This window comes from Triturus cristatus, chromosome 10 (genome assembly GCF_964204655.1).
Source record: "Triturus cristatus chromosome 10, aTriCri1.1, whole genome shotgun sequence".
In the NCBI taxonomy this organism is placed as follows: Eukaryota; Metazoa; Chordata; class Amphibia; order Caudata; family Salamandridae; genus Triturus; species Triturus cristatus.
In genome coordinates, this window is record NC_140593.1 from 876,108,099 (window position 1) to 876,180,187 (window position 72,089).

Sequence of the window (72,089 nt, forward strand, 5' to 3'; positions counted from 1 at the left end):
TGATAATTTACATGGAATAGTCATTTGCAGTCAAAAAATTAAATATTAAATAATTTCCATTTCTGACCATCTGGAGAAATTTCGACAGGTCACGGGTCATCGTTTTTCATCAGAAAATTGATTTTTTTGGACTGTAGAAAAATTGATTCAAAATGTCATTTGGAATGTGCCTCATGTTGAATGACTACTTTTTAAAGCCTCAATGTGACCAAAATTGCCATTTTTACAGACATTTTCTCCTATTCAGAAGCGTCTATTTCGACCAATTTCAGTCATAAAGTGACTCTAAACACACTTATTTTTGTTCCAAAAGTGATAATTTACATGGAATAGTCATTTGCAGTCAAAAAATTAAACATTAAAAAATTTCCATATCTGACCATCTGGAGAAATTTCGACAGCTCACGGGTCATCGTTTTTCATCAGAAAATCGATTTTTTTGGACTGTTGAAAAATTGATTCAAAATGTCGTTTGGAATGTGCCTCATGTTGAATGACTACTTTTTAAAGCCTCAATGTGACCAAAATTGCCATTATTACAGACTTTTTCTCCTATTCAGAAGCTTTTGTTTCAACCAATTTCAGGCATTAAAGTGACTCTAAACACACTTATTTTTCTTCCAAAAGTGATAATTTACATGGAATAGTCATTTACAGTCAAAAAATTAAACATTAAAAAATTTCCATTTCTGACCATCTGGAGAAATTTCGACAGGTCACGGGTCATTGTTTTTCATCAAAAAATTGATTTTTTGGACTGTAGAAAAATTGATTCAAAATGTCATTTGGAATGTGCCTCATGCTGAATAACTACTTTTTAAAGCCTCAATGTGACCAAAATTGCCATTATTACAGACATTTTCTCCTATTCAGAAGCTTCTATTTCGACCAATTTCAGGCATTAAAGTGACTCTAAACACACTTATTTTAGTTCCAAAAGTGATAATTCACATGGAATAGTCATTTACAGTAAAAAAATTAAACATTAAAAAATTTCCATTTCTGACCATCTGGAGAAATTTCGACAGGTCACGGGTCATCGTTTTTCATTAGAAAATTGATTTTTTGGACTGTAGAAAAATTGATTCAAAATGTCATTTGGAATGTGCCTCATGCTGAATAACTACTTTTTGAAGCCTCAATGTGACCAAAATGGCCATTTTTACAGACATTTTCTCCTATTCAGAAGCGTCTATTTCGACCAATTTCAGGCATTAAAGTGACTCTAAACACACTTATTTTTGTTCCAAAAGTGATAATTTACATGGAATAGTCATTTGCAGTCAAAAAATTAAACATTAAAAAATTTCCATTTCTGACCATCTGGAGAAATTTCGACAGGTCACGGGTCATCGTTTTTCATCAGAAAATTGATTTTTTTGGACTGTAGAAAAATTGATTCAAAATGTCATTTGGAATGTGCCTCATGTTGAATGACTACTTTTTAAAGCCTCAATGTGACCAAAATTGCCATTATTACAGACTTTTTCTCCTATTCAGAAGCTTTTGTTTCAACCAATTTCAGGCATAAAAGTGTCTCTAAACACACTTATTTTTCTTCCAAAAGTGATAATTTACATGGAATAGTCATTTACAATCAAAAAATTAAACATTAAAAAATTTCCATTTCTGACCATATGGAGAAATTTCGACAGGTCACGGGTCATCGTTTTTCATCAGAAAATTGATTTTTTGGACTGTAGAAAAATTGATTCAAAATGTCATTTGGAATGTGCCTCATGTTGAATGACTACTTTTTAAAGCCTCAATGTGACCAAAATTGCCATTATTACAGACTTTTTCTCCTATTCAGAAGCTTTTGTTTCAACCAATTTCAGGCATTAAAGTGACTCTAAACAAACTTATTTTTCTTCCAAAAGTGATAATTTACATGGAATAGTCATTTACAGTCAAAAAATTAAACATTAAAAAATGTACATTTCTGACAATCTGGAGAAATTTCAACAGGTCACGGGTCATCGTTTTTCATCAGAAAATTGATTTTTTGGACTGTAGAAAAATTGATTCAAAATGTCATTTGGATTGTGCCTCATGTTGAATAACTACTTTTTAAAGCCTGAATGTGACCAAAATTTCAATTTTTACAGACATTTTCTCCTATTCAGAAGATTCTCTTTCGACCAATTTCAGGCAATAAAGTGCCTCTAAACACACTTATTTTTGTTCCAAAAGTGATAATTTAAATGGAATAGTCATTTGCAGTAAAAAAACTTAAACATTAAAAAAATTCAATTTCTGACCAACTGGAGAAATGTCGACAGGTCACGGGTCATCGTTTTTCATCAGAAAATTGATTTTTTGGACTGTGGAAAAATTTATTCAAAATGTCATTTCGAATGTGCCTCATGTTGAATAACTACTTTTTAAAGCCTCAATGTGACCAAAATTGCCATTATTACAGACATTTTCTCGTATTCAGAAGCTTCTATTTCGACCAATTTCAGGCATTAAAGTGACTCTAAACACACTTAATGTTGTTCCAAAAGTGATAATTTACATGGAATAGTCATTTGCATTCAAAAAATTAAACATTAAAACATTTCCATTTCTGACCATCTGGATAAATTTCGACAGGTCACGGGTCATCGTTTTTCATCAGAAAATTGATTTTTTTGGACTGTAGAAAAATTGATTCAAAATGTCATTTGGAATGTGCCTCATGTTGAATGACTACTTTTTAAAGCCTCAATGTCACCAAAATTGCCATTATTACAGACTTTTTCTCCTATTCAGAAGCTTTTGTTTCAACCAATTTCAGACATTAAAGTGACTCTAAACACACTTATTTTAGTTCCAAAAGTGATAATTCACATGGAATAGTCATTTACAGTAAAAAAAATTAAACATTAAAAAATTTCCATTTCTGACCATCTGGAGAAATTTCGACAGGTCACGGGTCATCGTTTTTCATCAGAAAATTTATTTTTTTGGACTGTAGAAAAATTGATTCAAAATGTCATTTGGAATGTGCCTCATGCTGAATAACTACTTTTTGAAGCCTCAATGTGACCAAAATTGCCATTTTTACAGACATTTTCTCCTATTCAGAAGCGTCTATTTCGACCAATTTCAGTCATAAAGTGACTCTAAACACACTTATTTTTGTTCCAAAAGTGATAATTTACATGGAATAGTCATTTGCAGTCAAAAAATTAAACATTAAAAAATTTCCATTTCTGACCATCTGGAGAAATTTCGACAGGTCACGGGTCATCGTTTTTCATCAAAAAATTGATTTTTTGGACTGTAGAAAAATTGATTCAAAATGTCATTTGGAATGTGCCTCATGCTGAATAACTACTTTTTAAAGCCTCAATGTGACCAAAATTGCCATTATTACAGACATTTTCTCCTATTCAGAAGCTTCTATTTCGACCAATTTCAGGCATTAAAGTGACTCTAAACACACTTATTTTAGTTCCAAAAGTGATAATTCACATGGAATAGTCATTTACAGTAAAAAAAATTAAACATTAAAAAATTTCCATTTCTGACCATCTGGAGAAATTTCGACAGGTCACGGGTCATCGTTTTTCATCAGAAAATTTATTTTTTTGGACTGTAGAAAAATTGATTCAAAATGTCATTTGGAATGTGCCTCATGCTGAATAACTACTTTATGAAGCCTCAATGTGACCAAAATTGCCATTTTTACAGACATTTTCTCCTATTCAGAAGCGTCTATTTCGACCAATTTCAGTCATAAAGTGACTCTAAACACACTTATTTTTGTTCCAAAAGTGATAATTTACATGGAATAGTCATTTGCAGTCAAAAAATTAAACATTAAAAAATTTCCATTTCTGACCATCTGGAGAAATTTTGACAGGTCACGGGTCATCGTTTTTCATCAGAAAATTGATTTTTTGGGACTGTAGAAAAATTGATTCAAAATGTCATTTGGAATGTGCCTCATGTTGAATGACTACTTTTTAAAGCCTCAATGTGACCAAAATTGCCATTATTACAGACTTTTTCTCCTATTCAGAAGCTTTTGTTTCAACCAATTTCAGGCATTAAAGTGACTCTAAACACACTTATTTTTCTTCCAAAAGTGATAATTTACATGGAATAGTCATTTACAGTCAAAAAATTAAACATTAAAAAATGTACATTTCTGACAATCTGGAGAAATTTCGACAGGTCACGGGTCATCGTTTTTCATCAGAAAATTGATTTTTTGGACTGTAGAAAAATTGATTCAAAATGTCATTTGGAATGTGCCTCATGCTGAATAACTACTTTTTGAAGCCTCAATGTGACCAAAATTGCCATTTTTACAGACATTTTCTCCTATTCAGAAGCGTCTATTTCGACCAATTTCAGTCATAAAGTGACTCTAAACACACTTATTTTTGTTCCAAAAGTGATAATTTACATGGAATAGTCATTTGCAGTCAAAAAATTAAACATTAAAAAATTTCCATATCTGACCATCTGGAGAAATTTCGACAGCTCACGGGTCATCGTTTTTCATCAGAAAATCGATTTTTTTGGACTGTTGAAAAATTGATTCAAAATGTCGTTTGGAATGTGCCTCATGTTGAATGACTACTTTTTAAAGCCTCAATGTGACCAAAATTGCCATTATTACAGACTTTTTCTCCTATTCAGAAGCTTTTGTTTCAACCAATTTCAGGCATTAAAGTGACTCTAAACACACTTATTTTTCTTCCAAAAGTGATAATTTACATGGAATAGTCATTTACAGGCAAAAAATTAAACATTAAAAAATGTACATTTCTGACAATCTGGAGAAATTTCGACAGGTCACGGGTCATCGTTTTTCATCAGAAAATTGATTTTTTTGGACTGTAGAAAAATTGATTCAAAATGTCATTTGGAATGTGCCTCATGCTGAATAACTACTTTTTGAAGCCTCAATGTGACCAAAATTGCCATTTTTACAGACATTTTCTCCTATTCAGAAGCGTCTATTTCGACCAATTTCAGGCATTAAAGTGACTCTAAACACACTTATTTTTGTTCCAAAAGTGATAATTTACATGGAATAGTCATTTGCAGTCAAAAAATTAAATATTAAATAATTTCCATTTCTGACCATCTGGAGAAATTTCGACAGGTCACGGGTCATCGTTTTTCATCAGAAAATTGATTTTTTTGGACTGTTGAAAAATTGATTCAAAATGTCGTTTGGAATGTGCCTCATGTTGAATGACTACTTTTTAAAGCCTCAATGTGACCAAAATTGCCATTATTACAGACTTTTTCTCCTATTCAGAAGCTTTTGTTTCAACCAATTTCAGGCATTAAAGTGACTCTAAACACACTTATTTTTCTTCCAAAAGTGATAATTTACATGGAATAGTCATTTACAGTCAAAAAATTAAACATTAAAAAATTTCCATTTCTGACCATCTGGAGAAATTTCGACAGGTCACGGGTCATCGTTTTTCATCAAAAAATTGATTTTTTGGACTGTAGAAAAATTGATTCAAAATGTCATTTGGAATGTGCCTCATGCTGAATAACTACTTTTTAAAGCCTCAATGTGACCAAAATTGCCATTATTACAGACATTTTCTCCTATTCAGAAGCTTCTATTTCGACCAATTTCAGGCATTAAAGTGACTCTAAACACACTTATTTTAGTTCCAAAAGTGATAATTCACATGGAATAGTCATTTACAGTAAAAAAAATTAAACATTAAAAAATTTCCATTTCTGACCATCTGGAGAAATTTCAACAGGTCACGGGTCATCGTTTTTCATCAGAAAATTTATTTTTTTGGACTGTAGAAAAATTGATTCAAAATGTCATTTGGAATGTGCCTCATGCTGAATAACTACTTTATGAAGCCTCAATGTGACCAAAATTGCCATTTTTACAGACATTTTCTCCTATTCAGAAGCGTCTATTTCGACCAATTTCAGTCATAAAGTGACTCTAAACACACTTATTTTTGTTCCAAAAGTGATAATTTACATGGAATAGTCATTTGCAGTCAAAAAATTAAACATTAAAAAATTTCCATTTCTGACCATCTGGAGAAATTTTGACAGGTCACGGGTCATCGTTTTTCATCAGAAAATTGATTTTTTGGGACTGTAGAAAAATTGATTCAAAATGTCATTTGGAATGTGCCTCATGTTGAATGACTACTTTTTAAAGCCTCAATGTGACCAAAATTGCCATTATTACAGACTTTTTCTCCTATTCAGAAGCTTTTGTTTCAACCAATTTCAGGCATTAAAGTGACTCTAAACACACTTATTTTTCTTCCAAAAGTGATAATTTACATGGAATAGTCATTTACAGTCAAAAAATTAAACATTAAAAAATGTACATTTCTGACAATCTGGAGAAATTTCGACAGGTCACGGGTCATCGTTTTTCATCAGAAAATTTATTTTTTGGACTGTAGAAAAATTGATTCAAAATGTCATTTGGAATGTGCCTCATGCTGAATAACTACTTTTTGAAGCCTCAATGTGACCAAAATTGCCATTTTTCCAGACATTTTCTCCTATTCAGAAGCTTCTATTTCGACCAATTTCAGGCATTAAAGTGACTCTAAACACACTTATTTTAGTTCCAAAAGTGATAATTCACATGGAATAGTCATTTACAGTAAAAAAAATTAAACATTAAAAAATTTCCATTTCTGACCATCTGGAGAAATTTCGACAGGTCACGGGTCATCGTTTTTCATCAGAAAATTTATTTTTTGGGACTGTAGAAAAATTGATTCAAAATGTCATTTGGAATGTGCCTCATGCTGAATAACTACTTTTTGAAGCCTCAATGTGACCAAAATTGCCATTTTTACAGACATTTTCTCCTATTCAGAAGCGTCTATTTCGACCAATTTCAGTCATAAAGTGACTCTAAACACACTTATTTTTGTTCCAAAAGTGATAATTTACATGGAATAGTCATTTGCAGTCAAAAAATTAAACATTAAAAAATTTCCATTTCTGACCATCTGGAGAAATTTCGACAGGTCACGGGTCATCGTTTTTCATCAGAAAATTGATTTTTTTGGACTGTAGAAAAATTGATTCAAAATGTCATTTGGAATGTGCCTCATGTTGAATGACTACTTTTTAAAGCCTCAATGTGACCAAAATTGCCATTATTACACACTTTTTCTCCTATTCAGAAGCTTTTGTTTCAACCAATTTCAGGCATTAAAGTGACTCTAAACACACTTATTTTTCTTCCAAAAGTGATAATTTACATGGAATAGTCATTTACAGGCAAAAAATTAAACATTAAAAAATGTACATTTCTGACAATCTGGAGAAATTTCGACAGGTCACGGGTCATCGTTTTTCATCAGAAAATTGATTTTTTTGGACTGTAGAAAAATTGATTCAAAATGTCATTTGGAATGTGCCTCATGCTGAATAACTACTTTTTGAAGCCTCAATGTGACCAAAATTGCCATTTTTACAGACATTTTCTCCTATTCAGAAGCGTCTATTTCGACCAATTTCAGGCATTAAAGTGACTCTAAACACACTTATTTTTGTTCCAAAAGTGATAATTTACATGGAATAGTCATTTGCAGTCAAAAAATTAAATATTAAATAATTTCCATTTCTGACCATCTGGAGAAATTTCGACAGGTCACGGGTCATCGTTTTTCATCAGAAAATTGATTTTTTTGGACTGTAGAAAAATTGATTCAAAATGTCATTTGGAATGTGCCTCATGTTGAATGACTACTTTTTAAAGCCTCAATGTGACCAAAATTGCCATTTTTACAGACATTTTCTCCTATTCAGAAGCGTCTATTTCGACCAATTTCAGTCATAAAGTGACTCTAAACACACTTATTTTTGTTCCAAAAGTGATAATTTACATGGAATAGTCATTTGCAGTCAAAAAATTAAACATTAAAAAATTTCCATATCTGACCATCTGGAGAAATTTCGACAGCTCACGGGTCATCGTTTTTCATCAGAAAATCGATTTTTTTGGACTGTTGAAAAATTGATTCAAAATGTCGTTTGGAATGTGCCTCATGTTGAATGACTACTTTTTAAAGCCTCAATGTGACCAAAATTGCCATTATTACAGACTTTTTCTCCTATTCAGAAGCTTTTGTTTCAACCAATTTCAGGCATTAAAGTGACTCTAAACACACTTATTTTTCTTCCAAAAGTGATAATTTACATGGAATAGTCATTTACAGTCAAAAAATTAAACATTAAAAAATTTCCATTTCTGACCATCTGGAGAAATTTCGACAGGTCACGGGTCATTGTTTTTCATCAAAAAATTGATTTTTTGGACTGTAGAAAAATTGATTCAAAATGTCATTTGGAATGTGCCTCATGCTGAATAACTACTTTTTAAAGCCTCAATGTGACCAAAATTGCCATTATTACAGACATTTTCTCCTATTCAGAAGCTTCTATTTCGACCAATTTCAGGCATTAAAGTGACTCTAAACACACTTATTTTAGTTCCAAAAGTGATAATTCACATGGAATAGTCATTTACAGTAAAAAAATTAAACATTAAAAAATTTCCATTTCTGACCATCTGGAGAAATTTCGACAGGTCACGGGTCATCGTTTTTCATTAGAAAATTGATTTTTTGGACTGTAGAAAAATTGATTCAAAATGTCATTTGGAATGTGCCTCATGCTGAATAACTACTTTTTGAAGCCTCAATGTGACCAAAATGGCCATTTTTACAGACATTTTCTCCTATTCAGAAGCGTCTATTTCGACCAATTTCAGGCATTAAAGTGACTCTAAACACACTTATTTTTGTTCCAAAAGTGATAATTTACATGGAATAGTCATTTGCAGTCAAAAAATTAAACATTAAAAAATTTCCATTTCTGACCATCTGGAGAAATTTCGACAGGTCACGGGTCATCGTTTTTCATCAGAAAATTGATTTTTTTGGACTGTAGAAAAATTGATTCAAAATGTCATTTGGAATGTGCCTCATGTTGAATGACTACTTTTTAAAGCCTCAATGTGACCAAAATTGCCATTATTACAGACTTTTTCTCCTATTCAGAAGCTTTTGTTTCAACCAATTTCAGGCATAAAAGTGTCTCTAAACACACTTATTTTTCTTCCAAAAGTGATAATTTACATGGAATAGTCATTTACAATCAAAAAATTAAACATTAAAAAATTTCCATTTCTGACCATATGGAGAAATTTCGACAGGTCACGGGTCATCGTTTTTCATCAGAAAATTGATTTTTTGGACTGTAGAAAAATTGATTCAAAATGTCATTTGGAATGTGCCTCATGTTGAATGACTACTTTTTAAAGCCTCAATGTGACCAAAATTGCCATTATTACAGACTTTTTCTCCTATTCAGAAGCTTTTGTTTCAACCAATTTCAGGCATTAAAGTGACTCTAAACAAACTTATTTTTCTTCCAAAAGTGATAATTTACATGGAATAGTCATTTACAGTCAAAAAATTAAACATTAAAAAATGTACATTTCTGACAATCTGGAGAAATTTCAACAGGTCACGGGTCATCGTTTTTCATCAGAAAATTGATTTTTTGGACTGTAGAAAAATTGATTCAAAATGTCATTTGGATTGTGCCTCATGTTGAATAACTACTTTTTAAAGCCTGAATGTGACCAAAATTTCAATTTTTACAGACATTTTCTCCTATTCAGAAGATTCTCTTTCGACCAATTTCAGGCAATAAAGTGCCTCTAAACACACTTATTTTTGTTCCAAAAGTGATAATTTAAATGGAATAGTCATTTGCAGTAAAAAAACTTAAACATTAAAAAAATTCAATTTCTGACCAACTGGAGAAATGTCGACAGGTCACGGGTCATCGTTTTTCATCAGAAAATTGATTTTTTGGACTGTGGAAAAATTTATTCAAAATGTCATTTCGAATGTGCCTCATGTTGAATAACTACTTTTTAAAGCCTCAATGTGACCAAAATTGCCATTATTACAGACATTTTCTCGTATTCAGAAGCTTCTATTTCGACCAATTTCAGGCATTAAAGTGACTCTAAACACACTTAATGTTGTTCCAAAAGTGATAATTTACATGGAATAGTCATTTGCATTCAAAAAATTAAACATTAAAACATTTCCATTTCTGACCATCTGGATAAATTTCGACAGGTCACGGGTCATCGTTTTTCATCAGAAAATTGATTTTTTTGGACTGTAGAAAAATTGATTCAAAATGTCATTTGGAATGTGCCTCATGTTGAATGACTACTTTTTAAAGCCTCAATGTCACCAAAATTGCCATTATTACAGACTTTTTCTCCTATTCAGAAGCTTTTGTTTCAACCAATTTCAGACATTAAAGTGACTCTAAACACACTTATTTTAGTTCCAAAAGTGATAATTCACATGGAATAGTCATTTACAGTAAAAAAAATTAAACATTAAAAAATTTCCATTTCTGACCATCTGGAGAAATTTCGACAGGTCACGGGTCATCGTTTTTCATCAGAAAATTTATTTTTTTGGACTGTAGAAAAATTGATTCAAAATGTCATTTGGAATGTGCCTCATGCTGAATAACTACTTTTTGAAGCCTCAATGTGACCAAAATTGCCATTTTTACAGACATTTTCTCCTATTCAGAAGCGTCTATTTCGACCAATTTCAGTCATAAAGTGACTCTAAACACACTTATTTTTGTTCCAAAAGTGATAATTTACATGGAATAGTCATTTGCAGTCAAAAAATTAAACATTAAAAAATTTCCATTTCTGACCATCTGGAGAAATTTCGACAGGTCACGGGTCATCGTTTTTCATCAAAAAATTGATTTTTTGGACTGTAGAAAAATTGATTCAAAATGTCATTTGGAATGTGCCTCATGCTGAATAACTACTTTTTAAAGCCTCAATGTGACCAAAATTGCCATTATTACAGACATTTTCTCCTATTCAGAAGCTTCTATTTCGACCAATTTCAGGCATTAAAGTGACTCTAAACACACTTATTTTAGTTCCAAAAGTGATAATTCACATGGAATAGTCATTTACAGTAAAAAAAATTAAACATTAAAAAATTTCCATTTCTGACCATCTGGAGAAATTTCGACAGGTCACGGGTCATCGTTTTTCATCAGAAAATTTATTTTTTTGGACTGTAGAAAAATTGATTCAAAATGTCATTTGGAATGTGCCTCATGCTGAATAACTACTTTATGAAGCCTCAATGTGACCAAAATTGCCATTTTTACAGACATTTTCTCCTATTCAGAAGCGTCTATTTCGACCAATTTCAGTCATAAAGTGACTCTAAACACACTTATTTTTGTTCCAAAAGTGATAATTTACATGGAATAGTCATTTGCAGTCAAAAAATTAAACATTAAAAAATTTCCATTTCTGACCATCTGGAGAAATTTTGACAGGTCACGGGTCATCGTTTTTCATCAGAAAATTGATTTTTTGGGACTGTAGAAAAATTGATTCAAAATGTCATTTGGAATGTGCCTCATGTTGAATGACTACTTTTTAAAGCCTCAATGTGACCAAAATTGCCATTATTACAGACTTTTTCTCCTATTCAGAAGCTTTTGTTTCAACCAATTTCAGGCATTAAAGTGACTCTAAACACACTTATTTTTCTTCCAAAAGTGATAATTTACATGGAATAGTCATTTACAGTCAAAAAATTAAACATTAAAAAATGTACATTTCTGACAATCTGGAGAAATTTCGACAGGTCACGGGTCATCGTTTTTCATCAGAAAATTTATTTTTTGGACTGTAGAAAAATTGATTCAAAATGTCATTTGGAATGTGCCTCATGCTGAATAACTACTTTTTGAAGCCTCAATGTGACCAAAATTGCCATTTTTCCAGACATTTTCTCCTATTCAGAAGCTTCTATTTCGACCAATTTCAGGCATTAAAGTGACTCTAAACACACTTATTTTAGTTCCAAAAGTGATAATTCACATGGAATAGTCATTTACAGTAAAAAAAATTAAACATTAAAAAATTTCCATTTCTGACCATCTGGAGAAATTTCGACAGGTCACGGGTCATCGTTTTTCATCAGAAAATTTATTTTTTGGGACTGTAGAAAAATTGATTCAAAATGTCATTTGGAATGTGCCTCATGCTGAATAACTACTTTTTGAAGCCTCAATGTGACCAAAATTGCCATTTTTACAGACATTTTCTCCTATTCAGAAGCGTCTATTTCGACCAATTTCAGTCATAAAGTGACTCTAAACACACTTATTTTTGTTCCAAAAGTGATAATTTACATGGAATAGTCATTTGCAGTCAAAAAATTAAACATTAAAAAATTTCCATTTCTGACCATCTGGAGAAATTTCGACAGGTCACGGGTCATCGTTTTTCATCAGAAAATTGATTTTTTTGGACTGTAGAAAAATTGATTCAAAATGTCATTTGGAATGTGCCTCATGTTGAATGACTACTTTTTAAAGCCTCAATGTGACCAAAATTGCCATTATTACACACTTTTTCTCCTATTCAGAAGCTTTTGTTTCAACCAATTTCAGGCATTAAAGTGACTCTAAACACACTTATTTTTCTTCCAAAAGTGATAATTTACATGGAATAGTCATTTACAGGCAAAAAATTAAACATTAAAAAATGTACATTTCTGACAATCTGGAGAAATTTCGACAGGTCACGGGTCATCGTTTTTCATCAGAAAATTGATTTTTTTGGACTGTAGAAAAATTGATTCAAAATGTCATTTGGAATGTGCCTCATGCTGAATAACTACTTTTTGAAGCCTCAATGTGACCAAAATTGCCATTTTTACAGACATTTTCTCCTATTCAGAAGCGTCTATTTCGACCAATTTCAGGCATTAAAGTGACTCTAAACACACTTATTTTTGTTCCAAAAGTGATAATTTACATGGAATAGTCATTTGCAGTCAAAAAATTAAATATTAAATAATTTCCATTTCTGACCATCTGGAGAAATTTCGACAGGTCACGGGTCATCGTTTTTCATCAGAAAATTGATTTTTTTGGACTGTAGAAAAATTGATTCAAAATGTCATTTGGAATGTGCCTCATGTTGAATGACTACTTTTTAAAGCCTCAATGTGACCAAAATGGCCATTTTTACAGACATTTTCTCCTATTCAGAAGCGTCTATTTCGACCAATTTCAGGCATTAAAGTGACTCTAAACACACTTATTTTTGTTCCAAAAGTGATAATTTACATGGAATAGTCATTTGCAGTCAAAAAATTAAACATTAAAAAATTTCCATTTCTGACCATCTGGAGAAATTTCGACAGGTCACGGGTCATCGTTTTTCATCAGAAAATTGATTTTTTTGGACTGTAGAAAAATTGATTCAAAATGTCATTTGGAATGTGCCTCATGTTGAATGACTACTTTTTAAAGCCTCAATGTGACCAAAATTGCCATTATTACAGACTTTTTCTCCTATTCAGAAGCTTTTGTTTCAACCAATTTCAGGCATAAAAGTGTCTCTAAACACACTTATTTTTCTTCCAAAAGTGATAATTTACATGGAATAGTCATTTACAATCAAAAAATTAAACATTAAAAAATTTCCATTTCTGACCATATGGAGAAATTTCGACAGGTCACGGGTCATCGTTTTTCATCAGAAAATTGATTTTTTGGACTGTAGAAAAATTGATTCAAAATGTCATTTGGAATGTGCCTCATGTTGAATGACTACTTTTTAAAGCCTCAATGTGACCAAAATTGCCATTATTACAGACTTTTTCTCCTATTCAGAAGCTTTTGTTTCAACCAATTTCAGGCATTAAAGTGACTCTAAACAAACTTATTTTTCTTCCAAAAGTGATAATTTACATGGAATAGTCATTTACAGTCAAAAAATTAAACATTAAAAAATGTACATTTCTGACAATCTGGAGAAATTTCAACAGGTCACGGGTCATCGTTTTTCATCAGAAAATTGATTTTTTGGACTGTAGAAAAATTGATTCAAAATGTCATTTGGATTGTGCCTCATGTTGAATAACTACTTTTTAAAGCCTGAATGTGACCAAAATTTCAATTTTTACAGACATTTTCTCCTATTCAGAAGATTCTCTTTCGACCAATTTCAGGCAATAAAGTGCCTCTAAACACACTTATTTTTGTTCCAAAAGTGATAATTTAAATGGAATAGTCATTTGCAGTAAAAAAACTTAAACATTAAAAAAATTCAATTTCTGACCAACTGGAGAAATGTCGACAGGTCACGGGTCATCGTTTTTCATCAGAAAATTGATTTTTTGGACTGTGGAAAAATTTATTCAAAATGTCATTTCGAATGTGCCTCATGTTGAATAACTACTTTTTAAAGCCTCAATGTGACCAAAATTGCCATTATTACAGACATTTTCTCGTATTCAGAAGCTTCTATTTCGACCAATTTCAGGCATTAAAGTGACTCTAAACACACTTAATGTTGTTCCAAAAGTGATAATTTACATGGAATAGTCATTTGCATTCAAAAAATTAAACATTAAAACATTTCCATTTCTGACCATCTGGATAAATTTCGACAGGTCACGGGTCATCGTTTTTCATCAGAAAATTGATTTTTTTGGACTGTAGAAAAATTGATTCAAAATGTCATTTGGAATGTGCCTCATGTTGAATGACTACTTTTTAAAGCCTCAATGTCACCAAAATTGCCATTATTACAGACTTTTTCTCCTATTCAGAAGCTTTTGTTTCAACCAATTTCAGACATTAAAGTGACTCTAAACACACTTATTTTAGTTCCAAAAGTGATAATTCACATGGAATAGTCATTTACAGTAAAAAAAATTAAACATTAAAAAATTTCCATTTCTGACCATCTGGAGAAATTTCGACAGGTCACGGGTCATCGTTTTTCATCAGAAAATTTATTTTTTTGGACTGTAGAAAAATTGATTCAAAATGTCATTTGGAATGTGCCTCATGCTGAATAACTACTTTTTGAAGCCTCAATGTGACCAAAATTGCCATTTTTACAGACATTTTCTCCTATTCAGAAGCGTCTATTTCGACCAATTTCAGTCATAAAGTGACTCTAAACACACTTATTTTTGTTCCAAAAGTGATAATTTACATGGAATAGTCATTTGCAGTCAAAAAATTAAACATTAAAAAATTTCCATTTCTGACCATCTGGAGAAATTTCGACAGGTCACGGGTCATCGTTTTTCATCAAAAAATTGATTTTTTGGACTGTAGAAAAATTGATTCAAAATGTCATTTGGAATGTGCCTCATGCTGAATAACTACTTTTTAAAGCCTCAATGTGACCAAAATTGCCATTATTACAGACATTTTCTCCTATTCAGAAGCTTCTATTTCGACCAATTTCAGGCATTAAAGTGACTCTAAACACACTTATTTTAGTTCCAAAAGTGATAATTCACATGGAATAGTCATTTACAGTAAAAAAAATTAAACATTAAAAAATTTCCATTTCTGACCATCTGGAGAAATTTCGACAGGTCACGGGTCATCGTTTTTCATCAGAAAATTTATTTTTTTGGACTGTAGAAAAATTGATTCAAAATGTCATTTGGAATGTGCCTCATGCTGAATAACTACTTTATGAAGCCTCAATGTGACCAAAATTGCCATTTTTACAGACATTTTCTCCTATTCAGAAGCGTCTATTTCGACCAATTTCAGTCATAAAGTGACTCTAAACACACTTATTTTTGTTCCAAAAGTGATAATTTACATGGAATAGTCATTTGCAGTCAAAAAATTAAACATTAAAAAATTTCCATTTCTGACCATCTGGAGAAATTTTGACAGGTCACGGGTCATCGTTTTTCATCAGAAAATTGATTTTTTGGGACTGTAGAAAAATTGATTCAAAATGTCATTTGGAATGTGCCTCATGTTGAATGACTACTTTTTAAAGCCTCAATGTGACCAAAATTGCCATTATTACAGACTTTTTCTCCTATTCAGAAGCTTTTGTTTCAACCAATTTCAGGCATTAAAGTGACTCTAAACACACTTATTTTTCTTCCAAAAGTGATAATTTACATGGAATAGTCATTTACAGTCAAAAAATTAAACATTAAAAAATGTACATTTCTGACAATCTGGAGAAATTTCGACAGGTCACGGGTCATCGTTTTTCATCAGAAAATTGATTTTTTGGACTGTAGAAAAATTGATTCAAAATGTCATTTGGAATGTGCCTCATGCTGAATAACTACTTTTTGAAGCCTCAATGTGACCAAAATTGCCATTTTTACAGACATTTTCTCCTATTCAGAAGCGTCTATTTCGACCAATTTCAGTCATAAAGTGACTCTAAACACACTTATTTTTGTTCCAAAAGTGATAATTTACATGGAATAGTCATTTGCAGTCAAAAAATTAAACATTAAATAATTTCCATTTCTGACCATCTGGAGAAATTTCGACAGGTCACGGGTCATCGTTTTTTATCAGAAAATTGATTTTTTTGGACTGTAGAAAAATTGATTCAAAATGTCATTTGGAATGTGCCTCATGTTGAATGACTACTTTTTAAAGCCTCAATGTGACCAAAATTGCCATTTTTACAGACATTTTCTCCTATTCAGAAGCGTCTATTTCGACCAATTTCAGTCATAAAGTGACTCTAAACACACTTATTTTTGTTCCAAAAGTGATAATTTACATGGAATAGTCATTTGCAGTCAAAAAATTAAACATTAAAAAATTTCCATATCTGACCATCTGGAGAAATTTCGACAGCTCACGGGTCATCGTTTTTCATCAGAAAATCGATTTTTTTGGACTGTTGAAAAATTGATTCAAAATGTCGTTTGGAATGTGCCTCATGTTGAATGACTACTTTTTAAAGCCTCAATGTGACCAAAATTGCCATTATTACAGACTTTTTCTCCTATTCAGAAGCTTTTGTTTCAACCAATTTCAGGCATTAAAGTGACTCTAAACACACTTATTTTTCTTCCAAAAGTGATAATTTACATGGAATAGTCATTTACAGTCAAAAAATTAAACATTAAAAAATTTCCATTTCTGACCATCTGGAGAAATTTCGACAGGTCACGGGTCATTGTTTTTCATCAAAAAATTGATTTTTTGGACTGTAGAAAAATTGATTCAAAATGTCATTTGGAATGTGCCTCATGCTGAATAACTACTTTTTAAAGCCTCAATGTGACCAAAATTGCCATTATTACAGACATTTTCTCCTATTCAGAAGCTTCTATTTCGACCAATTTCAGGCATTAAAGTGACTCTAAACACACTTATTTTAGTTCCAAAAGTGATAATTCACATGGAAGTCATTTACAGTAAAAAAATTAAACATTAAAAAATTTCCATTTCTGACCATCTGGAGAAATTTCGACAGGTCACGGGTCATCGTTTTTCATCAGAAAATTGATTTTTTGGACTGTAGAAAAATTGATTCAAAATGTCATTTGGAATGTGCCTCATGCTGAATAACTACTTTTTGAAGCCTCAATGTGACCGAAATGGCCATTTTTACAGACATTTTCTCCTATTCAGAAGCGTCTATTTCGACCAATTTCAGGCATTAAAGTGACTCTAAACACACTTATTTTTGTTCCAAAAGTGATAATTTACATGGAATAGTCATTTGCAGTCAAAAAATTAAACATTAAAAAATTTCCATTTCTGACCATCTGGAGAAATTTCGACAGGTCACGGGTCATCGTTTTTCATCAGAAAATTGATTTTTTTGGACTGTAGAAAAATTGATTCAAAATGTCATTTGGAATGTGCCTCATGTTGAATGACTACTTTTTAAAGCCTCAATGTGACCAAAATTGCCATTATTACAGACTTTTTCTCCTATTCAGAAGCTTTTGTTTCAACCAATTTCAGGCATTAAAGTGTCTCTAAACACACTTATTTTTCTTCCAAAAGTGATAATTTACATGGAATAGTCATTTACAATCAAAAAATTAAACATTAAAAAATTTCCATTTCTGACCATATGGAGAAATTTGGACAGGTCACGGGTCATCGTTTTTCATCAGAAAATTGATTTTTTGGACTGTAGAAAAATTGATTCAAAATGTCATTTGGAATGTGCCTCATGCTGAATAACTACTTTTTGAAGCCTCAATGTGACCAAAATTGCCATTTTTACAGACATTTTCTCCTATTCAGAAGCATCTATTTTGACCAATTTCAGGCATTAAAGTGACTCTAAACACACTTATTTTTGTTCCAAAAGTGATAATTTACATGGAATAGTCATTTGCAGTCAAAAAATTAAACATTAAAAAATTTCCATTTCTGACCATCTGGAGAAATTTCAACAGGTCACGGGTCATCATTTTTCATCAGAAAATTGTTTTTTTGGACTGTAGAAAAATTGATTCAAAATGTCATTTGGAATGTGCCTCATGTTGAATGACTACTTTTTAAAGCCTCAATGTGACCAAAATTGCCATTATTACAGACTTTTTCTCCTATTCAGAAGCTTTTGTTTCAACCAATTTCAGGCATTAAAGTGACTCTAAACAAACTTATTTTTCTTCCAAAAGTGATAATTTACATGGAATAGTCATTTACAGTCAAAAAATTAAACATTAAAAAATGTACATTTCTGACAATCTGGAGAAATTTCAACAGGTCACGGGTCATCGTTTTTCATCAGAAAATTGATTTTTTGGACTGTAGAAAAATTGATTCAAAATGTCATTTGGATTGTGCCTCATGTTGAATAACTACTTTTTAAAGCCTGAATGTGACCAAAATTTCAATTTTTACAGACATTTTCTCCTATTCAGAAGATTCTCTTTCGACCAATTTCAGGCATTAAAGTGACTCTAAACACACTTATTTTAGTTCCAATAGTGATAATTTACATGGAATAGTCATTTGCATTCAAAAAATTAAACATTAAAAAATTTCCATTTCTGACCATCTGGAGACATTTCGACAGGTCACGGGTCATCGTTTTTCATCAGAAAATTGATTTTTTGGACTGTAGAAAAATTGATTCAAAATGTCATTTGGAATGTGCCTCATGTTGAATGACTACTTTTTAAAGCCTCAATGTGACCAAAATTGCCATTATTACAGACTTTTTCTCCTATTCAGAAGCTTTTGTTTCAACCAATTTCAGGCATTAAAGTGACTCTAAACACACTTATTTTTCTTCCAAAAGTGATAATTTACATGGAATAGTCATTTACAGTCAAAAAATTAAACATTAAAAAATGTACATTTCTGACAATCTGGAGAAATTTCGACAGGTCACGGGTCATCGTTTTTCATCAGAAAATTGATTTTTTGGACTGTAGAAAAATTGATTCAAAATGTCATTTGGAATGTGCCTCATGCTGAATAACTACTTTTTGAAGCCTCAATGTGACCAAAATTGCCATTTTTCCAGACATTTTCTCCTATTCAGAAGCTTCTATTTCGACCAATTTCAGGCATTAAAGTGACTCTAAACACACTTATTTTAGTTCCAAAAGTGATAATTCACATGGAATAGTCATTTACAGTAAAAAAAATTAAACATTAAAAAATTTCCATTTCTGACCATCTGGAGAAATTTCGACAGGTCACGGGTCATCGTTTTTCATCAGAAAATTTATTTTTTGGGACTGTAGAAAAATTGATTCAAAATGTCATTTGGAATGTGCCTCATGCTGAATAACTACTTTTTGAAGCCTCAATGTGACCAAAATTGCCATTTTTACAGACATTTTCTCCTATTCAGAAGCGTCTATTTCGACCAATTTCAGTCATAAAGTGACTCTAAACACACTTATTTTTGTTCCAAAAGTGATAATTTACATGGAATAGTCATTTGCAGTCAAAAAATTAAACATTAAAAAATTTCCATTTCTGACCATCTGGAGAAATTTCGACAGGTCACGGGTCATCGTTTTTCATCAGAAAATTGATTTTTTTGGACTGTAGAAAAATTGATTCAAAATGTCATTTGGAATGTGCCTCATGTTGAATGACTACTTTTTAAAGCCTCAATGTGACCAAAATTGCCATTATTACACACTTTTTCTCCTATTCAGAAGCTTTTGTTTCAACCAATTTCAGGCATTAAAGTGACTCTAAACACACTTATTTTTCTTCCAAAAGTGATAATTTACATGGAATAGTCATTTACAGGCAAAAAATTAAACATTAAAAAATGTACATTTCTGACAATCTGGAGAAATTTCGACAGGTCACGGGTCATCGTTTTTCATCAGAAAATTGATTTTTTTGGACTGTAGAAAAATTGATTCAAAATGTCATTTGGAATGTGCCTCATGCTGAATAACTACTTTTTGAAGCCTCAATGTGACCAAAATTGCCATTTTTACAGACATTTTCTCCTATTCAGAAGCGTCTATTTCAACCAATTTCAGGCATTAAAGTGACTCTAAACACACTTATTTTTGTTCCAAAAGTGATAATTTACATGGAATAGTCATTTGTAGTCAAAAAATTAAATATTAAATAATTTCCATTTCTGACCATCTGGAGAAATTTCGACAGGTCACGGGTCATCGTTTTTCATCAGAAAATTGATTTTTTTGGACTGTAGAAAAATTGATTCAAAATGTCATTTGGAATGTGCCTCATGTTGAATGACTACTTTTTAAAGCCTCAATGTGACCAAAATTGCCATTTTTACAGACATTTTCTCCTATTCAGAAGCGTCTATTTCGACCAATTTCAGTCATAAAGTGACTCTAAACACACTTATTTTTGTTCCAAAAGTGATAATTTACATGGAATAGTCATTTGCAGTCAAAAAATTAAACATTAAAAAATTTCCATATCTGACCATCTGGAGAAATTTCGACAGCTCACGGGTCATCGTTTTTCATCAGAAAATCGATTTTTTTGGACTGTTGAAAAATTGATTCAAAATGTCGTTTGGAATGTGCCTCATGTTGAATGACTACTTTTTAAAGCCTCAATGTGACCAAAATTGCCATTATTACAGACTTTTTCTCCTATTCAGAAGCTTTTGTTTCAACCAATTTCAGGCATTAAAGTGACTCTAAACACACTTATTTTTCTTCCAAAAGTGATAATTTACATGGAATAGTCATTTACAGTCAAAAAATTAAACATTAAAAAATTTCCATTTCTGACCATCTGGAGAAATTTCAACAGGTCACGGGTCATTGTTTTTCATCAAAAAATTGATTTTTTGGACTGTAGAAAAATTGATTCAAAATGTCATTTGGAATGTGCCTCATGCTGAATAACTACTTTTTAAAGCCTCAATGTGACCAAAATTGCCATTATTACAGACATTTTCTCCTATTCAGAAGCTTCTATTTCGACCAATTTCAGGCATTAAAGTGACTCTAAACACACTTATTTTAGTTCCAAAAGTGATAATTCACATGGAATAGTCATTTACAGTAAAAAAATTAAACATTAAAAAATTTCCATTTCTGACCATCTGGAGAAATTTCGACAGGTCACGGGTCATCGTTTTTCATCAGAAAATTGATTTTTTTGGACTGTAGAAAAATTGATTCAAAATGTCATTTGGAATGTGCCTCATGTTGAATGACTACTTTTTAAAGCCTCAATGTGACCAAAATTGCCATTATTACAGACTTTTTCTCCTATTCAGAAGCTTTTGTTTCAACCAATTTCAGGCATTAAAGTGTCTCTAAACACACTTATTTTTCTTCCAAAAGTGATAATTTACATGGAATAGTCATTTACAATCAAAAAATTAAACATTAAAAAATTTCCATTTCTGACCATATGGAGAAATTTGGACAGGTCACGGGTCATCGTTTTTCATCAGAAAATTGATTTTTTGGACTGTAGAAAAATTGATTCAAAATGTCATTTGGAATGTGTCTCATGCTGAATAACTACTTTTTGAAGCCTCAATGTGACCAAAATTGCCATTTTTACAGACATTTTCTCCTATTCAGAAGCATCTATTTTGACCAATTTCAGGCATTAAAGTGACTCTAAACACACTTATTTTTGTTCCAAAAGTGATAATTTACATGGAATAGTCATTTGCAGTCAAAAAATTAAACATTAAAAAATTTCCATTTCTGACCATCTGGAGAAATTTCAACAGGTCACGGGTCATCATTTTTCATCAGAAAATTGTTTTTTTGGACTGTAGAAAAATTGATTCAAAATGTCATTTGGAATGTGCCTCATGTTGAATGACTACTTTTTAAAGCCTCAATGTGACCAAAATTGCCATTATTACAGACTTTTTCTCCTATTCAGAAGCTTTTGTTTCAACCAATTTCAGGCATTAAAGTGACTCTAAACAAACTTATTTTTCTTCCAAAAGTGATAATTTACATGGAATAGTCATTTACAGTCAAAAAATTAAACATTAAAAAATGTACATTTCTGACAATCTGGAGAAATTTCAACAGGTCACGGGTCATCGTTTTTCATCAGAAAATTGATTTTTTGGACTGTAGAAAAATTGATTCAAAATGTCATTTGGATTGTGCCTCATGTTGAATAACTACTTTTTAAAGCCTGAATGTGACCAAAATTTCAATTTTTACAGACATTTTCTCCTATTCAGAAGATTCTCTTTCGACCAATTTCAGGCATTAAAGTGACTCTAAACACACTTATTTTAGTTCCAATAGTGATAATTTACATGGAATAGTCATTTGCATTCAAAAAATTAAACATTAAAAAATTTCCATTTCTGACCATCTGGAGACATTTCGACAGGTCACGGGTCATCGTTTTTCATCAGAAAATTGATTTTTTGGACTGTAGAAAAATTGATTCAAAATGTCATTTGGAATGTGCCTCATGTTGAATGACTACTTTTTAAAGCCTCAATGTGACCAAAATTGCCATTATTACAGACTTTTTCTCCTATTCAGAAGCTTTTGTTTCAACCAATTTCAGGCATTAAAGTGACTCTAAACACACTTATTTTTCTTCCAAAAGTGATAATTTACATGGAATAGTCATTTAGTCAAAAAATTAAACATTAAAAAATGTACATTTCTGACAATCTGGAGAAATTTCGACAGGTCACGGGTCATCGTTTTTCATCAGAAAATTGATTTTTTGGACTGTAGAAAAATTGATTCAAAATGTCATTTGGAATGTGCCTCATGCTGAATAACTACTTTTTGAAGCCTCAATGTGACCAAAATTGCCATTTTTCCAGACATTTTCTCCTATTCAGAAGCTTCTATTTCGACCAATTTCAGGCATTAAAGTGACTCTAAACACACTTATTTTAGTTCCAAAAGTGATAATTCACATGGAATAGTCATTTACAGTAAAAAAAATTAAACATTAAAAAATTTCCATTTCTGACCATCTGGAGAAATTTCGACAGGTCACGGGTCATCGTTTTTCATCAGAAAATTTATTTTTTGGGACTGTAGAAAAATTGATTCAAAATGTCATTTGGAATGTGCCTCATGCTGAATAACTACTTTTTGAAGCCTCAATGTGACCAAAATTGCCATTTTTACAGACATTTTCTCCTATTCAGAAGCGTCTATTTCGACCAATTTCAGTCATAAAGTGACTCTAAACACACTTATTTTTGTTCCAAAAGTGATAATTTACATGGAATAGTCATTTGCAGTCAAAAAATTAAACATTAAAAAATTTCCATTTCTGACCATCTGGAGAAATTTCGACAGGTCACGGGTCATCGTTTTTCATCAGAAAATTGATTTTTTTGGACTGTAGAAAAATTGATTCAAAATGTCATTTGGAATGTGCCTCATGTTGAATGACTACTTTTTAAAGCCTCAATGTGACCAAAATTGCCATTATTACACACTTTTTCTCCTATTCAGAAGCTTTTGTTTCAACCAATTTCAGGCATTAAAGTGACTCAAACACACTTATTTTTCTTCCAAAAGTGATAATTTACATGGAATAGTCATTTACAGGCAAAAAATTAAACATTAAAAAATGTACATTTCTGACAATCTGGAGAAATTTCGACAGGTCACGGGTCATCGTTTTTCATCAGAAAATTGATTTTTTTGGACTGTAGAAAAATTGATTCAAAATGTCATTTGGAATGTGCCTCATGCTGAATAACTACTTTTTGAAGCCTCAATGTGACCAAAATTGCCATTTTTACAGACATTTTCTCCTATTCAGAAGCGTCTATTTCAACCAATTTCAGGCATTAAAGTGACTCTAAACACACTTATTTTTGTTCCAAAAGTGATAATTTACATGGAATAGTCATTTGCAGTCAAAAAATTAAATATTAAATAATTTCCATTTCTGACCATCTGGAGAAATTTCGACAGGTCACGGGTCATCGTTTTTCATCAGAAAATTGATTTTTTTGGACTGTAGAAAAATTGATTCAAAATGTCATTTGGAATGTGCCTCATGTTGAATGACTACTTTTTAAAGCCTCAATGTGACCAAAATTGCCATTTTTACAGACATTTTCTCCTATTCAGAAGCGTCTATTTCGACCAATTTCAGTCATAAAGTGACTCTAAACACACTTATTTTTGTTCCAAAAGTGATAATTTACATGGAATAGTCATTTGCAGTCAAAAAATTAAACATTAAAAAATTTCCATATCTGACCATCTGGAGAAATTTCGACAGCTCACGGGTCATCGTTTTTCATCAGAAAATCGATTTTTTTGGACTGTTGAAAAATTGATTCAAAATGTCGTTTGGAATGTGCCTCATGTTGAATGACTACTTTTTAAAGCCTCAATGTGACCAAAATTGCCATTATTACAGACTTTTTCTCCTATTCAGAAGCTTTTGTTTCAACCAATTTCAGGCATTAAAGTGACTCTAAACACACTTATTTTTCTTCCAAAAGTGATAATTTACATGGAATAGTCATTTACAGTCCAAAAATTAAACATTAAAAAATTTCCATTTCTGACCATCTGGAGAAATTTCGACAGGTCACGGGTCATTGTTTTTCATCAAAAAATTGATTTTTTGGACTGTAGAAAAATTGATTCAAAATGTCATTTGGAATGTGCCTCATGCTGAATAACTACTTTTTAAAGCCTCAATGTGACCAAAATTGCCATTATTACAGACATTTTCTCCTATTCAGAAGCTTCTATTTCGACCAATTTCAGGCATTAAAGTGACTCTAAACACACTTATTTTAGTTCCAAAAGTGATAATTCACATGGAATAGTCATTTACAGTAAAAAAATTAAACATTAAAAAATTTCCATTTCTGACCATCTGGAGAAATTTCGACAGGTCACGGGTCATCGTTTTTCATTAGAAAATTGATTTTTTGGACTGTAGAAAAATTGATTCAAAATGTCATTTGGAATGTGCCTCATGCTGAATAACTACTTTTTGAAGCCTCAATGTGACCAAAATGGCCATTTTTACAGACATTTTCTCCTATTCAGAAGCGTCTATTTCGACCAATTTCAGGCATTAAAGTGACTCTAAACACACTTATTTTTGTTCCAAAAGTGATAATTTACATGGAATAGTCATTTGCAGTCAAAAAATTAAACATTAAAAAATTTCCATTTCTGACCATCTGGAGAAATTTCGACAGGTCACGGGTCATCGTTTTTCATCAGAAAATTGATTTTTTTGGACTGTAGAAAAATTGATTCAAAATGTCATTTGGAATGTGCCTCATGTTGAATGACTACTTTTTAAAGCCTCAATGTGACCAAAATTGCCATTATTACAGACTTTTTCTCCTATTCAGAAGCTTTTGTTTCAACCAATTTCAGGCATAAAAGTGTCTCTAAACACACTTATTTTTCTTCCAAAAGTGATAATTTACATGGAATAGTCATTTACAATCAAAAAATTAAACATTAAAAAATTTCCATTTCTGACCATATGGAGAAATTTGGACAGGTCACCGGTCATCGTTTTTCATCAGAAAATTGATTTTTTGGACTGTAGAAAAATTGATTCAAAATGTCATTTGGAATGTGCCTCATGTTGAATGACTACTTTTTAAAGCCTCAATGTGACCAAAATTGCCATTATTACAGACTTTTTCTCCTATTCAGAAGCTTTTGTTTCAACCAATTTCAGGCATTAAAGTGACTCTAAACAAACTTATTTTTCTTCCAAAAGTGATAATTTACATGGAATAGTCATTTACAGTCAAAAAATTAAACATTAAAAAATGTACATTTCTGACAATCTGGAGAAATTTCAACAGGTCACGGGTCATCGTTTTTCATCAGAAAATTGATTTTTTGGACTGTAGAAAAATTGATTCAAAATGTCATTTGGATTGTGCCTCATGTTGAATAACTACTTTTTAAAGCCTGAATGTGACCAAAATTTCAATTTTTACAGACATTTTCTCCTATTCAGAAGATTCTCTTTCGACCAATTTCAGGCAATAAAGTGCCTCTAAACACACTTATTTTTGTTCCAAAAGTGATAATTTAAATGGAATAGTCATTTGCAGTAAAAAAACTTAAACATTAAAAAAATTCAATTTCTGACCAACAGGAGAAATGTCGACAGGTCACGGGTCATCGTTTTTCATCAGAAAATTGATTTTTTGGACTGTGGAAAAATTTATTCAAAATGTCATTTCGAATGTGCCTCATGTTGAATAACTACTTTTTAAAGCCTCAATGTGACCAAAATTGCCATTATTACAGACATTTTCTCGTATTCAGAAGCTTCTATTTCGACCAATTTCAGGCATTAAAGTGACTCTAAACACACTTAATGTTGTTCCAAAAGTGATAATTTACATGGAATAGTCATTTGCATTCAAAAAATTAAACATTAAAAAATTTCCATTTCTGACCATCTGGATAAATTTCGACAGGTCACGGGTCATCGTTTTTCATCAGAAAATTGATTTTTTTGGACTGTAGAAAAATTGATTCAAAATGTCATTTGGAATGTGCCTCATGTTGAATGACTACTTTTTAAAGCCTCAATGTCACCAAAATTGCCATTATTACAGACTTTTTCTCCTATTCAGAAGCTTTTGTTTCAACCAATTTCAGACATTAAAGTGACTCTAAACACACTTATTTTAGTTCCAAAAGTGATAATTCACATGGAATAGTCATTTACAGTAAAAAAAATTAAACATTAAAAAATTTCCATTTCTGACCATCTGGAGAAATTTCGACAGGTCACGGGTCATCGTTTTTCATCAGAAAATTTATTTTTTTGGACTGTAGAAAAATTGATTCAAAATGTCATTTGGAATGTGCCTCATGCTGAATAACTACTTTTTGAAGCCTCAATGTGACCAAAATTGCCATTTTTACAGACATTTTCTCCTATTCAGAAGCGTCTATTTCGACCAATTTCAGTCATAAAGTGACTCTAAACACACTTATTTTTGTTCCAAAAGTGATAATTTACATGGAATAGTCATTTGCAGTCAAAAAATTAAACATTAAAAAATTTCCATTTCTGACCATCTGGAGAAATTTCGACAGGTCACGGGTCATCGTTTTTCATCAAAAAATTGATTTTTTGGACTGTAGAAAAATTGATTCAAAATGTCATTTGGAATGTGCCTCATGCTGAATAACTACTTTTTAAAGCCTCAATGTGACCAAAATTGCCATTATTACAGACATTTTCTCCTATTCAGAAGCTTCTATTTCGACCAATTTCAGGCATTAAAGTGACTCTAAACACACTTATTTTAGTTCCAAAAGTGATAATTCACATGGAATAGTCATTTACAGTAAAAAAAATTAAACATTAAAAAATTTCCATTTCTGACCATCTGGAGAAATTTCGACAGGTCACGGGTCATCGTTTTTCATCAGAAAATTTATTTTTTTGGACTGTAGAAAAATTGATTCAAAATGTCATTTGGAATGTGCCTCATGCTGAATAACTACTTTATGAAGCCTCAATGTGACCAAAATTGCCATTTTTACAGACATTTTCTCCTATTCAGAAGCGTCTATTTCGACCAATTTCAGTCATAAAGTGACTCTAAACACACTTATTTTTGTTCCAAAAGTGATAATTTACATGGAATAGTCATTTGCAGTCAAAAAATTAAACATTAAAAAATTTCCATTTCTGACCATCTGGAGAAATTTTGACAGGTCACGGGTCATCGTTTTTCATCAGAAAATTGATTTTTTGGGACTGTAGAAAAATTGATTCAAAATGTCATTTGGAATGTGCCTCATGTTGAATGACTACTTTTTAAAGCCTCAATGTGACCAAAATTGCCATTATTACAGACTTTTTCTCCTATTCAGAAGCTTTTGTTTCAACCAATTTCAGGCATTAAAGTGACTCTAAACACACTTATTTTTCTTCCAAAAGTGATAATTTACATGGAATAGTCATTTACAGTCAAAAAATTAAACATTAAAAAATGTACATTTCTGACAATCTGGAGAAATTTCGACAGGTCACGGGTCATCGTTTTTCATCAGAAAATTGATTTTTTGGACTGTAGAAAAATTGATTCAAAATGTCATTTGGAATGTGCCTCATGCTGAATAACTACTTTTTGAAGCCTCAATGTGACCAAAATTGCCATTTTTACAGACATTTTCTCCTATTCAGAAGCGTCTATTTCGACCAATTTCAGTCATAAAGTGACTCTAAACACACTTATTTTTGTTCCAAAAGTGATAATTTACATGGAATAGTCATTTGCAGTCAAAAAATTAAACATTAAAAAATTTCCATTTCTGACCATCTGGAGAAATTTCGACAGGTCACGGGTCATCGTTTTTCATCAGAAAATTGATTTTTTTGGACTGTAGAAAAATTGATTCAAAATGTCATTTGGAATGTGCCTCATGTTGAATGACTACTTTTTAAAGCCTCAATGTGACCAAAATTGCCATTATTACACACTTTTTCTCCTATTCAGAAGCTTTTGTTTCAACCAATTTCAGGCATTAAAGTGACTCTAAACACACTTATTTTTCTTCCAAAAGTGATAATTTACATGGAATAGTCATTTACAGGCAAAAAATTAAACATTAAAAAATGTACATTTCTGACAATCTGGAGAAATTTCGACAGGTCACGGGTCATCGTTTTTCATCAGAAAATTGATTTTTTTGGACTGTAGAAAAATTGATTCAAAATGTCATTTGGAATGTGCCTCATGCTGAATAACTACTTTTTGAAGCCTCAATGTGACCAAAATTGCCATTTTTACAGACATTTTCTCCTATTCAGAAGCGTCTATTTCGACCAATTTCAGGCATTAAAGTGACTCTAAACACACTTATTTTTGTTCCAAAAGTGATAATTTACATGGAATAGTCATTTGCAGTCAAAAAATTAAATATTAAATAATTTCCATTTCTGACCATCTGGAGAAATTTCGACAGGTCACGGGTCATCGTTTTTTATCAGAAAATTGATTTTTTTGGACTGTAGAAAAATTGATTCAAAATGTCATTTGGAATGTGCCTCATGTTGAATGACTACTTTTTAAAGCCTCAATGTGACCAAAATTGCCATTTTTACAGACATTTTCTCCTATTCAGAAGCGTCTATTTCGACCAATTTCAGTCATAAAGTGACTCTAAACACACTTATTTTTGTTCCAAAAGTGATAATTTACATGGAATAGTCATTTGCAGTCAAAAAATTAAACATTAAAAAATTTCCATATCTGACCATCTGGAGAAATTTCGACAGCTCACGGGTCATCGTTTTTCATCAGAAAATCGATTTTTTTGGACTGTTGAAAAATTGATTCAAAATGTCGTTTGGAATGTGCCTCATGTTGAATGACTACTTTTTAAAGCCTCAATGTGACCAAAATTGCCATTATTACAGACTTTTTCTCCTATTCAGAAGCTTTTGTTTCAACCAATTTCAGGCATTAAAGTGACTCTAAACACACTTATTTTTCTTCCAAAAGTGATAATTTACATGGAATAGTCATTTACAGTCAAAAAATTAAACATTAAAAAATTTCCATTTCTGACCATCTGGAGAAATTTCGACAGGTCACGGGTCATTGTTTTTCATCAAAAAATTGATTTTTTGGACTGTAGAAAAATTGATTCAAAATGTCATTTGGAATGTGCCTCATGCTGAATAACTACTTTTTAAAGCCTCAATGTGACCAAAATTGCCATTATTACAGACATTTTCTCCTATTCAGAAGCTTCTATTTCGACCAATTTCAGGCATTAAAGTGACTCTAAACACACTTATTTTAGTTCCAAAAGTGATAATTCACATGGAATAGTCATTTACAGTAAAAAAATTAAACATTAAAAAATTTCCATTTCTGACCATCTGGAGAAATTTCGACAGGTCACGGGTCATCGTTTTTCATTAGAAAATTGATTTTTTGGACTGTAGAAAAATTGATTCAAAATGTCATTTGGAATGTGCCTCATGCTGAATAACTACTTTTTGAAGCCTCAATGTGACCAAAATGGCCATTTTTACAGACATTTTCTCCTATTTAGAAGCGTCTATTTCGACCAATTTCAGGCATTAAAGTGACTCTAAACACACTTATTTTTGTTCCAAAAGTGATAATTTACATGGAATAGTCATTTGCAGTCAAAAAATTAAACATTAAAAAATTTCCATTTCTGACCATCTGGAGAAATTTCGACAGGTCACGGGTCATCGTTTTTCATCAGAAAATTGATTTTTTTGGACTGTAGAAAAATTGATTCAAAATGTCATTTGGAATGTGCCTCATGTTGAATGACTACTTTTTAAAGCCTCAATGTGACCAAAATTGCCATTATTACAGACTTTTTCTCCTATTCAGAAGCTTTTGTTTCAACCAATTTCAGGCATAAAAGTGTCTCTAAACACACTTATTTTTCTTCCAAAAGTGATAATTTACATGGAATAGTCATTTACAATCAAAAAATTAAACATTAAAAAATTTCCATTTCTGACCATATGGAGAAATTTGGACAGGTCACGGGTCATCGTTTTTCATCAGAAAATTGATTTTTTGGACTGTAGAAAAATTGATTCAAAATGTCATTTGGAATGTGCCTCATGTTGAATGACTACTTTTTAAAGCCTCAATGTGACCAAAATTGCCCTTATTACAGACTTTTTCTCCTATTCAGAAGCTTTTGTTTCAACCAATTTCAGGCATTAAAGTGACTCTAAACAAACTTATTTTTCTTCCAAAAGTGATAATTTACATGGAATAGTCATTTACAGTCAAAAAATTAAACATTAAAAAATGTACATTTCTGACAATCTGGAGAAATTTCAACAGGTCACGGGTCATCGTTTTTCATCAGAAAATTGATTTTTTGGACTGTAGAAAAATTGATTCGAAATGTCATTTGGATTGTGCCTCATGTTGAATAACTACTTTTTAAAGCCTGAATGTGACCAAAATTTCAATTTTTACAGACATTTTCTCCTATTCAGAAGATTCTCTTTCGACCAATTTCAGGCAATAAAGTGCCTCTAAACACACTTATTTTTGTTCCAAAAGTGATAATTTAAATGGAATAGTCATTTGCAGTAAAAAAAACTTAAACATTAAAAAAATTCAATTTCTGACCAACTGGAGAAATGTCGACAGGTCACGGGTCATCGTTTTTCATCAGAAAATTGATTTTTTGGACTGTGGAAAAATTTATTCAAAATGTCATTTCGAATGTGCCTCATGTTGAATAACTACTTTTTAAAGCCTCAATGTGACCAAAATTGCCATTATTACAGACATTTTCTCGTATTCAGAAGCTTCTATTTCGACCAATTTCAGGCATTAAAGTGACTCTAAACACACTTAATGTTGTTCCAAAAGTGATAATTTACATGGAATAGTCATTTGCATTCAAAAAATTAAACATTAAAAAATTTCCATTTCTGACCATCTGGATAAATTTCGACAGGTCACGGGTCATCGTTTTTCATCAGAAAATTGATTTTTTTGGACTGTAGAAAAATTGATTCAAAATGTCATTTGGAATGTGCCTCATGTTGAATGACTACTTTTTAAAGCCTCAATGTCACCAAAATTGCCATTATTACAGACTTTTTCTCCTATTCAGAAGCTTTTGTTTCAACCAATTTCAGACATTAAAGTGACTCTAAACACACTTATTTTAGTTCCAAAAGTGATAATTCACATGGAATAGTCATTTACAGTAAAAAAAATTAAACATTAAAAAATTTCCATTTCTGACCATCTGGAGAAATTTCGACAGGTCACGGGTCATCGTTTTTCATCAGAAAATTTATTTTTTTGGACTGTAGAAAAATTGATTCAAAATGTCATTTGGAATGTGCCTCATGCTGAATAACTACTTTTTGAAGCCTCAATGTGACCAAAATTGCCATTTTTACAGACATTTTCTCCTATTCAGAAGCGTCTATTTCGACCAATTTCAGTCATAAAGTGACTCTAAACACACTTATTTTTGTTCCAAAAGTGATAATTTACATGGAATAGTCATTTGCAGTCAAAAAATTAAACATTAAAAAATTTCCATTTCTGACCATCTGGAGAAATTTCGACAGGTCACGGGTCATCGTTTTTCATCAAAAAATTGATTTTTTGGACTGTAGAAAAATTGATTCAAAATGTCATTTGGAATGTGCCTCATGCTGAATAACTACTTTTTAAAGCCTCAATGTGACCAAAATTGCCATTATTACAGACATTTTCTCCTATTCAGAAGCTTCTATTTCGACCAATTTCAGGCATTAAAGTGACTCTAAACACACTTATTTTAGTTCCAAAAGTGATAATTCACATGGAATAGTCATTTACAGTAAAAAAAATTAAACATTAAAAAATTTCCATTTCTGACCATCTGGAGAAATTTCGACAGGTCACGGGTCATCGTTTTTCATCAGAAAATTTATTTTTTTGGACTGTAGAAAAATTGATTCAAAATGTCATTTGGAATGTGCCTCATGCTGAATAACTACTTTATGAAGCCTCAATGTGACCAAAATTGCCATTTTTACAGACATTTTCTCCTATTCAGAAGCGTCTATTTCGACCAATTTCAGTCATAAAGTGACTCTAAACACACTTATTTTTGTTCCAAAAGTGATAATTTACATGGAATAGTCATTTGCAGTCAAAAAATTAAACATTAAAAAATTTCCATTTCTGACCATCTGGAGAAATTTTGACAGGTCACGGGTCATCGTTTTTCATCAGAAAATAGATTTTTTGGGACTGTAGAAAAATTGATTCAAAATGTCATTTGGAATGTGCCTCATGTTGAATGACTACTTTTTAAAGCCTCAATGTGACCAAAATTGCCATTATTACAGACTTTTTCTCCTATTCAGAAGCTTTTGTTTCAACCAATTTCAGGCATTAAAGTGACTCTAAACACACTTATTTTTCTTCCAAAAGTGATAATTTACATGGAATAGTCATTTACAGTCAAAAAATTAAACATTAAAAAATGTACATTTCTGACAATCTGGAGAAATTTCGACAGGTCACGGGTCATCGTTTTTCATCAGAAAATTGATTTTTTGGACTGTAGAAAAATTAATTCAAAATGTCATTTGGAATGTGCCTCATGCTGAATAACTACTTTTTGAAGCCTCAATGTGACCAAAATTGCCATTTTTACAGACATTTTCTCCTATTCAGAAGCGTCTATTTCGACCAATTTCAGTCATAAAGTGACTCTAAACACACTTATTTTTGTTCCAAAAGTGATAATTTACATGGAATAGTCATTTGCAGTCAAAATATTAAACATTAAAAAATTTCCATTTCTGACCATCTGGAGAAATTTCGACAGGTCACGGGTCATCGTTTTTCATCAGAAAATTGATTTTTTTGGACTGTAGAAAAATTGATTCAAAATGTCATTTGGAATGTGCCTCATGTTGAATGACTACTTTTTAAAGCCTCAATGTGACCAAAATTGCCATTATTACACACTTTTTCTCCTATTCAGAAGCTTTTGTTTCAACCAATTTCAGGCATTAAAGTGACTCTAAACACACTTATTTTTCTTCCAAAAGTGATAATTTACATGGAATAGTCATTTACAGGCAAAAAATTAAACATTAAAAAATGTACATTTCTGACAATCTGGAGAAATTTCGACAGGTCACGGGTCATCGTTTTTCATCAGAAAATTGATTTTTTTGGACTGTAGAAAAATTGATTCAAAATGTCATTTGGAATGTGCCTCATGCTGAATAACTACTTTTTGAAGCCTCAATGTGACCAAAATTGCCATTTTTACAGACATTTTCTCCTATTCAGAAGCGTCTATTTCGACCAATTTCAGGCATTAAAGTGACTCTAAACACACTTATTTTTGTTCCAAAAGTGATAATTTACATGGAATAGTCATTTGCAGTCAAAAAATTAAATATTAAATAATTTCCATTTCTGACCATCTGGAGAAATTTCGACAGGTCACGGGTCATCGTTTTTTATCAGAAAATTGATTTTTTTGGACTGTAGAAAAATTGATTCAAAATGTCATTTGGAATGTGCCTCATGTTGAATGACTACTTTTTAAAGCCTCAATGTGACCAAAATTGCCATTTTTACAGACATTTTCTCCTATTCAGAAGCGTCTATTTCGACCAATTTCAGTCATAAAGTGACTCTAAACACACTTATTTTTGTTCCAAAAGTGATAATTTACATGGAATAGTCATTTGCAGTCAAAAAATTAAACATTAAAAAATTTCCATATCTGACCATCTGGAGAAATTTCGACAGCTCACGGGTCATCGTTTTTCATCAGAAAATCGATTTTTTTGGACTGTTGAAAAATTGATTCAAAATGTCGTTTGGAATGTGCCTCATGTTGAATGACTACTTTTTAAAGCCTCAATGTGACCAAAATTGCCATTATTACAGACTTTTTCTCCTATTCAGAAGCTTTTGTTTCAACCAATTTCAGGCATTAAAGTGACTCTAAACACACTTATTTTTCTTCCAAAAGTGATAATTTACATGGAATAGTCATTTACAGTCAAAAAATTAAACATTAAAAAATTTCCATTTCTGACCATCTGGAGAAATTTCGACAGGTCACGGGTCATTGTTTTTCATCAAAAAATTGATTTTTTGGACTGTAGAAAAATTGATTCAAAATGTCATTTGGAATGTGCCTCATGCTGAATAACTACTTTTTAAAGCCTCAATGTGACCAAAATTGCCATTATTACAGACATTTTCTCCTATTCAGAAGCTTCTATTTCGACCAATTTCAGGCATTAAAGTGACTCTAAACACACTTATTTTAGTTCCAAAAGTGATAATTCACATGGAATAGTCATTTACAGTAAAAAAATTAAACATTAAAAAATTTCCATTTCTGACCATCTGGAGAAATTTCGACAGGTCACGGGTCATCGTTTTTCATCAGAAAATTGATTTTTTGGACTGTAGAAAAATTGATTCAAAATGTCATTTGGAATGTGCCTCATGCTGAATAACTACTTTTTGAAGCCTCAATGTGACCAAAATGGCCATTTTTACAGACATTTTCTCCTATTCAGAAGCGTCTATTTCGACCAATTTCAGGCATTAAAGTGACTCTAAACACACTTATTTTTGTTCCAAAAGTGATAATTTACATGGAATAGTCATTTGCAGTCAAAAAATTAAACATTAAAAAATTTCCATTTCTGACCATCTGGAGAAATTTCGACAGGTCACGGGTCATCGTTTTTCATCAGAAAATTGATTTTTTTGGACTGTAGAAAAATTGATTCAAAATGTCATTTGGAATGTGCCTCATGTTGAATGACTACTTTTTAAAGCCTCAATGTGACCAAAATTGCCATTATTACAGACTTTTTCTCCTATTCAGAAGCTTTTGTTTCAACCAATTTCAGGCATAAAAGTGTCTCTAAACACACTTATTTTTCTTCCAAAAGTGATAATTTACATGGAATAGTCATTTACAATCAAAAAATTAAACATTAAAAAATTTCCATTTCTGACCATATGGAGAAATTTGGACAGGTCACGGGTCATCGTTTTTCATCAGAAAATTGATTTTTTGGACTGTAGAAAAATTGATTCAAAATGTCATTTGGAATGTGCCTCATGCTGAATAACTACTTTTTGAAGCCTCAATGTGACCAAAATTGCCATTTTTACAGACATTTTCTCCTATTCAGAAGCATCTATTTTGACCAATTTCAGGCATTAAAGTGACTCTAAACACACTTATTTTTGTTCCAAAAGTGATAATTTACATGGAATAGTCATTTGCAGTCAAAAAATTAAACATTAAAAAATTTCCATTTCTGACCATCTGGAGAAATTTCAACAGGTCACGGGTCATCATTTTTCATCAGAAAATTGTTTTTTTTGACTGTAGAAAAATTGATTCAAAATGTCATTTGGAATGTGCCTCATGTTGAATGACTACTTTTTAAAGCCTCAATGTGACCAAAATTGCCATTATTACAGACTTTTTCTCCTATTCAGAAGCTTTTGTTTCAACCAATTTCAGGCATTAAAGTGACTCTAAACAAACTTATTTTTCTTCCAAAAGTGATAATTTACATGGAATAGTCATTTACAGTCAAAAAATTAAACATTAAAAAATGTACATTTCTGACAATCTGGAGAAATTTCAACAGGTCACGGGTCATCGTTTTTCATCAGAAAATTGATTTTTTGGACTGTAGAAAAATTGATTCAAAATGTCATTTGGATTGTGCCTCATGTTGAATAACTACTTTTTAAAGCCTGAATGTGACCAAAATTTCAATTTTTACAGACATTTTCTCCTATTCAGAAGATTCTCTTTCGACCAATTTCAGGCAATAAAGTGCGTCTAAACACACTTATTTTTGTTCCAAAAGTGATAATTTAAATGGAATAGTCATTTGCAGTAAAAAAACTTAAACATTAAAAAAATTCAATTTCTGACCAACTGGAGAAATGTCGACAGGTCACGGGTCATCGTTTTTCATCAGAAAATTGATTTTTTGGACTGTGGAAAAATTTATTCAAAATGTCATTTCGAATGTGCCTCATGTTGAATAACTACTTTTTAAAGCCTCAATGTGACCAAAATTGCCATTATTACAGACATTTTCTCGTATTCAGAAGCTTCTATTTCGACCAATTTCAGGCATTAAAGTGACTCTAAACACACTTAATGTTGTTCCAAAAGTGATAATTTACATGGAATAGTCATTTGCATTCAAAAAATTAAACATTAAAAAATTTCCATTTCTGACCATCTGGATAAATTTCGACAGGTCACGGGTCATCGTTTTTCATCAGAAAATTGATTTTTTTGGACTGTAGAAAAATTGATTCAAAATGTCATTTGGAATGTGCCTCATGTTGAATGACTACTTTTTAAAGCCTCAATGTCACCAAAATTGCCATTATTACAGACTTTTTCTCCTATTCAGAAGCTTTTGTTTCAACCAATTTCAGACATTAAAGTGACTCTAAACACACTTATTTTAGTTCCAAAAGTGATAATTCACATGGAATAGTCATTTACAGTAAAAAAAATTAAACATTAAAAAATTTCCATTTCTGACCATCTGGAGAAATTTCGACAGGTCACGGGTCATCGTTTTTCATCAGAAAATTTATTTTTTTGGACTGTAGAAAAATTGATTCAAAATGTCATTTGGAATGTGCCTCATGCTGAATAACTACTTTTTGAAGCCTCAATGTGACCAAAATTGCCATTTTTACAGACATTTTCTCCTATTCAGAAGCGTCTATTTCGACCAATTTCAGTCATAAAGTGACTCTAAACACACTTATTTTTGTTCCAAAAGTGATAATTTACATGGAATAGTCATTTGCAGTCAAAAAATTAAACATTAAAAAATTTCCATTTCTGACCATCTGGAGAAATTTCGACAGGTCACGGGTCATCGTTTTTCATCAGAAAATTGATTTTTTTGGACTGTAGAAAAATTGATTCAAAATGTCATTTGGAATGTGCCTCATGTTGAATGACTACTTTTTAAAGCCTCAATGTGACCAAAATTGCCATTATTACAGACTTTTTCTCCTATTCAGAAGCTTTTGTTTCAACCAATTTCAGACATTAAAGTGACTCTAAACACACTTATTTTAGTTCCAAAAGTGATAATTCACATGGAATAGTCATTTACAGTAAAAAAAATTAAACATTAAAAAATTTCCATTTCTGACCATCTGGAGAAATTTCGACAGGTCACGGGTCATCGTTTTTCATCAGAAAATTTATTTTTTTGGACTGTAGAAAAATTGATTCAAAATGTCATTTGGAATGTGCCTCATGCTGAATAACTACTTTTTGAAGCCTCAATGTGACCAAAATTGCCATTTTTACAGACATTTTCTCCTATTCAGAAGCGTCTATTTCGACCAATTTCAGTCATAAAGTGACTCTAAACACACTTATTTTTGTTCCAAAAGTGATAATTTACATGGAATAGTCATTTGCAGTCAAAAAATTAAACATTAAAAAATTTCCATTTCTGACCATCTGGAGAAATTTCGACAGGTCACGGGTCATCGTTTTTCATCAAAAAATTGATTTTTTGGACTGTAGAAAAATTGATTCAAAATGTCATTTGGAATGTGCCTCATGCTGAATAACTACTTTTTAAAGCCTCAATGTGACCAAAATTGCCATTATTACAGACATTTTCTCCTATTCAGAAGCTTCTATTTCGACCAATTTCAGGCATTAAAGTGACTCTAAACACACTTATTTTAGTTCCAAAAGTGATAATTCACATGGAATAGTCATTTACAGTAAAAAAAATTAAACATTAAAAAATTTCCATTTCTGACCATCTGGAGAAATTTCGACAGGTCACGGGTCATCGTTTTTCATCAGAAAATTTATTTTTTTGGACTGTAGAAAAATTGATTCAAAATGTCATTTGGAATGTGCCTCATGCTGAATAACTACTTTATGAAGCCTCAATGTGACCAAAATTGCCATTTTTACAGACATTTTCTCCTATTCAGAAGCGTCTATTTCGACCAATTTCAGTCATAAAGTGACTCTAAACACACTTATTTTTGTTCCAAAAGTGATAATTTACATGGAATAGTCATTTGCAGTCAAAAAATTAAACATTAAAAAATTTCCATTTCTGACCATCTGGAGAAATTTTGACAGGTCACGGGTTCTCGTTTTTCATCAGAAAATTGATTTTTTGGGACTGTAGAAAAATTGATTCAAAATGTCATTTGGAATGTGCCTCATGTTGAATGACTACTTTTTAAAGCCTCAATGTGACCAAAATTGCCATTATTACAGACTTTTTCTCCTATTCAGAAGCTTTTGTTTCAACCAATTTCAGGCATTAAAGTGACTCTAAACACACTTATTTTTCTTCCAAAAGTGATAATTTACATGGAATAGTCATTTACAGTCAAAAAATTAAACATTAAAAAATGTACATTTCTGACAATCTGGAGAAATTTCGACAGGTCACGGGTCATCGTTTTTCATCAGAAAATTGATTTTTTGGACTGTAGAAAAATTGATTCAAAATGTCATTTGGAATGTGCCTCATGCTGAATAACTACTTTTTGAAGCCTCAATGTGACCAAAATTGCCATTTTTCCAGACATTTTCTCCTATTCAGAAGCTTCTATTTCGACCAATTTCAGGCATTAAAGTGACTCTAAACACACTTATTTTAGTTCCAAAAGTGATAATTCACATGGAATAGTCATTTACAGTAAAAAAAATTAAACATTAAAAAATTTCCATTTCTGACCATCTGGAGAAATTTCGACAGGTCACGGGTCATCGTTTTTCATCAGAAAATTTATTTTTTGGGACTGTAGAAAAATTGATTCAAAATGTCATTTGGAATGTGCCTCATGTTGAATGACTACTTTTTAAAGCCTCAATGTGACCAAAATTGCCATTATTACACACTTTTTCTCCTATTCAGAAGCTTTTGTTTCAACCAATTTCAGGCATTAAAGTGACTCTAAACACACTTATTTTTCTTCCAAAAGTGATAATTTACATGGAATAGTTATTTACAGGCAAAAAATTAAACATTAAAAAATGTACATTTCTGACAATCTGGAGAAATTTCGACAGGTCACGGGTCATCGTTTTTCATCAGAAAATTGATTTTTTTGGACTGTAGAAAAATTGATTCAAAATGTCATTTGGAATGTGCCTCATGCTGAATAACTACTTTTTGAAGCCTCAATGTGACCAAAATTGCCATTTTTACAGACATTTTCTCCTATTCAGAAGCGTCTATTTCAACCAATTTCAGGCATTAAAGTGACTCTAAACACACTTATTTTTGTTCCAAAAGTGATAATTTACATGGAATAGTCATTTGCAGTCAAAAAATTAAATATTAAATAATTTCCATTTCTGACCATCTGGAGAAATTTCGACAGGTCACGGGTCATCGTTTTTTATCAGAAAATTGATTTTTTTGGACTGTAGAAAAATTGATTCAAAATGTCATTTGGAATGTGCCTCATGTTGAATGACTACTTTTTAAAGCCTCAATGTGACCAAAATTGCCATTATTACAGACTTTTTCTCCTATTCAGAAGCTTTTGTTTCAACCAATTTCAGGCATTAAAGTGACTCTAAACACACTTATTTTTCTTCCAAAAGTGATAATTTACATGGAATAGTCATTTACAGTCAAAAAATTAAACATTAAAAAATTTCCATTTCTGACCATCTGGAGAAATTTCGACAGGTCACGGGTCATTGTTTTTCATCAAAAAATTGATTTTTTGGACTGTAGAAAAATTGATTCAAAATGTCATTTGGAATGTGCCTCATGCTGAATAACTACTTTTTAAAGCCTCAATGTGACCAAAATTGCCATTATTACAGACATTTTCTCCTATTCAGAAGCTTCTATTTCGACCAATTTCAGGCATTAAAGTGACTCTAAACACACTTATTTTAGTTCCAAAAGTGATAATTCACATGGAATAGTCATTTACAGTAAAAAAATTAAACATTAAAAAATTTCCATTTCTGACCATCTGGAGAAATTTCGACAGGTCACGGGTCATCGTTTTTCATCAGAAAATTGATTTTTTGGACTGTAGAAAAATTGATTCAAAATGTCATTTGGAATGTGCCTCATGCTGAATAACTACTTTTTGAAGCCTCAATGTGACCAAAATGGCCATTTTTACAGACATTTTCTCCTATTCAGAAGCGTCTATTTCGACCAATTTCAGGCATTAAAGTGACTCTAAACACACGTATTTTTGTTCCAAAAGTGATAATTTACATGGAATAGTCATTTGCAGTCAAAAAATTAAACATTAAAAAATTTCCATTTCTGACCATCTGGAGAAATTTCGACAGGTCACGGGTCATCGTTTTTCATCAGAAAATTGATTTTTTTGGACTGTAGAAAAATTGATTCAAAATGTCATTTGGAATGTGCCTCATGTTGAATGACTACTTTTTAAAGCCTCAATGTGACCAAAATTGCCATTATTACAGACTTTTTCTCCTATTCAGAAGCTTTTGTTTCAACCAATTTCAGGCATTAAAGTGTCTCTAAACACACTTATTTTTCTTCCAAAAGTGATAATTTACATGGAATAGTCATTTACAATCAAAAAATTAAACATTAAAAAATTTCCATTTCTGACCATATGGAGAAATTTGGACAGGTCACGGGTCATCGTTTTTCATCAGAAAATTGATTTTTTGGACTGTAGAAAAATTGATTCAAAATGTCATTTGGAATGTGCCTCATGCTGAATAACTACTTTTTGAAGCCTCAATGTGACCAAAATTGCCATTTTTACAGACATTTTCTCCTATTCAGAAGCATCTATTTTGACCAATTTCAGGCATTAAAGTGACTCTAAACACACTTATTTTTGTTCCAAAAGTGATAATTTACATGGAATAGTCATTTGCAGTCAAAAAATTAAACATTAAAAAATTTCCATTTCTGACCATCTGGAGAAATTTCAACAGGTCACGGGTCATCATTTTTCATCAGAAAATTGTTTTTTTGGACTGTAGAAAAATTGATTCAAAATGTCATTTGGAATGTGCCTCATGTTGAATGACTACTTTTTAAAGCCTCAATGTGACCAAAATTGCCATTATTACAGACTTTTTCTCCTATTCAGAAGCTTTTGTTTCAACCAATTTCAGGCATTAAAGTGACTCTAAACAAACTTATTTTTCTTCCAAAAGTGATAATTTACATGGAATAGTCATTTACAGTCAAAAAATTAAACATTAAAAAATGTACATTTCTGACAATCTGGAGAAATTTCAACAGGTCACGGGTCATCGTTTTTCATCAGGAAATTGATTTTTTGGACTGTAGAAAAATTGATTCAAAATGTCATTTGGATTGTGCCTCATGTTGAATAACTACTTTTTAAAGCCTGAATGTGACCAAAATTTCAATTTTTACAGACATTTTCTCCTATTCAGAAGATTCTCTTTCGACCAATTTCAGGCAATAAAGTGCCTCTAAACACACTTATTTTTGTTCCAAAAGTGATAATTTAAATGGAATAGTCATTTGCAGTAAAAAAACTTAAACATTAAAAAAATTCAATTTCTGACCAACTGGAGAAATGTCGACAGGTCACGGGTCATCGTTTTTCATCAGAAAATTGATTTTTTGGACTGTGGAAAAATTGATTCAAAATGTCATTTCGAATGTGCCTCATGTTGAATAACTACTTTTTAAAGCCTCAATGTGACCAAAATTGCCATTATTACAGACATTTTCTCGTATTCAGAAGCTTCTATTTCGACCAATTTCAGGCATTAAAGTGACTCTAAACACACTTAATGTTGTTCCAAAAGTGATAATTTACATGGAATAGTCATTTGCATTCAAAAAATTAAACATTAAAAAATTTCCATTTCTGACCATCTGGATAAATTTCGACAGGTCACGGGTCATCGTTTTTCATCAGAAAATTGATTTTTTTGGACTGTAGAAAAATTGATTCAAAATGTCATTTGGAATGTGCCTCATGTTGAATGACTACTTTTTAAAGCCTCAATGTCACCAAAATTGCCATTATTACAGACTTTTTCTCCTATTCAGAAGCTTTTGTTTCAACCAATTTCAGACATTAAAGTGACTCTAAACACACTTATTTTAGTTCCAAAAGTGATAATTCACATGGAATAGTCATTTACAGTAAAAAAAATTAAACATTAAAAAATTTCCATTTCTGACCATCTGGAGAAATTTCGACAGGTCACGGGTCATCGTTTTTCATCAGAAAATTTATTTTTTTGGACTGTAGAAAAATTGATTCAAAATGTCATTTGGAATGTGCCTCATGCTGAATAACTACTTTTTGAAGCCTCAATGTGACCAAAATTGCCATTTTTACAGACATTTTCTCCTATTCAGAAGCGTCTATTTCGACCAATTTCAGTCATAAAGTGACTCTAAACACACTTATTTTTGTTCCAAAAGTGATAATTTACATGGAATAGTCATTTGCAGTCAAAAAATTAAACATTAAAAAATTTCCATTTCTGACCATCTGGAGAAATTTCGACAGGTCACGGGTCATCGTTTTTCATCAGAAAATTGATTTTTTTGGACTGTAGAAAAATTGATTCAAAATGTCATTTGGAATGTGCCTCATGTTGAATGACTACTTTTTAAAGCCTCAATGTGACCAAAATTGCCATTATTACAGACTTTTTCTCCTATTCAGAAGCTTTTGTTTCAACCAATTTCAGGCATTAAAGTGACTCTAAACACACTTATTTTTCTTCCAAAAGTGATAATTTACATGGAATAGTCATTTACAGTCAAAAAATTAAACATTAAAAAATGTACATTTCTGACAATCTGGAGAAATTTCGACAGGTCACGGGTCATCGTTTTTCATCAGAAAATTGATTTTTTGGACTGTAGAAAAATTGATTCAAAATGTCATTTGGAATGTGCCTCATGCTGAATAACTACTTTTTGAAGCCTCAATGTGACCAAAATTGCCATTTTTCCAGACATTTTCTCCTATTCAGAAGCTTCTATTTCGACCAATTTCAGGCATTAAAGTGACTCTAAACACACTTATTTTAGTTCCAAAAGTGATAATTCACATGGAATAGTCATTTACAGTAAAAAAAATTAAACATTACAAAATTTCCATTTCTGACCATCTGGAGAAATTTCGACAGGTCACGGGTCATCGTTTTTCATCAGAAAATTTATTTTTTGGGACTGTAGAAAAATTGATTCAAAATGTCATTTGGAATGTGCCTCATGCTGAATAACTACTTTTCGAAGCCTCAATGTGACCAAAATTGCCATTTTTACAGACATTTTCTCCTATTCAGAAGCGTCTATTTCGACCAATTTCAGTCATAAAGTGACTCTAAACACACTTATTTTTGTTCCAAAAGTGATAATTTACATGGAATAGTCATTTGCAGTCAAAAAATTAAACATTAAAAAATTTCCATTTCTGACCATCTGGAGAAATTTCGACAGGTCACGGGTCATCGTTTTTCATCAGAAAATTGATTTTTTTGGACTGTAGAAAAATTGATTCAAAATGTCATTTGGAATGTGCCTCATGTTGAATGACTACTTTTTAAAGCCTCAATGTGACCAAAATTGCCATTATTACACACTTTTTCTCCTATTCAGAAGCTTTTGTTTCAACCAATTTCAGGCATTAAAGTGACTCTAAACACACTTATTTTTCTTCCAAAAGTGATAATTTACATGGAATAGTCATTTACAGGCAAAAAATTAAACATTAAAAAATGTACATTTCTGACAATCTGGAGAAATTTCGACAGGTCACGGGTCATCGTTTTTCATCAGAAAATTGATTTTTTTGGACTGTAGAAAAATTGATTCAAAATGTCATTTGGAATGTGCCTCATGCTGAATAACTACTTTTTGAAGCCTCAATGTGACCAAAATTGCCATTTTTACAGACATTTTCTCCTATTCAGAAGCGTCTATTTCGACCAATTTCAGGCATTAAAGTGACTCTAAACACACTTATTTTTGTTCCAAAAGTGATAATTTACATGGAATAGTCATTTGCAGTCAAAAAATTAAATATTAAATAATTTCCATTTCTGACCATCTGGAGAAATTTCGACAGGTCACGGGTCATCGTTTTTCATCAGAAAATTGATGTTTTTGGACTGTTGAAAAATTGATTCAAAATGTCGTTTGGAATGTGCCTCATGTTGAATGACTACTTTTTAAAGCCTCAATGTGACCAAAATTGCCATTATTACAGACTTTTTCTCCTATTCAGAAGCTTTTGTTTCAACCAATTTCAAGCATTAAAGTGACTCTAAACACACTTATTTTTCTTCCAAAAGTGATAATTTACATGGAATAGTCATTTACAGTCAAAAAATTAAACATTAAAAAATTTCCATTTCTGACCATCTGGAGAAATTTCGACAGGTCACGGGTCATCGTTTTTCATCAAAAAATTGATTTTTTGGACTGTAGAAAAATTGATTCAAAATGTCATTTGGAATGTGCCTCATGCTGAATAACTACTTTTTAAAGCCTCAATGTGACCAAAATTGCCATTATTACAGACATTTTCTCCTATTCAGAAGCTTCTATTTCGACCAATTTCAGGCATTAAAGTGACTCTAAACACACTTATTTTAGTTCCAAAAGTGATAATTCACATGGAATAGTCATTTACAGTAAAAAAAATTAAACATTAAAAAATTTCCATTTCTGACCATCTGGAGAAATTTCGACAGGTCACGGGTCATCGTTTTTCATCAGAAAATTTATTTTTTTGGACTGTAGAAAAATTGATTCAAAATGTCATTTGGAATGTGCCTCATGCTGAATAACTACTTTATGAAGCCTCAATGTGACCAAAATTGCCATTTTTACAGACATTTTCTCCTATTCAGAAGCGTCTATTTCGACCAATTTCAGTCATAAAGTGACTCTAAACACACTTATTTTTGTTCCAAAAGTGATAATTTACATGGAATAGTCATTTGCAGTCAAAAAATTAAACATTAAAAAATTTCCATTTCTGACCATCTGGAGAAATTTTGACAGGTCACGGGTCATCGTTTTTCATCAGAAAATTGATTTTTTGGGACTGTAGAAAAATTGATTCAAAATGTCATTTGGAATGTGCCTCATGTTGAATGACTACTTTTTAAAGCCTCAATGTGACCAAAATTGCCATTATTACAGACTTTTTCTCCTATTCAGAAGCTTTTGTTTCAACCAATTTCAGGCATTAAAGTGACTCTAAACACACTTATTTTTCTTCCAAAAGTGATAATTTACATGGAATAGTCATTTACAGTCAAAAAATTAAACATTAAAAAATGTACATTTCTGACAATCTGGAGAAATTTCGACAGGTCACGGGTCATCGTTTTTCATCAGAAAATTAATTTTTTGGACTGTAGAAAAATTGATTCAAAATGTCATTTGGAATGTGCCTCATGCTGAATAACTACTTTTTGAAGCCTCAATGTGACCAAAATTGCCATTTTTCCAGACATTTTCTCCTATTCAGAAGCTTCTATTTCGACCAATTTCAGGCATTAAAGTGACTCTAAACACACTTATTTTAGTTCCAAAAGTGATAATTCACATGGAATAGTCATTTACAGTAAAAAAAATTAAACATTAAAAAATTTCCATTTCTGACCATCTGGAGAAATTTCGACAGGTCACGGGTCATCGTTTTTCATCAGAAAATTTATTTTTTGGGACTGTAGAAAAATTGATTCAAAATGTCATTTGGAATGTGCCTCATGCTGAATAACTACTTTTTGAAGCCTCAATGTGACCAAAATTGCCATTTTTACAGACATTTTCTCCTATTCAGAAGCGTCTATTTCGACCAATTTCAGTCATAAAGTGACTCTAAACACACTTATTTTTGTTCCAAAAGTGATAATTTACATGGAATAGTCATTTGCAGTCAAAAAATTAAACATTAAAAAATTTCCATTTCTGACCATCTGGAGAAATTTCGACAGGTCACGGGTCATCGTTTTTCATCAGAAAATTGATTTTTTTGGACTGTAGAAAAATTGATTCAAAATGTCATTTGGAATGTGCCTCATGTTGAATGACTACTTTTTAAAGCCTCAATGTGACCAAAATTGCCATTATTACACACTTTTTCTCCTATTCAGAAGCTTTTGTTTCAACCAATTTCAGGCATTAAAGTGACTCTAAACACACTTATTTTTCTTCCAAAAGTGATAATTTACATGGAATAGTCATTTACAGGCAAAAAATTAAACATTAAAAAATGTACATTTCTGACAATCTGGAGAAATTTCGACAGGTCACGGGTCATCGTTTTTCATCAGAAAATTGATTTTTTTGGACTGTAGAAAAATTGATTCAAAATGTCATTTGGAATGTGCCTCATGCTGAATAACTACTTTTTGAAGCCTCAATGTGACCAAAATTGCCATTTTTACAGACATTTTCTCCTATTCAGAAGCGTCTATTTCGACCAATTTCAGGCATTAAAGTGACTCTAAACACTTATTTTTGTTCCAAAAGTGATAATTTACATGGAATAGTCATTTGCAGTCAAAAAATTAAATATTAAATAATTTCCATTTCTGACCATCTGGAGAAATTTCGACAGGTCACGGGTCATCGTTTTTCATCAGAAAATTGATTTTTTTGGACTGTAGAAAAATTGATTCAAAATGTCATTTGGAATGTGCCTCATGTTGAATGACTACTTTTTAAAGCCTCAATGTGACCAAAATTGCCATTTTTACAGACATTTTCTCCTATTCAGAAGCGTCTATTTCGACCAATTTCAGTCATAAAGTGACTCTAAACACACTTATTTTTGTTCCAAAAGTGATAATTTACATGGAATAGTCATTTGCAGTCAAAAAATTAAACATTAAAAAATTTCCATATCTGACCATCTGGAGAAATTTCGACAGCTCACGGGTCATCGTTTTTCATCAGAAAATCGATTTTTTTGGACTGTTGAAAAATTGATTCAAAATGTCGTTTGGAATGTGCCTCATGTTGAATGACTACTTTTTAAAGCCTCAATGTGACCAAAATTGCCATTATTACAGACTTTTTCTCCTATTCAGAAGCTTTTGTTTCAACCAATTTCAGGCATTAAAGTGACTCTAAACACACTTATTTTTCTTCCAAAAGTGATAATTTACATGGAATAGTCATTTACAGTCAAAAAATTAAACATTAAAAAATTTCCATTTCTGACCATCTGGAGAAATTTCGACAGGTCACGGGTCATTGTTTTTCATCAAAAAATTGATTTTTTGGACTGTAGAAAAATTGATTCAAAATGTCATTTGGAATGTGCCTCATGCTGAATAACTACTTTTTAAAGCCTCAATGTGACCAAAATTGCCATTATTACAGACATTTTCTCCTATTCAGAAGCTTCTATTTCGACCAATTTCAGGCATTAAAGTGACTCTAAACACACTTATTTTAGTTCCAAAAGTGATAATTCACATGGAATAGTCATTTACAGTAAAAAAATTAAACATTAAAAAATTTCCATTTCTGACCATCTGGAGAAATTTCGACAGGTCACGGGTCATCGTTTTTCATCAGAAAATTGATTTTTTGGACTGTAGAAAAATTGATTCAAAATGTCATTTGGAATGTGCCTCATGCTGAATAACTACTTTTTGAAGCCTCAATGTGACCAAAATGGCCATTTTTACAGACATTTGCTCCTATTCAGAAGCGTCTATTTCGACCAATTTCAGGCATTAAAGTGACTCTAAACACACTTATTTTTGTTCCAAAAGTGATAATTTACATGGAATAGTCATTTGCAGTCAAAAAATTAAACATTAAAAAATTTCCATTTCTGACCATCTGGAGAAATTTCGACAGGTCACGGGTCATCGTTTTTCATCAAAAAATTGATTTTTTTGGACTGTAGAAAAATTGATTCAAAATGTCATTTGGAATGTGCCTCATGTTGAATGACTACTTTTTAAAGCCTCAATGTGACCAAAATTGCCATTATTACAGACTTTTTCTCCTATTCAGAAGCTTTTGTTTCAACCAATTTCAGGCATTAAAGTGTCTCTAAACACACTTATTTTTCTTCCAAAAGTGATAATTTACATGGAATAGTCATTTACAATCAAAAAATTAAACATTAAAAAATTTCCATTTCTGACCATATGGAGCAATTTGGACAGGTCACGGGTCATCGTTTTTCATCAGAAAATTGATTTTTTGGACTGTAGAAAAATTGATTCAAAATGTCATTTGGAATGTGCCTCATGCTGAATAACTACTTTTTGAAGCCTCAATGTGACCAAAATTGCCATTTTTACAGACATTTTCTCCTATTCAGAAGCATCTATTTTGACCAATTTCAGGCATTAAAGTGACTCTAAACACACTTATTTTTGTTCCAAAAGTGATAATTTACATGGAATAGTCATTTGCAGTCAAAAAATTAAACATTAAAAAATTTCCATTTCTGACCATCTGGAGAAATTTCAACAGGTCACGGGTCATCATTTTTCATCAGAAAATTGTTTTTTTGGACTGTAGAAAAATTGATTCAAAATGTCATTTGGAATGTGCCTCATGTTGAATGACTACTTTTTAAAGCCTCAATGTGACCAAAATTGCCATTATTACAGACTTTTTCTCCTATTCAGAAGCTTTTGTTTCAACCAATTTCAGGCATTAAAGTGACTCTAAACAAACTTATTTTTCTTCCAAAAGTGATAATTTACATGGAATAGTCATTTACAGTCAAAAAATTAAACATTAAAAAATGTACATTTCTGACAATCTGGAGAAATTTCAACAGGTCACGGGTCATCGTTTTTCATCAGAAAATTGATTTTTTGGACTGTAGAAAAATTGATTCAAAATGTCATTTGGATTGTGCCTCATGTTGAATAACTACTTTTTAAAGCCTGAATGTGACCAAAATTTCAATTTTTACAGACATTTTCTCCTATTCAGAAGATTCTCTTTCGACCAATTTCAGGCAATAAAGTGCCTCTAAACACACTTATTTTTGTTCCAAAAGTGATAATTTAAATGGAATAGTCATTTGCAGTAAAAAAACTTAAACATTAAAAAAATTCAATTTCTGACCAACTGGAGAAATGTCGACAGGTCACGGGTCATCGTTTTTCATCAGAAAATTGATTTTTTGGACTGTGGAAAAATTGATTCAAAATGTCATTTCGAATGTGCCTCATGTTGAATAACTACTTTTTAAAGCCTCAATGTGACCAAAATTGCCATTATTACAGACATTTTCTCGTATTCAGAAGCTTCTATTTCGACCAATTTCAGGCATTAAAGTGACTCTAAACACACGTAGGTGCCAATTCCGATCCGGTAAAAACCGGGTACGAACCGTCGGACGGAGCCTTTTCTCCGTCCGACTCGTACCCGGTGCGAAATCCATCCGAAAATGCAAGTACGATTCATACGGAAACACCATTTCCGTACGAATCGAACAAAACACCGACCGAACAGAAACTAAACACAATTCCGATCCTGAAAGGAGCCGACGTGACGTCGGTACGCATCCAGCCTACGTTTCACGAACCAGGAAGTACGATTCGAACCGACGTCATCCCGCACGGAAAATATTTACCGGCTGCCAAAAACTGCCGGGAAATCAGGACGACACACGCAAGGAGCAGCTGGACGCGACGAACAGACATGGACCCGAACCTACGTGCCATCCCTGCCCTCCTAGCAGTCCACCTGGCGTACAGGAACCGACGCAGACGCCGCAGAAGGTCAGCACAACAACCAGGGGCAAAGGGGGGGGCAGGGGCAGGACACACAACACCAACACATGGTACCAAATCACACATGGCCTGGACATACCTGACCATCAGGGCCTGGTCACTTCCAGGGGGTGGGGGCGAGGCCAGCAACGCAAGCGTCCGCCACAACGGAAGTGGATGGTCACGCGAACCGGTACGTACCCTACCCAGGCCGCAAGAGCGTGGGTACGGAACGTACCACGCGTCCCCCTACGTCACTCCAACAATAGCGGTACGGCCCGTACCCACGTCATAAAGGCCTTGGTACAGCTCGTACCAGCATTGCTGGGGTCATGTAGGGGTACGCGTGGTACGACCCGTAGCCACGCCCCCAAGGCCTGTGTACGGTGCGGACCCCACGGCCCCGCAACAATGGTGGGACGCACCGTACCCACCCACCAAAGGCATGGGTACGGCCCGTACCCAGGCACGCAGAGCGTGGGCAGGGGTATGTACGGACCGTACCCCCACCCGTGGAAGTACGGCCCGTACCCCCACCCGTGCATGTATGCCCCGAACCCCCACTCGTGTATGTACGCCCCGAACCCCCACCCGTGTATGTACGCCCCGAACCCCCACCCGTGTATGTACGCACCCAAGCGCCACCCGTGTATGTACGCCCCGAACCCCCACCCCACCCTGGTATGTACGCCCCGAACCCCCACCCGTGTATGTACGCACCCAAGCGCCACCCGTGCATGTACGCCCCGAACCCCCACCCCACCCTGGTATGTACGCCCCGAACCCCCAGCCGTGTATGTACGCACCAAACCCCCACCCGTGTATGTACGCACCAAACCACCACACCAGCCGTGTATGTACGCACCAAACCACCACCCGTGTATGTACCCCCCCGAACCCCCCCCAGCCGTGTATGTACGCACCGAACCACCAGCCGTGTATGTACGCACCAAACCCCCACCCCAGCCGTGTATGTACGCACCAAACCACCACTCGTGTATGTATGCCCCGAACCCCCACCCGTGTATGTACGCCCCGAACCCCCACCCGTGTATGTACGCACCCAAGCGCCACCCGTGTATGTACGCCCCGAACCCCCACCCCACCCTGGTATGTACGCCCCGAACCCCCACCCGTGTATGTACGCACCCAAGCGCCACCCGTGCATGTACGCCCCGAACCCCCACCCCACCCTGGTATGTATGCCCCGAACCCCCAGCCGTGTATGTACGCACCAAACCCCCACCCGTGTATGTACGCACCAAACCACCACACCAGCCGTGTATGTACGCACCAAACCCCCACCCGTGTATGTACGCACCAAACCACCACACCAGCCGTGTATGTACGCACCAAACCACCACCCGTGTATGTACGCCCCCGAACCCCCCCCAGCCGTGTATGTACGCACCGAACCACCAGCCGTGTATGTACGCACCAAACCCCCACCCCAGCCGTGTATGTACGCACCAAACCACCACTCGTGTATGTACGCCCCGAACCCCCACCCGTGTATGTATGCCCCGAACCCCCACCCGTGTATGTACGCACCCAAGCGCCACCCGTGTATGTACGCCCCGAACCCCCACCCCACCCTGGTATGTACGCCCCGAACCCCCACCCGTGTATGTACGCACCCAAGCGCCACCCGTGCATGTACGCCCCGAACCCCCACCCCACCCTGGTATGTACGCCCCGAACCCCCAGCCGTGTATGTACGCACCAAACCCCCACCCGTGTATGTACGCACCAAACCACCACACCAGCCGTGTATGTACGCACCAAACCCCCACCCCAGCCGTGTATGTACGCACCGAACCCCCACCCGTGTATGTACGGACCGAACCCCCACCCGTGTATGTACGCACCCAACCCCCACCCCAGCCGTGTATGTACGCACCGAACCACCACCCGTGTATGTACGCACCGAACCCCCACCCCAGCAGAGTATGTACGCCCCGAACCCCCACCCGTGTATGTACGGACCGAACCCCCACCCCAGCCGTGTATGTACGCACCAAACCACCACCCGTGTATGTACGCCCCCGAACCCCCCCCAGCCGTGTATGTACGCACCGAACCACCAGCCGTGTATGTACGCACCAAACCCCCACCCCAGCCGTGTATGTACGCACCAAACCACCACCCGTGTATGTACGCACCTAACACCCACCCCAGCAGAGTATGTACGCCCCGAACCCCCACCCGTGTATGTACGGACCGAACCCCCACCCCAGCAGAGTATGTACGCCCCGAACCCCCACCCGTGTATGTACGGACCGAACCCCCACCCGTGTATGTACGCACCCAACCCCCACCCCAGCCGTGTATGTACGCACCAAACCACCACCCGTGTATGTACGCACCTAACACCCACCCCAGCAGAGTATGTACGCCCCGAACCCCCACCCGTGTATGTACGGACCGAACCCCCACCCCAGCAGAGTATGTACGCCCCGAACCCCCACCCGTGTATGTACGGACCGAACCCCCACCCGTGTATGTACGCACCCAACCCCCACCCCAGCCGTGTATGTACGCACCAAACCCCCACCCCAGCCGTGTATGTACGCACCGAACCACCACCCGTGTATGTACGCACCGAACCCCCACCCCAGCAGAGTATGTACGCCCCGAACCCCCACCCGTGTATGTACGGACCGAACCCCCACCCCAGCAGAGTATGTACGCCCCGAACCCCCACCCGTGTATGTACGGACCGAACCCCCACCCGTGTATGTACGCACCCAACCCCCACCCCAGCCGTGTATGTATGCACCGAACCACCACCCGTGTATGTACGCACCTAACACCCACCCCAGCAGAGTATGTACGCCCCGAACCCCCACCCGTGTATGTACGGACCGAACCCCCACCCCAGCAGAGTATGTACGCCCCGAACCCCCACCCGTGTATGTACGGACCGAACCCCCACCCGTGTATGTACGCACCCAACCCCCACACCAGCCGTGTATGTACGCACCAAACCCCCACCCCAGCCGTGTATGTACGCACCGAACCACCACCCGTGTATGTACGCACCGAACCCCCACCCCAGCAGAGTATGTACGCCCCGAACCCCCACCCGGGTATGTACGGACCGAACCCCCACCCGTGTATGTACGCACCCAACCCCCACCCGTGCATGTACGCACCGAACCTGCTATAAGAATGGGGTGTGCAAAACACCCCCAGCAGTGCCCAGACACAGGAGGGGTGGGTGCAGGGTCCTCCCAGCAGTGCCCAGACACAGGAGGGGTGTGTGCCTATCACTCCCAGCAGTGCCCAGGCACAGGAGGGGTGTGTACCTATCACTCCCAGCAGTGCCCAGACATCGGACAATATACCCCATCAACAAGTTCAGTGACCTACAAGGGTGATACCCCAGATGCAGGCGGAGCCATCGCTGAGCCAGCATGGCTATATTGAACGGCAACCCTCACACATCCAGGAAATGTAGACACAGCACAGCACAGCATTTGGGAGACACCCTGCAGGAAAAATGGCCTGGGCCACAGAGGATGGAACACACCTTGGGACAATGTCACCATACAGTGAGAGCAAACATGACCAAATACCATTTGCAGAGACCTTTGTGATGGCACGCAGATGGCAGGGTACACCCCATGAGCAGCACACTCCAACATTTCACAGACCCCTAACACATTATCACCACCCCAACACAGGGAGCACCAGCACCAACAGCAAGTCCAGGAAAGCATCAGTGTGCAAAACAAAAAGAAAAGGCTTTATTCAGCAGGAAAATATATCAGAGAAAATGTCCACTATGTACAAGGGCCATGGGCCAGCCCAGCAGCAATGTCCGGGGGGGGGGGTACACATCGGGACGTGTGTCCCCTAGCTTGCCTGCACAGTTCACAAGTCCATTTCATCCACAGAAGAGGGGGCATCAGGGGGGAGGGTGGAAACAGGCACCGCAGGGACAGGAGGGGAAAGGGTAGGTGTTGTGGGTGCAGGGAGGGATGAATCTGCCACAGGGGGGGTGCCAGCGCCAAAGGTGGAGGACAGAATGGCGCTGCACACGTCGGCAAGTTCCCCCAGCGACTCCCCCGCACCCAATCCAACCACAGGCCCCAAGGAGGGGGGGGGCAAAGGGATGGGTCGCAGCGCCACTGGGGGAGGGTGTGGACAGGGTGGGGGACTCAACTCCCCTGGCCGGGTCCCGCCTCCACCGCTTGCGGGGTGGTGTCATCCTGGGGCTGGGGGGCCCACTCGCAGTGGATGATGCTGTCACTGACTGTTGGCCAGGAGAGCTAAGGGGAGTGGATTTGGAGGGAGTGGGTTGTGTGGAATGCGGACTCCCACTGTGGCTGCGTGTTCTACGTTTCCCCCCCGACCCAGTGGGTGTGCCTTCCTCACCCCGTGTGTGTGTGACAGGAGGTGTGCGCTTCGACTTCCCTGGTGGTGTGGTGCCTGTGTCTGTTGGGGTGCGTGCACGCTGACGTCTGGATGTGCGTGGGACAGGCACGGGAGTGGGAATTGTGGATGGGGCAGGGGTAGGGGGTGTTACGCAGCGCTGCAGGAGATCCAGTGCTGCAGTCAGTGTGGAGTCTATGGACCTCAGCAACTGCCGTTGGTCAGACTGCGCAGCCGACATGCCCTCCATGTATGCCTCCATCTGGGTCAGCACCTGGGTGTGGGCATGGAGGACATTTAGCATCGCAGTCTGACCAACCTGCAACTGCCTCAGGATGTCCACAGACTCCGCACTCACCGCAGCAGTGGTGACAGGGGCAGGGGGTGCGGTGCCTGGCAGGAAGGAGACATGTGGGGACCGAGCACGGAGGGAAGGGCCACGAGCATGTGGGAGGCCGGTGATGGAACCTGAGGTGGCGGGGGGATGTGGAGGGCTGCCATCAGCTGGGGGGGCAGACTCCGCCACCTCTGGGAGCTCAGCCTCGGACCCGTCTGCGTCATAGTCTGTGTTGGCAGTCAACAGGTCCTCCGCCTCACTCCCTTCGGCCTCCGTGCCACTCCATGTGCCAGACAGGACAGCACTGCTGGCACTGGTGCTCAATCTCTCCTCCCGGTCCGTGCTAGTGTCTCCTTCCGTGTCCCCCGGCGATGCTGTGGGCAAGGTGAAGAGACAGGAGAAAATCAGACACCTGTACACTTATGTCACATGAGTCAAATATACATAGGTCACATTGCATAGCCTGAAAAGCAACAGGAGTAACACCTACAAAACAATGTACACATGTAGGCCATGGAACACACAGTTTTTCTACCCACCATGCCACTGAGACACAATGGAGATCATGACACAACAGCAAATCACTGCACCTGAAATTTTAGAGAGGAGTCAGCCTCTGGGGACAAATGTGCACAGCACCTGCACCACACTGCGTCGTCAAAAAGGGATGAGCATGAATCATATCCATTTACTCTTGCCGCATGCTGCAAAGGCAATACATGAAACCAGGCCACACATGACAGGGTCACTGCACCTTGAGCATATGTCCAGTCAAACATCACACACAGGCTAAACCCAGCAAGGAGGATGAAGCTTCTGACATGTAGGCCTTGTACGCACAAACCACCCACACCTGAGACAATCTCATTGAGACGGAGAAAGTATGTACACCTCTTACTCTGGGATGGAAACACATGGCCTCCACTAATTCATGACTGTACACACACAGCCCCTGGTGGCCATGTCCACACATCATTGACAGGCAAACATCATCAGATTGTCTCAACAACACACACAGGTAATGCCCACTGTGAGTATGCACAAGCAAAATGGGTCCCCCTGTACAGTGGACACATGTAGCAACCTGTAGGTCCTAACAGTTGAGCCCAGGGTACAATGCCACCCTACGCAACCCATGGCAAAGACACAGTGAATGGCCATATTGTTGGATGACGCACATGATACCTAGGAAGAGGTGCCCCAGGGCACAGTAGTGCCCACACTCCTCCATGGTCCAGGATGGACATGACTGCAAATTAAGCAACCGTCCCTGCACTTAGCAGGCCTCCCACTCAGGCACATCATGTCAGAGGGCACACAATTGGACATGCATGCTGGAAGGCTGTACATTTTGGAGACACACCCCTATGTCGTGATTCACAATCAGTGCCAAGTGACATGGACACCACAATGACTGAAATTGGCCATGGCACACGCAAGGTCCCCATACCTGTGGCACATCACCCCCACACATGATGCTGATAGCATAGGGCACCTGCATGAACTGCCTGCCTAAATAACCTTGTGCAAGAGTGGCGACAGACCAGGGAACACATTGCAAGGAGGGGAAGGGAGGGAGTGAGAACAGCACTGTGCTACTTTGTGGAGAAGTTGACGCACTGCACAATCAAACCCTGGCAGTGTATCCATGCAACTGCACACTTACATTGGCTGGGGACACACAACTGACACACATGTACCTACCCCCTTCCTGCTGCTGCCTCTCCTGTAGGCGCCTGTCCATATCGGGGAAGACCACCGCCAGCACACGCTTCTGGATGTGGGTCAGACGACGGCGGCCACGGTTCTTACGGCTCTCAGGTGAGTCCCCCAGCAGGAGCCGTGCAATCCTCCTCGTCCAGCACCGGATGTCCTGCCAGCGTTTCCTCACCTGAGACAGGCTCCGCCTCCGACCCTCTGTACCCCTCACGGCACTGACGGCTTCCCTCCAGATCTCCCCCTTGGCAATGGCGCCTACCTGTGAGGATGCAAAAGAGAGAATACATTAATCCACATGAGCAAAGACACAGAGACACACATATAGAACAATCCTCATTATGAACAGGCCATGGTATGCATGCAACTAATTGCACCTTTGTCATAGGGACATTATCCACTGTGGAAGGCCAAATGCACTACGTGCCAGTGGAAGCACACGGGTGGCATGAGGGGTACCACACACTCACTGACCAGGGATCACACTGTGCCTCACAGGCTACACCAGGATTATGTACAGCACCTCACAGCAGTCACCTGCCCCAGCACACTGATGCTACCTCAGCAGAGTACACAGACACACACAGGTACAGGACAATCACATGGCATTGCCAACTGCGGGTACACACCTCACTCTGCCCATGTGCCAGTAGACGGGGGTGTCACAGGTGTGGGGCTGGCTCAGCACGGCATGCACACAGCACTGCTCCCTGCTCACATCCGATGGCCAGGCCATATCCATCCCTCATGCTGCTTGTGTGCAACACTCCCCATATGCACTCACCCACATGACAGGGGACTAACACACACACCAATGTGCAGGGGACGAACACGGCCTTTGGACACTCACAGCACAGGTACACTGAACAAACACACATCCATGGGTACTGACACCTGTCACACTGGGGGGAACACAGGATCACATCAGGACTGTGGAAACAACATCCCCAGGAGGAGTATGCAGGCAGAATGTGGCATGCACCTTGCATTCATTGTCACAGTAGGCACTATGCAAGTGAGGAGTGCACACAGGAAACACAGCATGCTCTGCATGGGTGACATGAGGCCTTCCACACCCTGGGACCCACTCCAAACAACAGTGCATGTCTGTCACACATGGACACAATGCCAGAAGTCACTGTCACACAAAAGGGGCACAGTCTAAGCTAGTGGAGTCTGCACTCACCTGAACCCCTGGTCGACCATACAGGCTCTGGAACTGTGGGAGGATCACATCTATCAGGGCAAGGTTCTCCTCCTGGGTGAATGGCTGTGACCTCTCCACAGTCCTGGACATGGTGCCAGAGGAATCACTATCAGCAGCAGTGGTCATGGATGAATGGATGTGCAGGCAAGTGCTCTCTCATGGGACCTGGCTGCCTTATATATGCCTGGCTGGCCTGTTCATGTATAGGAGTACAGATTGATTGGTCAGTCACATTAGCATCCTACGTTTCATCCAATCCCTTCAAACCTACCCCAGTGTGTGGCTTTGCATGGTTTCAGTTTTGATAATGATGTCAAGTCAACATCCACATTGCAACAATGTAGATTCTTTCAAACTGACTTCTGCTGTGCACCTGGTGCTCAAATTCAAAAATTTAACTCAGTCTCCATGGCAACCATCAGGCATTTAGGCCCTTATACTTGTCCCTCATGTGTCCCCTATGTGTTTTCATACATTTACACACAGGTACGGTGCGTTCCACGCCCTAGGGCACCCCACAAGCAGTGATACCGACCGTACATGAGCTTGTACGGTCCGGATCACAATATGGGCGCTGGCGTATGCGTACGCCACAGTAGTACGGACTGTACACGCGCTTGTGCGGTCCGGATCACAATAAGGGCGCTGGCGTATGCGTACGCCACAGTAGTACGGACTGTACACGCGCTTGTGCGGTCCGGATCACAATAAGGGCGCTGGCGTATGCGTACGCCACAGTAGTACGGACTGTACACGCGCTTGTGCGGTCCGGATCACAATATGGGCGCTGGCGTATGCGTACGCCACAGTAGTACGGACCGTACAAGCGCGTGTACAGTCCGTACTACTGTGGCGTACGCATACGCCAGCGCCCTTATTGTGATCCGGACCGTACAAGCGCGTGTACAGTCCGTACTACTGTGGCGTACGCATACGCCAGCGCCCTTATTGTGATCCGGACCGTACAAGCGCGTGTACAGTCCGTACTACTGTGGCGTACGCATACGCCAGCGCCCTTATTGTGATCCGGACCGCACAAGCGCGTGTACAGTCCGTACTACTGTGGCGTACGCATACGCCAGCGCCCATATTGTGATCCGGACCGCACAAGCGCGTGTACAGTCCGTACTACTGTGGCGTACGCATACGCCAGCGCCCATATTGTGATCCGGACCGTACAAGCGCGTGTACAGTCCGTACTACTGTGGCGTACGCATACGCCAGCGCCCTTATTGTGATCCGGACCGCACAAGCGCGTGTACAGTCCGTACTACTGTGGCGTACGCATACGCCAGCGGCAATATTGGCCCAGGGACCCTATACACGCGCTCCGAGCGTATGTACGGTGCGTATAACAACTGTCAGTGGTGACAGGCGGCACACAGACAGGAATGGAGCGGACAGGTATTGCCAAGGGTGGACACCAATGCATTGTCTGTGCAATACCACCTGTGTGTGACACAGGTGTGTCAGGATGTGATGTGGCACTTTACCCCTGAGGTGTGGGCAAAGCACATGTACGATGAGCTGTGTACACATGTCGTGTGTGATGGTGCGCATTGTACCACACATCCCCTGCACTCCTTTGACATGTGTGCATGTTGTACACACTAGTGGAGCCATGAGTCACTTGCATGTCCCAGTCACGGACACCCGCACCTGTCCCCTGATGCCAGGTACACGGAATATTACACATGACACGTGTATGGCTGCGTTGCACGCTGCAACCATGTCATGTGTGTGGCATGTCTTTCCATGATTTTGCTGTAGGTGTGTGGTTCAATGCGTCAGCAGTTGCTGCTGCCAACATGTGTCTGTGTGTCGATGGGCATGGCACACTGTTCCGCACACCAGCCCACATATGTGATTTGCAATGAGGTGTGTATGTATCCAACTACACGGAGTATCAACACAAGTACATATCCACATGCTCCCTATGTATGTTCTGTCTCGACATGTACTCCTCAAAGGCAATGTGTGTGGCCTGTCCTATTCCTATGACATGTGACCAGTGCATATCGCATCCAACTACCTGTCTGTACCATACGCATACTACTTCTGCACATGTGTGGATGTCTGTGAATCCTGTGATGCGTGTGCATGTTCACTTACACTGGCCCACAGCTAGTCTCATGCCATGTCATCGTGATCTTGCCCCCCTCCGTTAGTGGCTGTCCCTTGGTAGGAGTGTAACCTGACTGGCGTACGTGTCCAGGAACTGTGGCACAGACCTGACTCACAACGTGGCATATGTGTATTGGCTGTGTAACATGTGCTCAGTGCATTGACGATGTTGTTGTACAGTGCTCACTCTTAGGTGTTCCTTCCATTTCACTGCAGGGCTCCGCCTCTCCCTCGACGTATGCCAGACATTGCTGCCCTGCATGAACGGGACTGTATACGCCGCTACAGATTCAGCCAACGGTTGATTGATGAGTTGATTGGCCGGCTGGAAGCACAACTCCTCCCGCGCCACAGGTATCCAAGTGCACTGACACCCAAGTTGAAGGTGATGGCAGCCCTACATTTCCTTGCCACGGGTACGTTCCAACATACCATTGCTGATGTCGGGGGCATGTCCCAGACGATGTTCAGCCGTGTTCTGCATGATTTCTTAGAGGCCATGTTGGTTCACCTGGATGAGTACATTAAATTCCCAAATCGTGAGCAGTTGACAGATGTCAAGCGTGAGTTCTATGCCCTGGGAGGGATGCCCCATGTCATTGGGTCCATAGATGGGACACATGTTGCGTTGGTACCACCACAGGCACAGGAGGTGGTGTATAGGAATCGCAAACATTATCACTCCATTAATGCCCTTGTGGTGTGTCTGTCCAACATGGTGATTTCACATGTCTGTGTTCGCTTTCCAGGATCAGCACACGATGCCTTCATCATGAGGCGTAGCAGGGTGCCAGAAATGATGCTGCAGCTGCGGAACGAGCGAGCATGTATTGTTGGTGGGTAGACTCTGGCAGTTCAGTGTTTGGCGTCATCTTCCAATCTCACTGCCTGTGCTGACACACTTCTGTCCATGATGTTTCCTTGTAGGGGACGCTGGCTATCCCAACATGCCATGGCTGATGACGCCTGTCCGCAACCCCAGCACGGCTGCCGAGCACCGCTACAACAACGCACATGGGCGGACCAGGAGAGTCATTGAGAGGACGTTTGGACTTCTGAAGAGCCGATTCCGGTGCCTCCACAAGACCGGCGGAGCACTCCCATATGCCCCGGTGAAGGTGTGCAAGATCATCATCGTCTGCTGCATGCTGCACAACATGGCAGTGGAGGAAGCTGTTCCACTCATACTGGATCAAGATGACCAGGACCATCCACCCGTGGAGGATGAAGGGCTTGGTGACGGGGCAAGTGATGTGGAGGAGGAGGAGGCTGTGGAGGACATGCGGAGTCGGCTCATACGCAACTTCTTTGCTTAGTGGTGAGTTCCAGTGTCTGAGTGTGCACGCATTGGGCCGTGTGTGGCATGTGTTGCAATGTGTGTGTCCATCTGCATGTCTGCCAAGTGAGTCAGTGGTGTGTATTGAAGTGTCACTCAAGTGATGGCGCAATGGAAGGATGTTGTCTGAGGGTCATCATTGTCACCTGTCATGTTAACAACATGATACGTGTTAAGTACATGCTTGCGGATGTGCTCCTTTGTGCTGAATCCTTGTGTGTCTCTCTTCCACAGGTCCATGTGCATGCTGTCTGCTGGTGGCATTGTTGTGCTCCTGCTACTCCTCATGAACACAGCGACATGTGCTGATTCAGCGTCACATGCACGGGCAAGTGTTGAAATCTCCTCAGGGTAAGGGATACCTCACGTCGTTTTGGGTGTGTGAATTGTTTGTAGTCTGTGTGCACTTCTCCGGTTCATGTGTGTTCCATTTGCATACATGGTGATCCTACATGGGGAACATGACATGGGGCAGGCTTCACCTGGAGCCATGCTCAGACTTGGTGACTGTCATGTGGCAGGGGATTGGGGATTGTGATGAGGCCATCATTGTGTGTAACACTGGCCTCGGAAACATACAGGTTGCACCGGGTTGACATGGTGTGTGATTGCCCCATCAGGGCCTCAATGGTGTATAGCGGCCTCTCCGTGGCAGCAGGGGGTGTTTAGCTGTTATCCGTCACTTGTGTGCCAGGTCAATGGGATGCCAGCATCTGTGTTGCAATGGGGGGTGCCAGTGTTGCTCCCACATGTTCATCCACATGACCTGTGTATGTGTTGACAGAGTATCATTGTCATTCCAACACACATGACTAATAAATTTGTCCCTCTGTCTCCAAGGTGCCTCTTCCCTGTCAATGGTGCCCTGTTGCCACTGTGCGTGCCGCAGGTCTGGCATAGTTTTCATAGGTGGTGCATATGTGTCTATGTGTAGAGTGACAAGATGCTAGGGGTTTGTCAGGGAGTGGGAACTGTATTATGCACAAGATGCACAGTTCCATCCACCTCAAGGCAAGAGAGACCATCCCCCAGGGCAACTACAACATCCGTGTCGAATCCTACCCTGCAGTCTACGGACATGTGCCTCACGACTCCCATGGTACTTGTCCATATCCGGAGTGCATCTGCACAGCTCTGCTACTGCGTCGGGCAACCAGGCCACATCAACGTCCTAACGGGATGGGGGGAATGTTTCACAGCCAGCTGCAGGATGACCTTCTAGATCCACGCCCACACTCATGATGCAGCCCACAACCCCAACACAACCATGTGGCACAGTGATCCTAAACTGCATTCTGGCATCTCCATGCATCCAACCTTGGCCTAGCCACCATTCTCAACATCCGCCTGACGCAAGCATGCTGCACATTGTAGGGACACATGTCTAGACATACCTGGGAGCGGCAAGCCAGGTCACTCCACATGATCCCTGACCTCTGCGCATGACTGTTGCTCCCCTGAATGTGTCTGTAGCCACAGTTGTGCGGGAACCACTCAGCTGGTTGGGCCCAGCACAGGTGAGTTTGGTACTCCATGTCTGTATCAGATGAGACATTGGGACCCATGTGTGTCCTGGGCAAGACTGCGACCCCACGGTTTGGATGGTTGGAGTTAATTCTGAGATCAGGCATGCTTTGACTGTACGACACACACATGTATTGTAATAATGTAGAATCACGGCATCATCTTGTAAGTGTGATTAATTTATTTGTGGTGGGGTACGGGTTTGTGGGGATGACAAGAGGTGCACAGCGGGAGTGTAGAATCCAAAGTTCACTGGGGGAGTTGGTATCCTTGTCGTAGCAAAATGTCAGAGTCCATGCCACAGTCTTCGTCAACATAGGTCAGACAGTGACCAGCAAGTCCATGTGGCAGAGAATGTCATGTGCTGCTATTGGGCCAGAGGGCCAGGTGCCAGGCCAGGTGACCTGGGAGATGGTGATGTTCTGCTGACTCTCACAGTCTTTTTCGTGGACGACCCACCTTCCTGCGGGGACCCTCGGAAGCAGTCCGTGACGATGTCTGTGACGCTCCGTCGGATGAATCCTCCTCCTCCTGATCCCTCCCTGTGTCTGGTAATGGCCTTCGCCTGGTGCCACAGGGAGGGTTGCCCATGTTGTCGGCAATCCGACGGAGTACACCGGTCATTTGGGTTTGCACCGCCACGAGCTCAGCCTGTCTATCCTCCATCCTTCCTTGGTGTTGCAGTTGACAGGCATGTTGCTGGGACTGCAGGGTCTTCATCTCCTGGAGGGTCCCCTTGATGTCATTGAGGGTGGACGCAATCTGGTCCATGCCCCTGGTGTCACGCCGGTATGTATCCAGGATGTTGCTGACCTGGGACACTACCGGGTCCTGAGCTGCCTGGTCAGGTTCGCGCCTCCGCCGTCCTCCACTCCCGCCACCCCTGCCCACGTGCACCTGGCCTGCCGTTGTGGGTGCATCGGGTCTCCGGGACCCCTGAGGGATGGCATCTGCGTTGCCGCCTGCCTCCTCCTGGGTGCCCGAAGGACCGTGTCCCTCCTGGGCAGACTGGCTGGGTGGTCGTGTGCGGGCAGGGCTCCTGGACGTCTCCTGGGATGTGGCAGGAATGGGGGTGGTGGTTGGCACAGTTGTACCTGACGCAGGTGCTGCAGGTGGTTGGACACCAGAGGGGCCAGGTTGGTCTGGGTCATCCACGGAGTGGTGAGAGTCATCGCTGGCGGTGGGGTCATCATCCCGCGGAGCCTGGTCCTGTGTGACTTCCCCCCCAGTGTTGGGGGGTGTTCGTCGACGTTGACCTGTGTGTGAGAGAGACAATGTTAACAGTGTCACATGTGGCATCCATGTTGCATGCATTTCTGATTTGGCACTCTTCCTCTGGGTAGTTGGATCTGTCCTGCATTCCTCTCACAGTGCACTTGTGCATGGCTATGTCCCTTGGCCACAGCTGTCAGGGCTTTACGCATGTGTGAGACACAATCTTAGTTGATGCATCTATTTGGGTACACAGTCAGCAGTGTGGTGTGCGGGCGTAGCGAGCCATGCAGAGGCGCCTTACGTGTTGCACTGTACGTGGCCAAATGGTGTTTTGGCAAGGCAATTTGATGTTGCAGGTAGGGGACTGAAGCATTTGTGACAGGGTTCTTACCGACACGGTGGGTGGGTATACTGGGTGTGTGGTTAGGTCTGTGCCTGCAGCACGGATGGACTCGTGCACAGATTGACACATGGACCGGTCTTCATCTACGGAAGGGGGGGTTGAGGCACTGCCAGACCTGGTCTGCATGCACACAGTCCACCGGCTGACGAGTGGACATGGCCACACCACCCAAGGGTGATTTAGTCTCCCTGTGTCTCCCTTCCTCCCTCCCTCTGTCACCCTCCTCCCTCCCTCTGTCGGTCTCCCTCTGTCACCCTACTCCCTCCCTCTGTCTGTCTCCCTGTGTCCCCCCTCTGTCTCCTTCCCTCTCATTCCCCCTCTCCCTCCCTCTCTTTGTCACTCTCTGTCACCTCAGGCCAGCTTCCTGGGCACACACAGTTAGCCGGTCTTTGAATGGCCATTGGCTTGTTCATGTGAGTTAGTCCCTGTTCTCCGGGCACCCATTGGGCAGTGTGTCTGAGTGTAGGCTGCTGCTGTGGCGGTGTGTGCTGAGACTCTATCAGAGCGATGCATCTTCATTGTCTGCTGTTATGTGCAAATTGTGCCTTCAGACCCATGGCATCCTGCATGGCAGCCATCATTTGCAGGCAAGACAGTACTGTGTGGGTACACACAGTTTGTATGGCTGTGCCCTGGGCCATATGGGCTGAGGGCATTGTTGTGTGCTTGTGAGTTGCTCAATGTTAGTTTTGCTGCCCCCACTCCCAGCATCGACCACATCCTGTGTTGTGTTGGTGTTTTGTGTGGCCTGTGACTTGGCATGGCCCTGATTGATGCATGGGGCATGGAGGCGCCAGTGGCATGTGTGTGTTTGTGGAGTGTTGTTGTGTCCGGTGGTGGCTTGGGGGGGGTGGCATGCATGATTGATTGTGTATGGCATCCCCCCCATGTGAGGTGAGTTGTTTGTGTACTCACCAGGGTCTGGGAGTCCTGGCAGTCCGTGTAGTCCCTCCACCGCCAGCGTGGACATCACCTTCTCCTCCCAGGGATGGTATTGTACCGGTCTGGGGGGCGGCCCTCCTCCAGTGATGTTCCCCTGGTTGTGATTGTCAGTCATCTTCCTCTTGACCGTCCTCCGCAGATCATACCACCTGGATTGGCACTCGTGCCTGGTCCTTCTGGTTGTCCCAACAGCATTCACAGAATCGACGATCCTCTGCCACATGGCGGTTTTTTCGGATATGCTGGTCTGTCTGACCAATGTCCCAAAGAGCTGTGGCTCGACTCTGAGGATTTCGTCGACAAGGATCTCCAGCTCCTCCTTTGTGAACTTTGGATTCTTGGTGGTGGACATGGCGTGGGGTGTGGGTGTGGATGGTTGTGGGGGTGTGGGTGTGGATGGCTGTGGGTGTGTGGGTGTGGTAGTGGAGGTGTGTGTGTGAATGTGATGAGGGGGTGTTTGTGTAGGTGGTTGTGTGAAGGTATGCAAGTGTGAGGTTCAAGTATGGTGGTGTGGGTCGTCTGTGGGCTCTGGCAGCAGTGGGTCTGTTGCAAAGGCTCATGGTTTGTGTGTGTGGTCCATTTTTATTGGTCCATTTGTGGGTGTGGCTGTGTTTGAAATTTGTGTGGGTGTGTTATGAGGAGTGATTGAGTTTTGGGCCTCTGTTTGGCAGTTTGGCAGTTGCAGGTGAGTGTATGTGATGTTTGTGGGGTTGTTGGGCCTGTTTGGTGGTGTGGGGAAACTCTACTTGACTCTCCTTGTGTAAATATGGTTTGTCCGGGTTCAGTACGTGTTTTTTTGGCGTCAGTACGGTCCGTACATGCACTGGTGGGGGTGCGGTCCGTACATTCCCTGGTGGGGTGGTGGTTCGGTGCGTACATACACGGCTGGGGTGGGTGTTTGGTGCGTACATACACGGCTGGTGGTTCGGTGCGTACATACACGGCTGGGGGGGGTTCGGGGGCGTACATACACGGCTGGTGGTTCGGTGCGTACATACACGGCTGGGGGGGTTCGGGGGCGTACATACACGGGTGGGTGTTTGGTGTGTACATACACGGGTGGGGGTTTGGTGCGTACATACACGGCTGGGGTGGGTTCGGGGGCGTACATACAAGGCTGGTGGTTCGGTGTGTACATACACGGCTGGGGGGGTTCGGGGGCGTACATACATGGGTGGGTGTTTGGTGCGTACATACACGGGTGGGGGTTTGGTGCGTACATACACGGCTGGGGTGGGTGTTTGGTGCGTACATACACGGCTGGTGGTTCGGTGCGTACATACACGGCTGGGGGGGGTTCGGGGGCGTACATACACGGCTGGTGGTTCGGTGCGTACATACATGGCTGGGGGGTTCGGGGGCGTACATACACGGCTGGTGGTTCGGTGCGTACATACACGGCTGGGGGGGGGTTCGGGGGCGTACATACACGGCTGGTGGTTCGGTGCGTACATACACGGCTGGGGTGGGGGTTTGGTGCGTACATACACGGGTGGGGGTTTGGTGCGTACATACACGGCTGGGGTGGGTGTTTGGTGCGTACATACACGGCTGGTGGTTCGGTGCGTACATACACGGCTGGGGGGGGTTCGGGGGCGTACATACACGGCTGGTGGTTCGGTGCGTACATACACGGCTGGGGGGGTTCGGGGGCGTACATACACGGGTGGGTGTTTGGTGCGTACATACACGGGTGGGGGTTTGGTGCGTACATACACGGCTGGGGTGGGTGTTTGGTGCGTACATACACGGCTGGTGGTTCGGTGCGTACATACACGGCTGGGGGGGGTTCGGGGGCGTACATACATGGCTGGTGGTTCGGTGTGTACATACACGGCTGGGGGGGGTTCGGGGGCGTACATACACGGGTGGGTGTTTGGTGCGTACATACACGGCTGGTGGTTCGGTGCGTACATACACGGCTGGGGGGGGGTTCGGGGGCGTACATACACGGCTGGTGGTTCGGTGCGTACATACACGGCTGGGGTGGGGGTTTGGTGCGTACATACACGGCTGGTGGTTCGGTGCGTACATACACGGCTGGGGGGGGTTCGGGGGCGTACATACACGGCTGGTGGTTCGGTGCGTACATACACGGCTGGGGGGGGGTTCGGGGGCGTACATACACGGGTGGGTGTTTGGTGCGTACATACACGGGTGGGGGTTCGGGGCGTACATACTCTGCTGGGGTGGGGGTTCGGTCCGTACATACACGGGTGGGGGTTCGGGGCGTACATACGCGGGCGGGGGGGTGGTGGGGTGTTCGGCGCGTATGCGGGCACATGTCTCCATGGTTGCTATGGGAGTTCGGTTCGGACGGTGTTTTTTGCGTACGGTTGTGAAATGGGGAGGACGGGAGGGATCGTACTTGCGCAGTCGGACTTTATTTTTCCGCACGGTGGGTTTCTCGCCCAGGGACGTGTCGGTGACTTTTCCCGACCCGAGGACGTGTGGGGAAATCTTCCCAATGCGATTCGTATGGACTTTTTTCCGTTCGAATCGTACTTGGCAGTTTGTACGCTACTTTGACGATTCGGACGGAAAAAAATCCGGATACGAGTCGGACGGGGAATTTTTTTACCGGATCGGAATTGGCACCGTAATGTTGTTCCAAAAGTGATAATTTACATGGAATAGTCATTTGCATTCAAAAAATTAAACATTAAAAAATTTCCATTTCTGACCATCTGGATAAATTTCGACAGGTCACGGGTCATCGTTTTTCATCAGAAAATTGATTTTTTTGGACTGTAGAAAAATTGATTCAAAATGTCATTTGGAATGTGCCTCATGTTGAATGACTACTTTTTAAAGCCTCAATGTCACCAAAATTGCCATTATTACAGACTTTTTCTCCTATTCAGAAGCTTTTGTTTCAACCAATTTCAGACATTAAAGTGACTCTAAACACACTTATTTTAGTTCCAAAAGTGATAATTCACATGGAATAGTCATTTACAGTAAAAAAAATTAAACATTAAAAAATTTCCATTTCTGACCATCTGGAGAAATTTCGACAGGTCACGGGTCATCGTTTTTCATCAGAAAATTTATTTTTTTGGACTGTAGAAAAATTGATTCAAAATGTCATTTGGAATGTGCCTCATGCTGAATAACTACTTTTTGAAGCCTCAATGTGACCAAAATTGCCATTTTTACAGACATTTTCTCCTATTCAGAAGCGTCTATTTCGACCAATTTCAGTCATAAAGTGACTCTAAACACACTTATTTTTGTTCCAAAAGTGATAATTTACATGGAATAGTCATTTGCAGTCAAAAAATTAAACATTAAAAAATTTCCATTTCTGACCATCTGGAGAAATTTCGACAGGTCACGGGTCATCGTTTTTCATCAGAAAATTGATTTTTTGGACTGTAGAAAAATTGATTCAAAATGTCATTTGGAATGTGCCTCATGCTGAATAACTACTTTTTAAAGCCTCAATGTGACCAAAATTGCCATTATTACAGACATTTTCTCCTATTCAGAAGCTTCTATTTCGACCAATTTCAGGCATTAAAGTGACTCTAAACACACTTATTTTAGTTCCAAAAGTGATAATTCACATGGAATAGTCATTTACAGTAAAAAAAATTAAACATTAAAAAATTTCCATTTCTGACCATCTGGAGAAATTTCGACAGGTCACGGGTCATCGTTTTTCATCAGAAAATTTATTTTTTTGGACTGTAGAAAAATTGATTCAAAATGTCATTTGGAATGTGCCTCATGCTGAATAACTACTTTTTGAAGCCTCAATGTGACCAAAATTGCCATTTTTACAGACATTTTCTCCTATTCAGAAGCGTCTATTTCGACCAATTTCAGTCATAAAGTGACTCTAAACACACTTATTTTTGTTCCAAAAGTGATAATTTACATGGAATAGTCATTTGCAGTCAAAAAATTAAACATTAAAAAATTTCCATTTCTGACCATCTGGAGAAATTTCGACAGGTCACGGGTCATCGTTTTTCATCAGAAAATTGATTTTTTTGGACTGTAGAAAAATTGATTCAAAATGTCATTTGGATTGTGCCTCATGTTGAATGACTACTTTTTAAAGCCTCAATGTGACCAAAATTGCCATTATTACAGACTTTTTCTCCTATTCAGAAGCTTTTGTTTCAACCAATTTCAGGCATTAAAGTGACTCTAAACACACTTATTTTTCTTCCAAAAGTGATAATTTACATGGAATAGTCATTTACAGGCAAAAAATTAAACATTAAAAAATGTACATTTCTGACAATCTGGAGAAATTTCGACAGGTCACGGGTCATCGTTTTTCATCAGAAAATTGATTTTTTTGGACTGTAGAAAAATTGATTCAAAATGTCATTTGGAATGTGCCTCATGCTGAATAACTACTTTTTGAAGCCTCAATGTGACCAAAATTGCCATTTTTACAGACATTTTCTCCTATTCAGAAGCGTCTATTTCGACCAATTTCAGGCATTAAAGTGACTCTAAACACACTTATTTTTGTTCCAAAAGTGATAATTTACATGGAATAGTCATTTGCAGTCAAAAAATTAAATATTAAATAATTTCCATTTCTGACCATCTGGAGAAATTTCGACAGGTCACGGGTCATCGTTTTTCATCAGAAAATTGATTTTTTTGGACTGTCGAAAAATTGATTCAAAATGTCGTTTGGAATGTGCCTCATGTTGAATGACTACTTTTTAAAGCCTCAATGTGACCAAAATTGCCATTATTACAGACTTTTTCTCCTATTCAGAAGCTTTTGTTTCAACCAATTTCAGGCATTAAAGTGACTCTAAACACACTTATTTTTCTTCCAAAAGTGATAATTTACATGGAATAGTCATTTACAGTCAAAAAATTAAACATTAAAAAATTTCCATTTCTGACCATCTGGAGAAATTTTGACAGGTCACGGGTCATCGTTTTTCATCAAAAAATTGATTTTTTGGACTGTAGAAAAATTGATTCAAAATGTCATTTGGAATGTGCCTCATGCTGAATAACTACTTTTTAAAGCCTCAATGTGACCAAAATTGCCATTATTACAGACATTTTCTCCTATTCAGAAGCTTCTATTTCGACCAATTTCAGGCATTAAAGTGACTCTAAACACACTTATTTTAGTTCCAAAAGTGATAATTCACATGGAATAGTCATTTACAGTAAAAAAAATTAAACATTAAAAAATTTCCATTTCTGACCATCTGGAGAAATTTCGACAGGTCACGGGTCATCGTTTTTCATCAGAAAATTTATTTTTTTGGACTGTAGAAAAATTGATTCAAAATGTCATTTGGAATGTGCCTCATGCTGAATAACTACTTTATGAAGCCTCAATGTGACCAAAATTGCCATTTTTACAGACATTTTCTCCTATTCAGAAGCGTCTATTTCGACCAATTTCAGTCATAAAGTGACTCTAAACACACTTATTTTTGTTCCAAAAGTGATAATTTACATGGAATAGTCATTTGCAGTCAAAAAATTAAACATTAAAAAATTTCCATTTCTGACCATCTGCAGAAATTTTGACAGGTCACGGGTCATCGTTTTTCATCAGAAAATTGATTTTTTGGGACTGTAGAAAAATTGATTCAAAATGTCATTTGGAATGTGCCTCATGTTGAATGACTACTTTTTAAAGCCTCAATGTGACCAAAATTGCCATTATTACAGACTTTTTCTCCTATTCAGAAGCTTTTGTTTCAACCAATTTCAGGCATTAAAGTGACTGTAAACACACCTATTTTTCTTCCAAAAGTGATAATTTACATGGAATAGTCATTTACAGTCAAAAAATTAAACATTAAAAAATGTACATTTCTGACAATCTGGAGAAATTTCGACAGGTCACGGGTCATCGTTTTTCATCAGAAAATTGATTTTTTGGACTGTAGAAAAATTGATTCAAAATGTCATTTGGAATGTGCCTCATGCTGAATAACTACTTTTTGAAGCCTCAATGTGACCAAAATTGCCATTTTTCCAGACATTTTCTCCTATTCAGAAGCTTCTATTTCGACCAATTTCAGGCATTAAAGTGACTCTAAACACACTTATTTTAGTTCCAAAAGTGATAATTCACATGGAATAGTCATTTACAGTAAAAAAAATTAAACATTAAAAAATTTCCATTTCTGACCATCTGGAGAAATTTCGACAGGTCACGGGTCATCGTTTTTCATCAGAAAATTTATTTTTTGGGACTGTAGAAAAATTGATTCAAAATGTCATTTGGAATGTGCCTCATGCTGAATAACTACTTTTTGAAGCCTCAATGTGACCAAAATTGCCATTTTTACAGACATTTTCTCCTATTCAGAAGCGTCTATTTCGACCAATTTCAGTCA